The sequence below is a fragment of the Haemaphysalis longicornis genome, unplaced genomic scaffold, assembly GCF_048455015.1.
Source record: "Haemaphysalis longicornis isolate Haplotype H1 unplaced genomic scaffold, Haemaphysalis longicornis Haplotype H1 scaffold_6, whole genome shotgun sequence".
Classification (NCBI taxonomy): domain Eukaryota; kingdom Metazoa; phylum Arthropoda; class Arachnida; order Ixodida; family Ixodidae; genus Haemaphysalis; species Haemaphysalis longicornis.
Window position 1 is genome coordinate 45419626 of NW_027526407.1, and position 66113 is coordinate 45485738.

A 66113-nucleotide genomic window follows, 5' to 3' on the forward strand; every position below is an offset into this window, starting at 1 on the left:
GGACGACAGAAAGATGACCAACACAATTGCTTACTCGCAACTAGTTTTATTGGAGGAATCGTCTCGTATACATACACAAATTGTCCCTGAGCATGCGCACAGGGACACAATAGAAACACTGGTTAGGTTGCAGCTATCTGATTGCAGCTATTTAACCAGTGGTTTTGTGGTCTTCTTGTGCGCATGATCCGGGACATTTTGTGTGTATATATAGGAGACGATGCCTCCAAAAAACTAGTTGCGAGTGAGCGCTTGCGTTGGTCATCTTTCTGTCGTCCCTGTTCAAATGCGCTCTAACTTTTACCAACAACCCGAAGTATAACGTACTCTTCAGTTCTAAAGGTTGCTTCCCCGCAAGAATACAGTGTGTGCAGGGGTGCACCCTTTACATGCCGCTTGCTTCGTTGTACTGGCTTCACCTCTGTGACGGATATTACGTAAATGAAATCTTCGTGAATCCCGTAATTAAACTTATCTGTGTAAAAAAAAAAATCCTGAATCGAGGTCCCCCATGATCGGCCAGGCGAGCGCGGGAAGCCGGGGAAACCGGTTGGCGGCCATCTTGCTCCAGGAAAGATAAAGCGCAGCTGGAGCGCTGGCAAGTTGCAACACAACAAGTGAGCTTTCGAGGGGGCATTTCAGCAAGAAAGAGGACAGTTCGTGCCGTTGATTTTGCCCAGATTTTTTTGGCATGTTATTCATCGAGATACAGTACATGGAGCAGTAGGTTTCTTAGTACTATATCAGCAAAAGCTGCTCGCGTATGTCCGTGTTCGCTTGCAAGATTCCTGACACAAGGCATACTGTTGAACAAATGGAGTGATAAATAAATTTTTATTTTATCCCAGATTTTAAGGGCGTATCCACGGGGAGGTCGGCGTCAGCACACCCCTTGAAATTTTCTAAGCTGCGTATACCCCATCGGTACCCTCTGCATTTCAACCTTTTTATTTATCCACGCTCTTCGCACTCCTTATCAGTATATTTCTAGAAGGAGGAAGACGTGGATCCTAACCACGTAACCATGTAATTAAGCAAACAAAAAATAAAATGAATAAATTATGTTTACCCGCAGGCTATCTTTCCTTTGTTTTTTTTTTGTTTTTGTATAGTGGGCGTGGTTCCTGCGGCATATAACACCCCCTAAACATATTTCTGGCTACATCACTGCTAGGCTTAATACGATATCACAAAAAGCATTTGTCGTATGGTCTGTACTTGAATAAGAAGCAACAAATACTACGATAGCTACGTACGGTCACTAATACAGCACATCAGGAAACTAAGTAAGTAAAACGAGCGCCATTAAAAACTAAACACAGCAAAAAATATAAAGAATTCAAAGCCATAGCAGTTGGCAAGATTTGATGCTACCAAGGTTCGTGTCGGTAATTTACAGATTTATAAAAATTAGTCCTTGCAATCGGCGTTCGTACCACGCTATGCGACTTTTCCAGGCTGATTTCTTTGAAAAATGTATGAAGCTCGGTCTTTATATACAGATACGAAGTCTTCTTTGAGAAAACGTAAATTTTATTGTTGTGTAGATTGCAGTCGAGCGATGAGGCTTCAACTGTGCAAATAATGCTTGTTCAAAGGCCACTGTCAACATGTTTATAGTAAGGCGCGCTCACAATTCGCATGTAATTATTTTAATAAAAGACCTTGTGTTGAACCTATAGCACACGAAGCACTTTTTCCATATTGCGGCCGATCTTCAGGACATTTTTTATGCCGGCACTATTAGTTTTTACAGCTCCCGGCAGCTCACTGGACCGCCGTTCAGTGTAGCAATCATCGCGGAGTGTGCAATCATGCACTTTTAGTGCTACAATCATCGCGGAGTGTGCAATCATGCACTTTTAGTGCTACAAATTAGGATATATATGGCGCTACTGCACGGACAACTTGCGAAAATCTTTTCCTCAACTCCACCAGATGGGTGTAGTCATCCAGTGGACGCAGGAGTGTAGATTTCTGCGTAGATGTGAGCGGGAAAACTGAAAAAAAAAACGGTATGAATGCGTTCCCTTATCGCAGCGTCATTCCTGTGGTGGCAAAGCAGACATCTTCAAACTTGGGCCTCCCGCTATATATCAGAACATCACGCAGTGCCTTACCTTTCGGGAAACTGTGACGCACGCGCAAAAACCTAGTTCCCGCTGTATTCGCCAGATGCAGTTCGTAGAGAAAGTATTCAGTTGCAACTGCGCCTGCGCTGCTCGAGCAAGACAGTGCGCTGAATGGTACCCGCGATTGAAGGCTGTTTCGCACATACTTACTCATCAAAACTGATTCTACGCTTCTGGTTCGCACAATTCGTGCAGCCGAAGGTGACGCATGGGATCACAACAGCGCTCAGAAGTGTTTCAACACAAGCGGAGTAGGGAGCCACCGGAACCTCCGCAACTGCTACGTGGCTCCAACTGGCAACGTTTATCTTTTCTGCCTGAAGCAATATGGCGGTAGCCTGCTTGAATATCGGGGCACGCTTCTGCTTTGGAAGTTTTTTTTTTCTCCTTTGTTCAACCCATAAACAGCTGCGACGGTAGATATTTGCCATAGCCGCACCTGCGGCTTAAAGTTTTGTATCGCTGTGCTTTAATTTTCTATGGCTGATGCCAATACATGTGGGAAAATGTCGAGGTAGCTTCCTGTGACCCTTAAAATCCATAGGTATATTCAGCTTTCTGAGGTGCCGAAGGACAGCCACACTGGAAGCCGATCTAAGTTCACGGGGTTAGTCGTTGCACCGTCTCACAAGGTGGCTAATCCAACATAATCGTGTAGATCACTGGACATCATTGGATTGCAGCGCGCAGTGTTCGCGTGCATCCATCTGTAATGTGCAAAGGTCAAAAGTGTTACCAACAACGCGCGAACGCGTGGCCTTCGATACGTGCAGCGCACCCTGCTGATAGCCACCGTTTTGACCAGTGAGATTAGGTGACGGCGCTGCGGTGGATTGGCATGTGAAAGCTATTGTCGATGCTTCCGTGTATCGTGGGACAATGTTTGACGCTGAAATCCCCTCACCACGACCGCCACTAAAGCGTGTATTAAACGTTATCTTACTCTGATAACCAGTGAAGTCTTCTTTTCGCCTTTGGAATGTTTCTGATATAAAACAGTACAATGTCGGCCGGGCACAGCCATTCTTACGTGGGTGTGCAGGAAAAGGGATACATGAGCATTGACTCAGAAATTGCCTGAATACGTCTATAATTGGCGCGAAATAATATTTTAATAAAAGCAGTCCCCGGCGGCATCAACTTATACTTCCTCCTTTCCTGCGCATCCTACGTTAGAATTGCCATAAGCGGCCCACGTTCAACTTTCTTTTTATATCGAAACCATACCAAAGGTCAAAACGAGAATGCGCTGGTTATAAGTGTGAGACAATGTTTAATATAGGCGTTGGCGGCGGTCGTGGTGTGAGATTTTCGGCATCGAACCTTTCCCCCAAATCAAGGAAGCATCGGCAATAGTTTTCGCATGCCTAACTGCCGCAGCGCCGTCCCCTAATCTCGCTGGTCACGCCGGTGGCTATCAGCAGGCTGCGCCGCACGTAACGAAAGCCAGGCGTTCGCGTGTTGTTGTTAACAGTTTTGACCTCTGTACATTTTCCCTCCTAACGCTCAGCGTACATTCTAAATTTAGGCCACAAATGAAGACCGGTATAGACGCCACAAAAACAACCCAGACGACCAATGAAAGCAGCTGTTTCACTCTACGAACCTCACGTTTCATGCCAAGCATGCGCAAGGTTTGATGTCGGGAAACAAGAGCGTATATATTTCAGTCATGCAGTCAGAACGTACGTCACGCCGTTGTTATTTTTATGTACTACATGTGTCATCCTGCGCCTGACCGTTGGCTTTTAGATAGCAGATTCACGTTGCCCATTGCTTGAAATAGTTGAAGCCTGAAACCCCATATGTCCCTCCTGGCGTGGGCGTGTTACTGGGGTTGGCAACCAGCAGCTTATTCGCATGTTTTGACAGCAGTTAATAAACTACAGCTCAAATTGGATGTCCTATTTGATGGGAGCCAGGCAGGGGCTGCAGGTAAGTTTTTCATTATCAATCTATTGCTGTGAAGGTACACCGGCCATAAGTGGTCCCCTCTATAGGGGTGAAGAAGTGAGCGGTAATCGAAATCTCTCCTTCTCAGATGCAGATCTTTTGGTAATGTAAGCCTCTTTTCTTCACCCAACCAAACAGGGGAAAAATTTACTGAACTAAACACAATGGTAAACTACCCAATCTTGTAAATAGAGCTTCAAGGCATTCTATCCCCACGGCCCCTTAAACAACGTGCTTGCTGAGTACCTATAGAAGGAATACTTTTCTAACAAGACCTACTTCATGAACCATAAAAACGGCAGCTGTCATATATTGCATAATGTGAGTCTTTACAGTTATGTGCGACATTTCAGGACGTCGTAAACAACGTCTACGTGTGCAAATGAGTACGTAGCCTTCAATGTGGCATGCCTCATTCTTCGTTTAGCCTTGGTGCGAAAAATTTAACTGTGGGTTGTGAACACGGCATTTACCGTATTTTTTATTTGTTGCGTATGCTGAATTCCAAGAGAACAGTGCAGTGCTGGGTACAGTGGGGAACTGTTGTGCTAGCTTTCATGCCCCGAGTATAGGGGTACCCCACTTAACGATGATGATTACTATTAGTTTCCCCTTTGTAGCGGGGTGATGATGTGTCATCTCGCCAAAAAGGACTAATATAACCATGTTTTATACTGTTAGTGCTGCTTAGGACAGGGGAAAAAAACTTATTCGGGACAAAATAATTTTTTAGCCCGTTACATGTGGTTGCTGTCCTAGGCAATATTCCCCTCGCTGCTTTTCGTCTACCAGCATTCTAATCTTCTTTTCGGTGCCTCGACAGCCTTGAAGTTAACTTCCTCTGTGCTACCCTTAAATCCTAGGGCTTCTGGAAGCCGAATATTTCCCTTATGTACATTTGGATGGATACACTCGCATTCTAACACTATGTACCACATAGTTTCTGTTTGTTTTCCGGAGACCACGCATCCCCCATGATTTTGTGAATAGTTCCTTACAAACCCTTAGTTTGTAGCAAGTTGCTCTATCATAGAAAAGCAAAGCATGTCGTAAGAATTATCGGAGAAATTTTTCTTTCTGATGTCCACTTTCTCAGCTCTGTACACCTCTAACGACGTTTTATCTTCCATTTTTTCTTTCCATTTATCCCTTTCTATCTGCATGCCTCTTTATTGGTTACCTTGCCTGTTTTGGATTCTCCACAGTTCTTTCCTCTATTAATCCTTAGCCTTTCAAGCAAATTTCCCCTGCAAGCAGATACTTCATAATACGTCATGGTCCTCAGGCGACATCTCAGCAATCGCCCGCAATTTGCACATCTGGCACGACTTGCCTGCGAAATGGCAACACGTATTTACAACAACACAATTGGCTTCGTATCCGCTCACTTTTCTGAATGTGGTCGAAAAACGAAATTTTTCTGCCGCTCGTGCCACGTAAATACCTTTTGCTTTTATATCTGCCCCGCCTTCGTTTCACGCTCTTCCCTTCTCTTGTCTTTCTTCCCGCGAATCAAGTAACTTGAATTTTCCAATGTTCCACCCCTCGCACGCCATCTATTTGAACATGTGGTTCTTTGGCTATTGGCTGTTTTTTTTTTTGCGGCCTCTCTCATAAGAGGTCCCTCCCAAAGGCCTTTAACTGTGGGACCTCTTTCTGTATTATTATTTGTACGCACTTTTTAAACATGGCAAATAAACTTGCACTTCCAATTTTGTTACTGTTGCACGTAGAAATCCGCCTCGAGGTCTAGACTCGGACGCGATCTCTGTTTTTATTCATGGGTCAAAATGTTGTTTTCATTGCGTATTTTTTTATTTGCGGTAGCACATATCAACCGTACATTTATTTCCCAATGAAAGAACACTTTCTAGTACCAGTCACGTATTAATAGCGACAATTATGTCTAATGCGTTCTTTCTGCTCAACAATGTTTACGAGACCACTGGTTTGGGCATGTTTGTATGAACATGACAATGAATTGAAGCGCTTTATTTTCAAATGAAAGAACACTTTCTAGTACCAGTCACGTATTAATTGCGTCAAATATGTCTAATGATTTCACTGTGCTCAAGCTGGTTTGGGCATGTTGGCATGAGCATGGCAATGAATTGAAGCGCTAAGACAACGGGAGAAGCGAGTCAACACACACAAGGTGCTACATCCAACAGTTTTATTAGCAGACAAATCCCTATATATATACATGAACACTGGCCCACGTCATAGCACAATTTCGTCACATGACACTCGAAAAAAAAAATCACTCTTTTTCTTTGATAAGGCGACAGACGCAGTACTAACACCCTCTCGGTCCGCTTTTGCAATCATATGAGCTTGGAATATCTCCCGCGTTAGCTGATTCTTGCGCTTGGCAACAACTGCGCCCTTATCGAACAGGGGCTTGCAACCATGATTCTTGCAGTGCGGCGCAAGCCATCCCCCGGTGTTATTCTTTACATTATTGCTGTGATCACGGAGACAATAATTGAAGCACCGCCCTGTTTGGCCTATGTACTTACCTTTTCCCACATTCCGATGGAAGGCTGTAAACAACGCCTTCTGCGCAAGCTACGAAGCGGGTTTTCGGCTTTTTGTTGCACATCGGTTTAGTACGAAGGCTAAGACGGGTCAATCTGCATAGCTTGCCCAATTCGTTTGGAGTCGAAAAAACAACCCTTACCTTCGACCGCTCGGCTATCGTTTTCAAATTGTGGAAATTTTGTGTACATAGGGTATAACCGCTGTTTTTTTTGCTTTTCTATGGGCGTTGCCTCGATCTTTCCACTGCCACATTTTTTTTTTCTGTTCCTTGAGCAATGTTTCAGCTACCGATACTAACAAATGTCTGGGGTACCCGGCCTGAGATAAAACTGATGGAAGTAGTGCTTTGTGTGTGCTGACTCGCCGTTGTGCTAGCGCTTCAATTCATTGTAATGTTGACGAGTCTGAAGTTGGCACCCGATTTATCAGTTTAGCTCATAGAGAGGTTTCGTCTGATAAACTTCGTGTTTCAGAATTTTTTCTATTGTGAAAAAAGCATCGGTGGCGGCGAGGAGGAAAATTGTTCTTCTACGTCCGCAAAGAGGATCTATTGGATCCTACTCGCCCACATCGTCACTGTAAAAAGTTGCGCGCGTATCGGCTCACTTCTCTGCAAATGAAGTCGAATGACGATACTTTTCTGCCTTTTTCTTTCCTTATTGCGTGGCGTTTACAATGTCCAAGACATTGGAATTCAGCAGCGTAAAATTAAACACATACTAAGGGTGAGGCAGCCAGCCCACAAAGAACGTGACCTAATAAATTAAAATGCTCTCAAATAGTCAGCAGCTCCATTTGTGGCAGCCAATCTGGAAATACCTGCGGCGATTTACTAGCTGAGAAATCGCCGAATACTCTCTTTAAAGTACTGCCTTTCCCAATGCACATGAACATCACTGTGCAGATTTGCGGTGTGCGAGCACCATACACCGTGGAGGCCCAGTCCCATGGCCGAGTCCAAATGGCACTCCATCGTCATTTTCTACTGCGAGGATGCCTGTACCAAAATGGTCTGCCTTCCCCGTCACTCAAGTCCCTCTCTTCTCTTTCCCGTCCACCTCTCACGCTCTTCCACTTCCGTCTCGCTCTTACCAAAATAAACACGGTGGAGGTTTCCTCCATTCCATCCTATCTTGCAACTGCTCGTTACAGAGGGACCTCTTGTAATGCTGCCTCGAGGAATACGCGCGGGTGCGCGATGACTATGTATTTACGAGTCAGAACATGTTCCCGAACGTGGTTTTTAAATTTTATATACAAACTCAAGCAACCATGTATTTCAAATAAAGAAACACTGCAAATACCCCTTATGTATTGATGTTTTCTTTCAAATATGCCCCATATTTTCTTTTCGGTTAACAATGTTAAGAGTTAAGAAGTCTGTTTCGAGATTCACTTGCCTGGAAACGTTTTGTTTATATAAACCTCCCCTTGACTATTCTTCTGACTTTCGCCCAGAAGTATGAACCGGGGGGCAGACAGACAGACCAAAATGTTAGGGTTTAAGCAGCCCGAGAAAGAGTATCGTCTTTAAAACGATAACCGCAGCAAAAAGGTGCCCACCAAAACCTAAATGATTGTGGCAATGATGAACAATTAACAGTAATGGTTCCTTTCACTCACCCCTAAAATAGTTGCTTAAGTAATGGCATTTCATACGCACACTTGTGTACATATCAGCCCGATTGACATGTTACTGGGACTGATTTCCGGCTCCAAATTTGAAACTCCCACTTCAACTCCAAAACTGCGTACCTACGTTTGGTAACCTCAAGGTATGAAACTTTGAAAACAAAGGACAAGCACAATGTGCAATATTACAAAAGTTATGCGAATGTTGATTTTAAAGCTCGGTTACGCTACAGCGCACGGCATGTTCACAGCGAACAAGTGTTGTGGAAACTTCGTAGCTACGAGCAAGCGCTGCGCCTGCTGGCCCTCTTAGCTGGAACGATCGGATCAAAGGCAAGGAGAATCCATCATGTGAAAGAACAGCTGGCATTTGGAGCACCTAACTTGGGTCGTCACAGTGATCCCTCCAAACTATATCCACACAGTTTGTTTTGTGCTAAGGACGTAGTATCTGCCAAAAAAAGTTCGGTTTACTCCGTCATAGCCAGAACATGGAAGTTAAACATTGTAAAATAAATGGTCAATGAAAGCGTCCTCATTTGCACCGCAGGCCCCGCACTGAAGACATGATGTGAAATAACTGTCACGGCAAAGGTAAACACTTTTTTATTTACAGTTCGCCCTACTCGGCTGATAAAATAGGAGCAAAAGAAGCACGTCAGTTGTACAATCTGCAATATCTCCACACACACACACATGGGCACCAGTATGCAACAAGATAACGCTTACCCGCCGCGGTGGCTCAGTGGCTAAGGCGTTACGCTTCTGTGCACGAAGTCGCGGGTTCGATTCCCGACAGCGGCGGCCGCTTTTCTGATGGCAGCGAAAAGCAAAACGCCCGTAATTATGAGGTTTTGGTGCACGTAAAGATCCCCAGGTGGTCAAAATTAATCCGGAGCCCTCCACTACGGCACGCCGCATCGCCTGCATTGTGTCGGCGCGTTAAAACCTGCAATCAATCAAGATAACACGTGCAGGTCCAGTCGATTTGCCTGCAGGAGTGTACGTTGTTGTGCCAGTATGAATATAAATATTCCTTGTGAAAACTAGGAGGATATCAAACCAAAATAAATCGGCTCACCTCCCCGTAGTTCGGTAAATGTATACACGCCGACATCGACCTTAGACGCCCGTAAAGCTCACAACACTGTACTGTAAATAAAATTAAGACGCCGAACTTAACCCTGTGACGTCACATGAGCGGCGTCATGGATAGGTCCGTTTCATTTCTAATTGATGGAACTAAAAGCTGGTCGCCTAACCTCTTGTAGATACCACGCAGACAAGAGGACCGAGCTTGCGAGGTGCTGCCTTGGAGAGCGAGTTGAAAATTCCCGCCAAATTTTGTCATGTGGGGATAAGTGGAGCTCAAGGCGACAACGACCTCAAGCCGATTGCGGTATATTCCCAATACGTTTATAGCTTTTTTGTATATTGTGTAATCCGTTGTCAGTAAGAAGAGAGTATAAGGAGATCTTACGTTCAACATCACCTAATATTTCATTATGCTTTCACGACAAAGCAAAACCTTCGTCCCAAATTACAACTGAAAGAAAGCTTACAGCCTGTGCTTGGGAGGCATGTGTTCCATGTTTAAACAGCGGATGCTGTGTGTGTATTGAAAACGTACTGCTGAGCCCTAGTTTGTGCATATATATGCCATAAATTTGCATTTACACGTCCCGAGGGAACTAGTTTCCTGTTTTGATTTAGGGGCAAAACTCCGTCCCATTCGTGACAGCAATGTGCCAAAGGTGGGGTTTCTTTAGCAGCCAGATGTCTCTAAGGGGTCTCTGCATTTTGTTGTCCCCCTCTGCAAACTAATTATCAACGTATCTTTGCGTACGACCGCTTAATTCCGTCGCGTCCGGGTTACCCAGGAGGTGCTGTCGAACAAGTTAATTAAGACGTGCGAAGTAAGCGCGCAATGGACGCGAAGCTGCGCCAAAACGGGCCCAACAACGTCTCTAAAGCAGACGACAAAGCCGAGGAAGGGTACCACCGAACCGCCTACCGCAGTGAGCACGGCCAACGCTGGGTGATAACGCCCTATCAGCGCGCCACCTACACTGTGCTCCGTGAGTGAAAAGCGGCCTGCGCTGTGTAGCCGCATTCGCAATTACTTGTCCCGCACGCCACGAAAGATCCGCTCGCTGGTAGAGGTAGGAAGCTTCGCTTTAAACAGAACAGAGCTCCCACTGGCGCAGTTTCAGGCAGGGGGCGCGCGAGCACTGCGATTGAACAGCGTTGGGTGCCGTGTGTACGAGATTTCGGCGCACGATAAAGATCCCCAGGTGGTCAAAATTAATCCGGAGCCCTCCACTACGGCGCGCCTCATCGCCCGCGTTGCGTCGGCGCGTTGAACCCTACAATCAATCAATCAACAGCGTTGGGTGGTAGCAGTGAGCGGATAACGACGCTACAGACCATTAAGGCGAATCACTGCTCTGCGCTTCCGACAGCTTTACATTGAATGGAACGGCTGCAATTTTTCGCGTGTGCTTCATCGCCGTGGTGAAGTACAATCTTTCAGGGTATCTTATCGTGGGAACCCGAAACTGTGCGCCAAGATGCACCGGCTCGCTTGCCTCTTTAGTTTGGTCAGAGGCCGGCGGTCTAACAAAATAAATGTTATGAGCACTATTGTGCGTTTGCAAGTAAACCCGTATATGTCGAAACTTGAAGAAATGCTAACAACAAGGTATTTCGGGTAGAAATTTTATAACGTTTTAGTTGGCCGCTTGTTGGATCTCTGAACTGCGGCACTGCTGCGGAATAGGTAGCATCCGCGAGGTACAATGGTATAAACTCATCCGCTGAACTAGCAGTAAAGAGGATTTACGCACCAGCCACCACCAGCTGCCATAAGCATACGGAGAGCATTATCTTGCACCGGATATTTATCGTCTCGAGGCAGTGGCGGTAGTCCAACCCACGTTTTTTGTCACTCGTGTTAAGATTTTGGACGGCTCTACATGTCTGCATAGTCGCTGCGCAACAACATCATTAGTTGATAACCGGTATTTCCCGGCGTATTTTTTTTTGCGGTAAAATGCATTTTGTCTAGAAAGGTAACGTTTCTCAGATCCGTCTAATATCTATACTAGATATCTTGGTTGCTCAGAGCCCTGTCAAGGGCACACAGATGGATATTCTACAAAGGCTGCCTTATTACTAGCTTCGATGCGAACAGTATATTTGCAAAAAATTTAAATATCTCTTGCTCCAGCGCCATAAATAGAACATTGGACGTACCTGCCGAGATAACGACGTTAACGAATTCGATCCAGTTAGGCAAAACCCAAACTGAAGGTTTCTTTGCCCAACACGTACGCCGCGGCGGTGGTAGCAGCCACCACCGGGGCGCTGTACATGGCCGGCAGCGTCAGGGCCAAGAGCACGGACCAGGCCGAAGAGATGGCGATCGCATTAGCCCTTCCGAACCGAGAGTGCACCACAGTGATCAGTGACGTGAGACAGGCGACCTCGGACTAAGCTACGAATAGTGTCTCCCTCAGCGTTGAGGGTGTGCGGGGCCCTACTCCCCAGACGATAAGCGGTGACTATTAAGTGGTTCCCGGCGCACGCCGGCCCGTTGCGCACGGGCGAGAACCGCAACGAGGAGGCGGACCGGGCGGCGCGCGCGTTCACCAGCCGCGGCGCGAGCCCGAGCCCCCAACTTCATTGATTGATTGCAGGGTTTAACGCGCCGACGCAACCCGGGCGATGAGGCGCGCCGTAGTGGAGGGCTCCGGATTAATTTTGACCACCTGGGGATCTTTATCGTCCGCCGAAATCTCGTACACACGGGCGTTTTTGCTTTTCGCCTCCATCAGAAAAGCGGCCGCCGCGGCCGGGAATCGAATCCGCGACCTTGTGCTCAGCAGCGCAACGCCTTAGCCACTGAGCCACCGCTGCGGGTGAGCCCCCAACTTGCGGCGGAGGAAGACGACGAGGTGGTGCCACTCACCCCCTACAAGGACACCCTGGAGTGGTACCGGACTAACCGCCGGACGCTACGTCCCCCCCCCACCCTAAGCTAACGCGACGCGAAGCAGTGGTGTTTAGGCAGTTGCGAACATGTGCGCTGATGACTCCAGTGATAGCTAAACACATATGCCCGGAGGTGTACCCCAGGGATGTGTGTGTGATGTGCAAGAAAGACACGGCCACGGCGGCCCACATCCTGTGGGACTGCAGAAGACACCCGAGCGAGGCCACTGCAGCAGAGACGTTCCCGCCGTACCTTCTCAGTGCGACGGCGTGCAAAGACTACGTGATACAACACATGGCCGTCCAGCAAGTGTCGGACGCCCTCGAGCTTCAACGCCCGAAAGTGTCACCCCCACCCGGGGGTAAGGCATAAGTAGGTGACGGAAGCCGAGTGGCCGGCTGGCACGACGTGACGCCGCGTCGCGTTTGCAGGACAAATAAAGATGTTTTCTCTCTCTCTGTTTGCCACAATCAGACTGACTGTATGGATAGCCTTTAAACTGCATAAGTGCTGAACAATGCACGTTTATTTTTGGGGGTGATTCAATGCACCTTAGGTACTTAATAAAGCTTTGTAGGTGTGGAATGTTCTTATTTATTGTCCGCCTTAGCCGCACTGACAGCCCGAAACTCCAGATATCAGAGCGGGGCAAGAAAAGTTCTGTTTAAATGAAAGGACACATTTATTGCCTAAAGACGTAGCCTTCTATACATACACAGTTATATTCACTAACTTCATCTTCATTAGGCGAAACAAGACATGAAGGAAGGACTTATTTAAACACACAACTTAAATTTATTTAAAAAAAAAGAATATATATTTACACTACCGGCGCATGTTACACACTGATACTATGAATTGCATCACATGTTCTTTTCTAGATATGCTACTTCTTGCAGCGAGAATCCTAGGGATGGCTGGCTGAGATATTTGTCACTTCGTGTTTTGATTATGTAGGCTTCGAGTATCTCCCTGGTTTCTTGACAAGTATGTTTGGACAAGCGCGTGGTAGCGCCAAACCTTGCCGTGTATCCACACTCGTCACAATAGGTCGCCAAGTGTGAGAGTTCGTCTTTGTTGTTTATGGCCCGTTCATGTTCCTTAAGTTTTATATTGGCGCATCTTCCCGTTTGTCTGACATAGCTAGCTCAACATGATAATCCGATATCGTAAACCACCTCTGTGATACTTCTTGCATGCTGGGACCAATTTTTTGTAGCACAGCATTCACTAACTTGCATACCGAACTTCCTAGGTCGCTTCTGTCGCAGCTCAAAATTTTAAAGGGACATTTTGCATGGTGCCAGTTTACTCGGGGCCATATCGTTTCCCGCTTGCTGATGATGTGCCGTTGTCTCAAAATGCAGGTCAATGTGAATTTCCCGCAATAATCAGACACCACCCTATTACAGTCTTAACGATTTCCCTTTACAGACCGCTCTCTCTTACAAGTATCTTAGCATTCTTATTACTAACAATCTTTCATGCAACCTACATATAGAAAGCATAACCTCCGAGGCTAACCTAACTCTAGGCTACCTCCGTAGAAATTTTTCTCTCGCACCTTTCTCCGTAAAATTACTTTTATACTCTAGCTTCGTCCGCTCTAAATTATAGTATGCTTCTTCTATTTGGAATCCGGTTCAAATGACAATAATACATTCAGTCGATATTGTACAAAATCGCGCCGCCTGTTTTATCCTATCTAATTATCACAGAACTGCAAGCGTCACCTAAAGGAAAAACAACTTTAGGCGTTCGAAGCTCTTGACTCGCCGAAAACACTCACGAATTTGCGTCTCATAAAATTTATCACCATAACTTCACGTTTCCCAATTCATGGATTCGTCCACCGCCTTACGTGTCACCTCGCCGAGATCACTCACATAAAGTCTATGTACCTCATTCGAATACGGTCACACATTCCACATCATTCTTTCCGAAAACGTGCAAGGATTGGAACAATCTACCGAGCTTATTAACAAGTATTAAAAACCCTGATCTATTTAAGAATGCTTTAAATAACTCGGAATAAATTCCCACTGTGTACCCGAATTGTATACCTTGGAGTGCTTTGTATGATGGTCATGTTATTGATTAAGACCATATATATTTTATATACGCTTGAAATGCTGCCGAATGAATTCACCACTGTGCACCTGAATTGTACTTCCTTTATTCCTTTATGAAATTGTTCTATTGTTGCTGTTTAATTACGAGCAGTGCATCTGTAGTCAATTGGTTATGGTTGTAACCCCCCCTCTCTATAATGTATCCATACCCTGAGGGGAAAATAAATGAAACGAAAATGATGATGATGGTTGGATTTTTATGGCGCAAGGTCGACTAAGGGCAAAGAGCGCCAGAAAAGATGTTATTTAATGGTTGATGAGACTGTAAATAGTAAAACTGAAATGAAAATGAAATGAAACAGAATATTTGTTTTTGCTTATTTTCAAGTGGTCAATCATCGTAGCTGCCCTTGACACGCCGCTGACGTAGGGTGGAAAAGAAGAGCTTATGTACAGGACAGTTGATATATATATAAATTGTTCCTGTTCAACTCTAAAACAACAAAGGTTGTAGTATGCAGAATTAAATGGAACCTGCAACGGGTTTTTCAACTTTTTTTTCGAAATCTTAAATGCTGTGAGAACGTAGTCAACCAACACATCCAGCACTTAGATTACGGGGTCGCAAAGTACCTCAGCACCGAAATTACTCCTCTATGCCCTCCAGGTAACTTAAATACTAGTTGAATTGTAAGGTTTAACACACCGACGCAACGCACGCGATGAGGCGCACCGTTGTGGAGGGCTCCGGATTAATTTTGACCACCTGGGGATCTATAACGTGCACAGAAATCTTGTACACACGGGCGTTTTTGCTTTTCGCCTCCATCAGAAAAGCAGCCGCTGCGGCCTCTCGATAGCCTCTTTAAAAAGAAATCCATCAAATCAAAGCAGAAATGGAAGGTGCATCTGCTACTTGGAGAAAATCACGCAGTGCCGCTCCGTGCTAGCGACGACTATGGCTTCTCCACTGCTACCACGCGCGAAGAAAAGCGTGAAAGCGTTGGTTGATCAGATGGGCTGCAGAGTCCCTTTAAACAATGAAATATCGAAAACGCAGCATACGAAGGAATGCTCATGCAAGCTCGACGCACAAGAATTGACATATGTAACAGAAATGTAGAAAGACAGCAATAGATTTAGCGGCCAAGATACGGATGCACGAAGTACACCGAAACAAACAATAGTAAATGCACACTGCACCTCTAAACTGTTGTAATAGAAATATGATGGGATGTAATAATGCGTACGCGGAATAATAATAAAAGACACCTAAAACTATATTGCCATTGTCTAGGTTAACAATTTGTCCTTGAGCAAAAGTGCTGATACAAAAAATGCAGACTTTTCTAAGTTGAAATTATTAAACAAAAGCGTACGACTATCTCAAGTCGGCTTCTCAACTATATACAAAAATGGAGTTTCGCACCGTAAATACAAGCAGCCTGGCACTGAAATGTCAAATATTCAGAACCTTTTCATTAACACCCTCATGAAATTTTGCGGTACCCTAGAAACGCTCCACAGTGTGTTCTTTAAACTAAGTTTCACAACTTCGCTCAACTGCATGGCTGAAAAGACATTTTCAGGGGCCTCTAAATTCAGGTGTTGAAAGCCCTGGAGTCTTGTATTTATTAGTTTCTTATACATCAATGGTGTGACAGATTGCATTGCAGACGAAATGGCTGTAATTCTCGTTGAGCCCTCATAAAAATACTTAAGCAATAAAAATATGCCAACCAACGTTGATAACACCACGTTGCTACAGTAGGCACTTAATAGCTGCCTGCCAAGGTTTGGGTGGCCTCTTCGTAAGCAGAAAGATTATTAGAAAGCGGTGTGCTGGGTGCAAGTAAATGTTTCAGTTATCTGGGTTAGGCCAAAAAAGGGGAAATCAGGTCACGCATTGTGCGCATGCTAGGCAGATCATCCCAATGCACAAAGTTGAAATCTCGAGTGTGAATGGAAACAAGACTATGGGCCGTATTCTGAGTCCCTCCTTCACTCCATTTGTTCCCTCCACTCGGCTGAGGGGAGGATTCCGCAATGCTTATGCATGGGGAAATCGCTTTCAAGGATCTCCTCCACTGGAGGCTTGAGTGGAGGAAGGACTCAGAATACCGGCTTATGTGTAGCAGGGAAATACAATGCGTGTCAATAGTCCTTCAATATTCTCTAAACGGAGACACGTTGTTGGGCGCCAAAATTTTGAAACAGCAGTTATTATAAAGAGGTTTGGTAGCATTAAAGACTGACAGTGAGTGCCGAAATGAGTTCGTTCTGTAGAAAGGCTGAGATCGATACAAATTACCCTAAGGCCTTGGAAGCAGTCATCGGTGATTTATTTCACACGTAAGAGGAAAAAACCTATTCTCTGCTGTTTTAAGAACGCAGCCATGAATAAAACTTCACTTTAAGAGCCAACTGCACACAGATTTCACCTCTGCCGAATTCACTTTGAACGTACATTACGTACCCTAACACGAACCGGGACATGACTGGTAGCCCCGTGAAATGCGGGTTTAATTAATTAGAAGCGTTTAAATCGCAGGCGACGCTGCACCGGCCACGGTCGCGCAAACAGCCATGAAGCAGAAGGGACATTGCGGCCGGCCCCACGCTTTTTCCTACGGCCAGTCAGGAGAACCGGTCGAGCTCTGCAGGGCTCGCTTCTCCTATGACTGCGGCGAGAGCGAAGCGTTACGCGCAGGTTTTCACCGGCCGCCTGGCCAGACACGTGCGGCCGCTCGCTCACCGGCTGGGCCGGCTGGAACGTCAGTTCAACCTGGCCGTAATGGTCCCGCTCTCTATAATTTCTGTTTCAAAATCACTGATTTTTTATGGTCGTCGGCGTCACGGATTTCAGCTCTCCTGTATTGATTTTGCAGTATTTGTATAGACAGACTAAGAAAATTGCGTTTTCAAGAGGTTCAAATTTAGAGTGGAGTTGGCTTTTAAATATTGTGGAATTTAAAAGGCATGGCTTCATTGCTTTTTGCAATGGTGCCTCACGAATTAGTCGGGGAACAACTTTACCAAAAAATATTATATACAGAGATGCCACTTCTCAGTTGATTATGTACAGGTGCAATCATAACATTGGGCAATTACAGGGACACTGCTATTTAGAAAACTACACGTTGTTAAGCTCGGGCTGGTGATTTCCTCGGCCACGGCGCAATTTACAGATTTTTTTATGGCAAGCGACTCGCGCCAACGGCACTGGTTTTCCTCGGTTAAAATATCTTCGTTTCTCGAAATTATGTTAACGAGCATGGTAATTTGTCCAATCATATTTAACTGCAATTTCGTTTTCATTTTGATAAAATTCACCGCATTCAATATTTTATTCAGTATCACCCTGAAATTGCAGATAATGTCGTTTACTAATGTTTTTCGTCGCCTAAAACTGTATCTCACCATGTCTGCCGCTCCATTGATTGAAAACGATGACCATTAGCAGGACGTTTTTTCAGTAGAAATGTAGCTTTTATACCCACCGAATGCTATGTTTGCGCCCAGTTTTTGTGTCTACAACGATTGTACGTGTAGAAGTTTTACAAACAAAAAATACAAACACCCACCACAGTTTAGTCAACCCTAGCGTAAATTCGCTTGTGTATATCTAGGCCAGCAACCAGGCATTTTGTTATGCTATAATTTTTTGTTCATCATTTTTCAACCGTGTGTGATAAAGGTTGTCCAGATACCAGGACACTCAAAGGCATTCATGAGAGATACGGAAGGTATTTGGGTCTGACATCCTGTACCCTGCGTCTCATTGCATTGCAATTATGCACACCAACTGTACTCGGCATCTAAAAAACGAGTGCCGTGCTTCTAAGCATCCAGTTTTATGCACGGCTGGCACAAACACAATTTTTGCACAAACAACGACACACTTCGAGATCCAGGCAAGGCACACTTGAAAACGTGAAATACAAAATACACTATCACACCACTCACAAGCACGCCTCCCACAACAACAATGATGATGTAATCTGTGCTTTGCATGAATCCTAGCACAACGGCGCCCAAGTTCACCAAGAATGTTAGCGCGACGAAGATGTAGGGGACTTTTATTGTCCTTGGTGCGTGCTTCATGGTGAATCGAAGCCTCACGAGAGCGAGCATGGTCAACATGTTAAAGATGGCTGTGAACAACATGTAGATATTGACTGCAGCCCGAAGAGATCCAATGAGGTTGAGGGCGGATGCAATGGCACCACGGAGAAAGAGGGAAGCGGTGGGGACGGACGTCTTGACGGACACCAAAGACAGGAAGAACGGAAGGTGACCCTTCCTGGCGGCAGCAAAAGCGAGTCTGCTATTACTGAAGAAACCGGCAGATAGGGTTCCGAACGCGCTCACCGACACCACGATTGGCATAATTACGGCGCCGGCGGTGCCCCAGCTTTCCACACCGAACGTTAGCGCGACTGCTTCACTGGCGAGAATCTCGTTTGTTCCCAGAACGATGAAGTAGGCGATGTTGGTTAAAATGTAGAGAGAGGCGACTGTCAGCATTCCAAGGAAGAGGGCCCACGGAAGTATCCGTGCCGGATTCTTGACTTCTTCACCAATGTAGCACACACTCGCCCTATGAATAAAAGAAAAAGAAATCAAAGCGCCGTTCTTAAGAAATGATGGTTATGTCGCGCAGCTTTCGCCCATTCAGTTTGAGTCAAAGTCTGCGCCCGAAACCCAACCTGCTTTGGCCGTGTGGGAATGTCGCAATAGTATGGACATCAGCTCCAGATTTGATCCCGGCCACGGCAAGCGTTTTTTTTTTTCTTTGGACGCTTGGCGTGCCTTCACTTATCATCATTTTGTGAAACACATTACTTCGCTTTCTTTCAGTGCGTTTTGGCACGACATCGGAAGCCATCAGTCAGGCATAGAAAGCTTCGCTTTAAAGGGACCATGCAGCAGATTTTCAAAGTTTTTTGAAATCCTAAATGTTTGCAGAATGTAGTCACCAAAGACACCCAGTACTTAAATTAGGGAGCCGCAATGGACCTCAGCGAAAAATTACTGTTCTATGCCCATCAGACAACTTGGAAACTCGCAAAAAAGATTTTTCTCTCTTTCTCGGTCTTGACGGTCTTCGAGCGCCCGAATTCTGTCACTGAGGCCATGTAGCGGCTGTTGGCCGGTTTTTCTTCAGTTGCAGCGATGAACGCTTTTCGATAGAACCTTAAAAAATAAAGCCACAAAAACAAAGCATAAACGGATGGCGTATCTGGTGCGACGAACAAATCACGCAGTGCCGCTCCGCGCTGGCGATAAATGTAGCTTTCGCAGTGCTTCCAGACGCAAAGGAAAGAGTGAAAGCGCTTATCGAAAATGTTGCAGGGTCCCTTTAAAACAGGTAGATCCCGAAGAAAGTCGCTGTGCGCCCAGTAGAACAAATCAATCTCGGGAGCTTTCAGTTATACTTTAGTTTATTTACAGTTTTAATATGTTCCATAAATTTTTAAGGATATGGGCGTTGTACTAAATAGAACCTGACGTTGAAAAACCACCACTCGGGCAAAAGACGCCCCCTTTTTTTAGTACTCATTTTGTCCCGTACAGACATGCGCAGAACCTAATTTGTAATGTTGCTTTTTCAGCAGAAACAACAGACCCTTCCACTGACTTCTTCACCATTCAACTTTTTGGAATGGTGAAGACCATTCAGACCATTCCACTTTTTCTTCTTACAAGATTTTGTGACAACATGGTATTTTTCCTTGCCTCGCGAAGCAGTATTAAATCATTTCTTTGCGGTTATTTTTGTTCATCTCAATCACCTATATTACGCAGTATTTGAGCAGAAAAAAAAACAGCCACTCGGTCGCCGCTAACAAGAAAGTTTACTCCGCAAATGACTATGAACGCTTTCGACCAGACAATCAATACTAGCGGCAAAAAAGTACCTTCTTGTTTACACTGGTTTTGACCATACACCGCGTTTTGTGGACTACAAAATTGGCTCTGGGCGGAACATTGGAGTGATGTTTTCTCCTTTGACCGGCTGTAATATCTTCAACATGGCCGCTTTTTGAGTCATGTCTTTTAAGTGCTAATTTGAAGGAGGTGGGTAGGGTTATGAAAACAGCCGCTCGGTGGCTTTAGTTCTTGCAAAACCAAAGCGGTGTTCTGGCTCTGCTCTACTCATATTACTGCTATGAGGAGGACGTCTGTGGAGTAGTTCAAGTTCCGTATATTTCCACTGATATATCAATTTTTAAGAAAAATGCATGATTTTTGTGTTTTTGTTAATTCCGTTAGTTATTAGCGTGCAATTAGAAGCTCCCACTCACCCTCCTTCTGTAGTCACGTATGCCGCAAAATAGGCATTGGCCAGCCCACCAACCGTTGTATCGCTCGAGAAGTAGGGGCTGCGGAAATAATTCGTGCCTGAAAGCAACATTTATGTTCGTTTTTAGCATCAGGTAAGAAGCCCAAAATTGTATACTCTGCCTTCACATTTCTTTTATTTGGCAATGGGTGTTTTGTCACATAAAGTATGCAGAGAAAACTGGTGAGAAAAAAATTAACGCCGTTCCTCTCAACGTGAAAGCTGTCGGAAGTGCAGAGTAGTGATTCGTCATAACGGGCTGTAGCTCCATTATCCGCTCACTACTACCATAGAATGCCATTTAGATTTCCCGCCTCCGCAGTGCCCGCGCGCACCCCATGCGTGAAACAGCGACACCGGGAGTTCTGTTATTTTTGTGCGTGTTTTTTCTCCCGCACGTGCCGGCGTTACACTGCCACTTTTTTTCACTTACTATCGCAAAAACCAACCCAACGAGCATTCCTAAGGGACTGCGGTCACTGCGTGTTAATTAAGTATATTTTGCCTGAAATTTATCTCCAGTTTTCTTTGCGCTAAACAACGGGGAGATGTATGACAAGCGCCAGCGGTTCACGAGTTTCGAACGCTTATGCTATTTAAACCGCTTGCCTTTCGAACCCTCTGCGGGACGCCCTACGACGGCTACGCCGGGATCTACTTGGGTCCGTTATCTCGTTGCGCTGCCTGATTTCGGCAGCCGCTTGACATCGAGCGTTACAGCGAACTACGACACCAAGGCGAGCCCCTAAAGGGCTATACACTTAGAATGCAAGGAAGTGAAGAATGGACTTGGAGAGCAAAGGACAAGGGACGTCGGGGGTCAATGGGAAGGGCCTTCGTCCTGAAGTGGACGTAGATAGACTGATGATGATGACCTTGATGCAAGTGGAAGTATAAGTCTTCGAGCTGTTCATTGTCTTTTCCCAGAATTTGACGTTTTCCTTGTCTAACCAAACGCCAATAATTGGGTTGAACCAACTGTTCCTAAGCCTCTTCAGTATTGCATATTCACTGAACTTCGCAGAAGGTCTTTCAAAATGATCGGTATATCCTCACCTGTGAAAGCGACTATTACAGCTGTTCCAACGATGGAAAGGAGCAGCAAGATTTTTGATACAACAAGGGCGTTTTGTAGCTTTGATGACATACCAAGAGATACTCCATTCAAAGCAGTCGCTACAGCTGTAACAAAGCAAGGAAAAATATTTTTTTTTTACAATTATTTATCTCATCTAAACGCAGCAAAGCTGAGATTTGACCTCGTAACTCCCACAGGAATCCCTTCGGAAAGAGGTGCTAACGCCACTGGTAATACTGTCGGTTACGCTTATCAGCATCATCTAAATGCTTTACAGTCGATCGGAAGCGCTCCACGCAGGCACATTTTAATTACATTTTCATTATTTTACGTTCAAGTGCCTAAATAAGAACGCAATGCACGGTCAGATAATCGACTTCATTCTTCCAAATTTGTTTTAAGTCAGGCCTATATAGCTAGGATTGGGAGTGCTTTCATGCCCGGAAGCACAAAAACCTCGAGGATATACATGTATTTGAAGTGTGACGGTTCTTTATCAAGAAGCGTTCGAACACGAACGTCCATGTGTGTGCGCTACTGCTACGCGGCCACCACCAAAGTCGCACACTGTTCAGCATGATTGTGGACGTCAAACTCATGTCTCATCATTTAAATATGCATTTGAGGTAGATTAGTGAATAACAGCACCATGCGCAAGGTTACAAAATGACCCAGACCTTTAGCTTTCACGTTTTACCAAGTGAATATGCATTTGTGCGGATTAGTTATCCTTAGTCACCAATTTCAAGAGCAGTAGTGTTCAAATAAAGGTCTGTCCACGTTCGTATCTGTCTGTCGTAAGAATGACCGCTATGAACGCTCAAGAGCAACAAATTCCTCATTCCTTTCATTTAACTTCTGACACCTCTGTGCCGTGTCCTAAAAAGCTTCACTGGTCCCCCGGGCTCACATAGGGGAAAAGCTCATTTTAATTTTTCAGGGTATTTAATGTACAGAAGCATTTACCCGAGTTTTCTTTTCATTTTAGAAAATTTATGTTCGCAGCTTTGCCTCACCGTGGCTTGGCCAAACGAGTGGCGAAAACTAATTGTTATGGTTATCATCTAGAAGTGCACCACGCTTCCACAAAAAGATGTCAAGGACCATTAGTTGAATAACAGTGTTAGCGAAATGCGCAGGCTTGGGTCTGTCCTATTTATCCGCTCTGGTATGCCACCTAGGGCTGCTCATACTTCGAAAGGAGGGACGTCATGTTGTTTTTATTGAAATTGCGAATGCTATATTATGCACATTACTTGCAGAAAGAAAAACAAAACTGACGTTGTAGGACAAACTAAGCACATATCTTAATATTTTAGGGGGAAATTTTAGATTTTGAGCTACGTGCACTTCCTGCGCCATCCTCATCCTGCACAAGTACAGGTATGGACGCGCAAGGTAATTATGAAGCGTTTAGCGCTAAACCGTTAACTAACTCATCGCTGAAGCAGTTACCAGTCAGCAGTCAGCCTCGGTATAAACATTAAGTGTAATGGGTTTCGAAAAATATGCATCACCAATTTCAAACCCGCTCCGAGCGGAAAATGCCACGACTGCCCTCGTCATAATAAGAAACACAAAGTAAAGCTGTTCTCAGCAGAATCGCGAGTTTCTTCAGCAGTCTACCACGAAAGAGTGCGTGAGATTGTTCTCTTCTCGGCCGTGCCCTCGAACACACGCAAAAAAAAAAAAAACGCGGAAAGCAACACGACGTTTCCATGCCGTGTTTTAAAATCCTTCGCGTTCCACTTTGCGATGAAGGCTACACAAATGATAACCCGTAAGTCCGGAAACAGCGTGGCAGCCTAAAAAGCGGAACGAATGCAACACGTTGATTTCAGCAATTACGAGGAGCCAATCAGCGATTAATTCACTAGGGGGTGTCACAGCCCGCGAACTTGAATAGCTGTATATTCGATCGCAAGCAATCACTACGTTTATCCGCAGAATACTGTAGGCAATACAACACGATTTTATTAGAACAAAATACAAATTTAATTCATTACAAAGTCTGATGTGCCCCGATAACAATACCAACATTCTTATCAAGATATACAAAGAAAGAATGGCGGTAACATTAAAACACGTAAAGTAGTGGCGACTCCCCGCCACTTTCCGGTGGTTTTTCTATTACGACATTTGATTGGCGGCCGCCATCATAAGCCATCACCACGAAACACGACTGGGCTACTGTTGGGTGGCCTCTAGGTCCATTTCATCGCATTACTTGAATGATAACGTGCAGTTAATACAATCACTACTATGTGTTTTTATGAACATTTTACGTCGCTTGTGCTCATATTAAGCCACTGAAACGTAAAAATGAAAACGTTTTATATGTCTCGCATTTTTGAAATTAAAAAGACGTCCACCGGAGCTGTAATGGAGATGCATCAGCTACCAGAGACTAGTGTATTTTTTTTTCAAATTGAGTATAATTGTGTTTTGCTTTAACGGCCCCTAGCGTTCGGGCACATTTTTGAAGACGGAAACCTGGTGATTGTCAGACTTCTTTAATCGTACATTGTGTTTGCGTCTTTTTCTTTGTTTCCGTTCCTACATATTTTGAAACAACTAAACTCCGACAGGCAGACAGGCCACAATCCGCACCAAATATTCCCCACAGTCGAAGCACTCCTCCGAGGGCGCAAGTTCTACTGCTGCCATGTCACCTTGACTTTTCAAGTGGCGCTCACTAGGATAATTCATGTTCTATCACGGCAGAGTGCTGTGTTGGTGCACTGCAAAGCACTGAGCTTTTGCCCTGGCGACTCGTGCTCAAATCCCACCCGCACCCAAACGTGTTTTTATACGTTTATTTTTTATTTATCACCGAGGCAATTTTGACCATTTTGGTGCTCACAGATGACAACGGCGTCACTTGTCGCATTGGATGCGGTATGTGATGCTTTCACCCTAACTCTTTCCGGCACAGTGGTCACCCCAGGTAACCACCTCTTCTTTATTTTTTTGCGGGATAAATCTCCTTGCTGAGTTGATAGCATGCGATAACATGCTGCATAAGTAGCTAATACTAAACAAGCTAGAAAATAAGCGCGGCAATCAAATAGTACAGAGCGCCGTGTCACTGAATTTGGTGGTCACCCGAGTAACCACCGTGCAGTGCGGATGGCCAGTGTGTGCAGGTGCGGTATGTGCACTACAAAATCCCAGCATTCCAGACGAGCATGGATGCGTGAAGCGTGCACTGTCCCATTGTGCCTGCGGGGAAACAAGGGCTATTCTGCGGCCTCCCTCCGAAAGTTACTAGTAGACTTTTTCTGCATAGGGGTCACCCCAGTAAGCACCTCATGTTTTTTCAACCATAGTGGCATTTTTGTGTGTTATAAAGAAAATATTTTTTGGCGAAAAGTTCTCTACCTTTTGTATAAAAACTGGTTCCCTCCCAAAATTAGGCTCTCTGCATGAAAGAATTAACGAGGAGGTTAACCGAAATCCCCAAATAACGACCTGACTGGTACAGCGCCCAGCGATGTATGATTTTTTTTTCAAGGGGATAATCGGTGGTCGTTAACAGCACGCTTCGTCACAAGATGCAAGGTGAAACGTGCGCACGTTTTCAAAAATGTTACTTATTATTGGCCTGTTACATTTTTCTACAGGCGCAGTCTCTTCGAAATGCGCAGTATTATTTATTATTGATTATATATTCGTATTTGTGAGCCCAATCTTTCTTTTTATTTAGCAAAAACAACACAACAACCACAATCTCAAATTTATCTGGCAAGATTTGTGAGTGGAATGATGTCGTCGCGGGTATCATATTCCGCAGTTGCTTTACCGGTATTTCAAAAAATGCACATGAGCGGGCTGTTATTACTTCGGTTTAATATCGATGCGTCAAAATATCAGTGGTATTTTCCGTTAACACGCAAGTGTTGACGTGCTTCGAAAAACTTTTTCGTAGCAGCAGCGCTAAAACATTTTTCCATGGTACTCTGGTTAATATTAACTGGTAAATATAAATTATGCGCAAGGTATTTTGCAGAGAGCATTTTAGTTGCCACAATTATAATTATTAAGGTTGGCAAAATGTTTTATGTCAAGCAACAAAATAGAGTGCAGCTCGTACACACTAAGGGCCAAGTTTGGTGTATTGTAGCTGACTGCTTACACTTTCTTCTTGCTCGCTCTCGTGCAGTTAGCAACTTTTGTCTAGAGCATAGAGCTATGTAAAGTTATAGCAAAGGTCACTGCTTGCCTAATAACTTCCTTTTCAAGCTTTCACCAATAAGTTATTATTGGTTATCAGCAGTGCCTTGTAAACAATTCAAGGGACAAGCTGAGTGTACCGACTGCAAATCACTTTGTCCCTTTTCCTTTCCTTTTCGCATGAGAGGGCGGCCGTCAAAGCTACTACTCACCACAAAAAGCAAACGCGACAAGTGCTGTCACTGAGTACGGTGGTTCGCAGGATGGATAGACCAATCGCAGAGCGTATGTCGCAAACGCCAGGCCTTGCAAAGTCCCGCCCAACGGGTCAGCCACCAGGATTCGACACCAGGCGTACAGAAAGGACACAAAGTCCCCTGGCCGGCCTAGGGTGTCTCCCGCCGCGCACAGGAATGCGTAGTCACCACCAGAGGCCGGGATCAATGCGCCCAGTTCCGCCATGCACATTGCCTCTGAAAGAATGCTCAAAGCGATCGCACGACGCAATACCATGCAACGGCTTGCATAGCTATTCCTATACAGATAGAACAAAATATTGCCAGATTTCCAGCTGTTTGTCACTATTCTAGATGTGAAATGAATACTCCCATATACCTGAAGAAAGACATATTGTATGAAATTATTTGCTGCGCTTAAAACCCTGATCAAAACCGTTTGAAAACGGCATATTTCTTGCAAAAAAACACGAAGTTAGCAAGAACAATATGAAGAAATGATTATGATGCTGTGATAATGCTGTGATAATTAGGTACACGCTTAAGTCGGTCGAGTTAGGAATCATTCCTTAATCTGCCACGATCCGATCTCGAAATAACGAGCTCTGGCTGCTTTGTATCGAGCACGAACTGAGGCACGTAGTAACAGTTAAAGATAAGTTCTGTGTGGCGTTAGGATGACAACTTTTGAAATAATGTGGTGAGGTGCAGGTGCAATTGCTCCATGAGACGAAAAAAACAAAGGAATAGTAGAGCACTCATGGCAAAGCACACAACAGTCGCAAAAATATTACTGCCAGGTTTGGCTCATCGTTTAAAAATGGACGAGATTTATTGGATGTACTCACACTCTTGCAATTGTGCTACGTTGAATATTTGTGCTTGTACAGTGTTTCCCGTTTTAGGTATTTGAACTTTCCGGTGAGAATACCGTTTTGGTAGGGTTGTGGGAAATGATACTCTAGTTCCTAATACTCTTTGCATTGGCTTGCATGATAAAATCATCAAGACCAGCCTAAAGCAGGCCGGACAGCACGCATAAACGAGAGGAATACAAAGCAAGCCTGTGCACAAATCCTGCTGTTTTCCGCCGCCATAATTTCATGTAAAAAACAGTTATTATTAATGAACCATAACGTTCAGGTTTTTTTTGTTGTGTGCAGCGTGGTGACGATTGCAAGTAAGCTATACCGAGCGTCTTATGTCTTTTGGAGCACCTCGTCGTCAAAGAAAAACACATGCACCCCACAGTTACTATACTCCCCGCCGTAAGGGTTGTCAGCCTTACGACGGGGAGTATTTCGCGACATTTCACGGCACTACGAAGCATTTCACGCCAACAAACTGTTGACTACGATGAAGACACGTCAGGGTAACACAGAAATTCAGAGAGAAAGCGACTTTATTAGGAGTAGCGATCAGAAGATCATTTTGAACTGAATCCATAGGCCGCCTTCATCGCGGGTGGCCTCTAGGTGATACTGGGGTGGACCTAATCAAGTTACAATGTCTCCATACGGTGACACTTTTCCCGTGAGGAAAAAAGTGTTGTATTGTTGCTTTTAATTTACACCCCCCTTACTTGCCTTCCTCAAGCACATGTAGAGACCTCCCCAATGTATTATTTCCTGCGTTGCAGGATTCGACAAGGTTGCCGGATGGAGTATGGGCAGAGGCCAGTTTTCACATTAAAACGACTACAAACTAAACACCTGTGGGTGAATATTCGCTCACAAATCCGAGATTTTCAGGTGACCTAAATAAAACCATCAGAAACCACCGAGACGCGTTCCATGGCCTAGATATTGATTTCGCGCACAATATCCAAATTTAAGATTTCTGGGGTCGACCTAACAGTAAGATATCTTCAACAGGCTTATACTTTACACATATCCCCTTTCCTTTAAGAGGACGCACTGCGCCATTAAGTTTTCTTATTAGTAAAAATAAAAAGCAACCAAACACTGTAGTGTATGTTCTTCCCTTTTTGTACCTGAGCATCCTTCACGCAATACACGTCTCATGTGCGGATACATCGGTGTCACAAATAACAGCGTCGCCAGAGAGTGTTGCTGGAGCGTTTCATCAATGGTACCAGTGGCTGCGACGGTCTAAAACATACCGAACCAGGGGATATCGCCAGTAGCGCTGACAATAGCAATCATAACTCAGTGCCGATTTAACAACGCTAGCCCAAACGTGAAGGTTTAAAAAACTCATGAACCCGAATCTGTAGGATGACGTAAATGACTTTGACCTGGCCTCGCGAGTGGTTGGGCTCAACGTTATGCTCAACAAAAGTTGAGGCTGAATTTTTTTCTTAACTAGGTGGATTGGCCAGTCCCAATTTCAGCAGCCGTGAGAACTTCAGTTTCTGATTCCGGATATCGCTCGCCCGGCCATCCCTTCAATTCCAAAACTAAAGAAGCTTTCCTGCTTCACGGCTCAATAAAGTTTCCTACTGCTACATCTACTCAATGATTTCAATTTGGCTGCACCGTCACCATACCCACCCACAATACACATATTACGCCCTAAAAGGCGTTGCTTAGGGATAATGACTGAGGACGTGTGTAGTTTATAAGCATTTGAAATTCTGTTCTTTGGTCCAGACGAAAAGATAGCAGCATGCAGCTTGCACATGCGCACTATGGGGGATCGTCAAACGGCAGCAGTATTCAAAGCATTATGGCCAAGTCACGTGTTCCCATCGGCAGTGGCGTCAAGATACCCACCCACAAATATTAGATGCGAAGCATATCATGCTCGGGGCCATGTCCCTCCCATCCTCGTTGTCCTTGTCGTTGTCCGCCGTCCGCAATTTACTGCGCTTGCGCGCCTCTTCAGCCCCGTCAGCGTTTGGGCTGACGTCAGCGCAGTCCACTATAAAAAGGAATTGTTGGGCGGCGCCCGGTTTCGATCCCATGACTCTCTGGATGCAACAGGAGGTACGTGGCGCTCTTCTCACTGCGCTACAAACCGCGACAGGAGCACGTGCTACGAACGCGCCTTATGTACTTCCCTCATTCAAACTACGTCAAGAAGCTACTGATACAACGAAGGCACGCGAAGCTGAACGTCAACGGAAATGACGAACTGAAAACTAATGGGAACTTCAGTCCACCCCATGGCTGCTTCGCATATTACTCAGGGTTCCCCACGGAAAGATGGTGTAATTTTCTTTTATACAACTCTCCAAGATGTGCTGCTCGCGCATACCGATGTCTGAAGATGAAGCCCAGATGCTTTCGCACCTTTTTAAACTAGTATTCGTTGTCAACGTTTGGAATTACTTGTGTGGACTTAAACGTCACACGTGTTTTTGCAGTGAACAGTAAAAAAAAAGAGGTATACAAGTAACAAATTAATAAAGAGTGTATGTGTACTGACGAATGATGGCCATGGCTCCTGCGCCAACCCAGATGAGAAGATCAGCTCCAATAGACCCAGAATATGCCAGCACCAGATTTGGGGACACAAATATTCCAGTACCTACAAAACACAACAAATCGCAAAGTAATAAATATTTTGTGCAGTTATCGTTAAAATCTTTTCTCGTGTATTTACCGCCCGCAGTGCCAACACTCCCCGGCAACATTTGACAGAATCGAAGCCAAACTAACCCATAAACCGCTCATCTTATGAGGGTTAATTTGTTTCAATAAGGCGACAACAGCAATGTGACCCGCCGAGGTGGCTCAGTGATTAAGGTGTTGCGCTGCTGAGCAGGAGGTCGCAAGTGCGATTCCCGGCCGCGGCGGCCGCTTTTCTGATGGAGGGGAAAAGCAAAAACTCCCGTGTGTACGAGATTTTGGCGCATGTTAGAGACCCCCAGGTGGTCAAAATTAATCCGGAGCCCTCCACTACTGCACGCCTCATCGCCTGCGTTGCATCGGCGCGCTAAACCCAATAATCAAACAGTCAATTGACAACAGCAATGTGCCTATCGGGAAAGCATTTAAAACACAGCAAACCGCACTGTAATAGTTTATATCCTTCTCTTTAAAAGCGGGACAGTGTTCAAAATCCTGAGCAGCAATACGTTCTCCCTGGTGCTAAAACAGACCATGCAACTTTTCGCTACATTTCTTGGGAACAGTAAAATAATACAGTTCCCACCAATCCAACCACTAATAACATAGATTAGTACAAATGTCTGAAAGGCATATTATGATATTGGTAAGTAGGTTGACCTTGAAGTCACAAGAAAATTGACATTGTTAAGAGAATATGGTTCTTCGGCTGGCGTGCGATACATTTTTGTTTGTGTTGATTGTGCTGGGAATGCATGTTTAACTGAAAAATCCCCCCAGCAGAATGAAATATAAAATAAGTACACTTATGACCATCCCATCTCAATAACGAGTATGGTGACCGAACAGCACAATGATTTCAGCGGGATTACATCATCGTTGTACTGAGTAGTAGTAGCATGCCTACATGGCCGAATATTACAATTCCAAACCAACTGCTGTATCTTCATCTTATTTTCCCATCCCGAACTGATGCCGATATGTTACATTGCCTGTTAATGTTTTAACGGCGGAGATGTTGTACAAGCCGTAAGTTCGCCGTTGCAGAACAAAATACAACGAACATGTCGAACAATCTTGAGCGCTTCCCTCGAAGCGACCGCCAAGAGTCCTCGGAACGCGCTGTCATTTTAGAAAAAAAACTGTGAGCGCGTGCCTCGCGGTAACCCCCATGTGCGTGGCAACCACCGACCGCCAGCGGCTCTAGCAAAAAAAAAATTCCAGCGCTGTCGTCAACCGCTACGGCGCACGTAAAAAAAAATCTCCGGCGCTAATGATGAAGATGAAACGACACCCCTGATTGGGAGAGGTCATTGCGGCCGCCGCATTCTATAGATCCAACTAATTGTGGACATGGCTACCAGTGTGTCACTCCTTCCCGCGACGACTTGCAGACCCGGCCCCCGCTCTCTCGAGTCCATGACGAAGAGCTGGTGGAAGTCCACAATGCTTAAAATGACTTTGCGTCCACCAATCGCGGCGAAGAAGACGACGACCTCTTCAATGCATATGGCGAAGATTACTAGAACACCAGATGTTCAAATAAACAATGATACTGAAACTTAACTATGTGTCCCGAAATGCTCACCTACAATGGCTTTCCCACTCAAGTGTTGCGCGTGAGTGCAAGCATGCCTGATTTTTTTTCTCCTGTGCAGTATTTTTTTGGAACATTGAGTTTACATTATCTCATATTTCACTGATACGACCTGTTATTGCAGCGTGCATGGGCCCGGCTTTACAGCAGCCATGTTTTTGTTCACTGTAACTTGTTTGCTGTTTCTGTTAAGGGCACTTTTTGTTTGCCCTGCTCCAGAGGATCTGGCTTGTTGTGTCATGTATTGATTATTTTTTTCTGTGGCCTGAAATCTGGGCTACGTCATTGCACCTCTGCTGAACACAACTGTGTGGGTTGTCTCGGGCGTTGTCTGCAGGTTCGCAGCTTAATACCGCAATCCACCCTTTTTATTTGCCTAAAAATAAAAAAAAACATTTGATTGCAAAAAGGTAGGTTTGTCTTGGGGGAAGAAAGTTGAGACCAAGAATATTATTTATGCGCGGGAATCCTCTGACTGTTTCGACTGACGTTCACCGTTTTTGTACCAAGTTGCATCAGTCTCGTGCTCTCATAACACATTTTAGTGCATGATGGCTACTATAACCGTGTGTCATATATTTATATATATATATAGGGAGTAGTAGAACTTTGAAGATGGTAGAGAACACAAGAGAAGAAAAACTTCGAACAAGGTAAAAGCACGATTGTGGCCTACGTTTCAGCAAAGAGAACTTGCCCTGAGGAAAGCAAGTTCTGTTTGCTGAAACGTAGGCCACAATCGTGCTTTTACCTAGTTCGAAGTTTTTCTTCTCTTGTATATATATATATATATATATATAGATAGATAGATAGATATATATATATATATATATATATATATATATATATATATATATATATATATATATATATATATATATATATATATATAGAATCAGAATAGGAAATGAGGGGCTCGTTGAAAATAACACACGAATAAGGGTTGGCAGTCAAGAAATTCTCGGAAAGCAAAGGGGAAGATGTGGTAGGTCATTGAAACAGATAAAGAATTGGGAAAGAACGAAAGTGGAGAAAAAATGCCCGCCAGGTGGGATTTTTTCTCCACTTTCTTTCTTTCTTTCCGAATTTTTTTTCTGTTTCAATGACCTACCACATCTTCCCCTTTGCTTTCCGAGGTTTTCATTAACTGCCAACCCTTATTTGTGTGTATATATATATATATATATATATATATATATATATATATATATATATATATATATATATATATATATATATATATATATATATGTATATATATATATATATATATATATATATATATATATATATATATATATATATATATATATATATATATATATATATATATATATATATATATATATATATATATATATATATATATATATATATATATGTATACATATATATATAAATAATATCTGGCAACAATTTGAAGGAGTTGGTGTAACTCGTCACCTACAACACCAAATTAACAGTTTTTGTACGGAAGGGAAAGAGTATTAAAGTCACCAATTACGCTGCCGATGACCACAGCTGTGGCGCTGAACAATCCAAGTTCTCGCTTCAGCGCGGCGCTGGGGGCATCTGAGGATTCGCTGGAGGTTCTTGGGAGCTTTCCTTTCGCTGATGTCTCTTCCGAGGCGTTTTTATTCTTTTCCGACTTCGTGGGTGTTCTCGTCTGTAAATGAGAACCTTTGGAAGCGGAGAAAAGCAGTCAATAAGTTTGCAGCGAAGCCATTAGCCTCTAGTTGGTCGAAAAATTTCGCGTAGTAAACAAAGCACCAAGGCAGGACCCAGCAGTTCTCGTAAGACGCTGAGCGCATGCGTCAGGCTAATGAGGCATACAGCATAGAGCTCAGTGTTCGTTTAAAAAACTTGCAAAACAGCAAAGAAACCGCACGACGATAGATGGCAAGCCTCCTACCCCCGATAAACACACACGCACACACCCCCCCCCCACACACACACACGCACATGCGCACGCGCACGCACACACTAACACAACCACACACACACACACCCCAACACACACGCCCCCACACGCGCGCGCACACACACACGCACACACACACACACACGCGCACACGCAGACGCACATGCACTTACACACACGCATGCACAGACTAACACAACCACACCCCCCCACACACACACCCACACGTGCGCGCGCACACACACGCACGCACGCCCGCACGCGCACGTCACTGGCCCGCACGCACGCACGCACCATCTCACACACACACACACTCACACTGCTCACCTCTTGAACATAACCCATTCGAAACAAGACTGCCGACCATTCCAAGGAAAGTACCCAATGTCCGTCTAGACCTTTAAGCCATTTCCGGACCGCCCATAAGTACTATCACCTGGGCCTCCCCCAGACAGTCTCACACTTTGAGAACAAAGCAGCTGATGCTACGCGGGCTTTCTCTACAGGGCCGAGCAACTCAGCCATTACGATGGCCACTCTCCATGGTCTGCCCTGTACTTCACAGACATCCAATCCCACCACAGTCACACTTGTCAAACGTAGTTCTAGCCCCAGCCCAACCCGTTCGCTGTATAAAAATCCCGAATTTTGCTCCGACTAAAACAATCTCATACTATAACTTCGCAACACTCTCCAGCACCTCCTACTCAAGCTTCACATGTCACTTCTCTCACTGTCATGCCCTTGCCACCTCCCCGCTCCACGTGTTTATATGACGTCAACACCCTATTCCTATCCCTTCCTCCACTCCTAAGCAGTGGGAAGGAATGTTGACTAACTAAAACATGCAGCAGCCACGCACTCTGATCCTGCGAGCCAGTCGAACAGGGGCGGCGCTGGGCCTTCTGGACTGAGGAGGCTACCTGCATTTTTAGCGGACCGTTAGATGTTGTGCCAGTATAGCTACCTAACCCTCATTTCAACCAAACGCTATCAGTTTTATGACGAATATATGAATATTTCAATAGTTTTATATATCTTACGTAGCTTGATTTGTAAAAACGACTTGTTAAAGAAGACAGCTGCAGCTTTTGAGAAATGTGATTTACCTTTTATAGTGATTTTTGAAATGCTTGACCCGAAGTTCTGCTTGAAACTGTTTTTAAGCAAGTTACTGCTTTCCTCTGCTTATTGCACATTCATATTTTAGTTACAAAGATTTTAACGAATCTCCTAAGACATTCTTCACTGCCATTGCTAGCCTGGTCCCACAACAAACATGTGTTGTATTTTACGTAAGAAACAGGTGGCCTTTAGCTGCACCAACCGAAACTAAAATGTGTGTCCTTACCATTTTTTTGAAGAGCCATCGACCCTGTCTGGACTTGTGGGAGGCAATTCAAACTTCACACCTTCCGTATGCACCGCAGTTATTGCAGGAAATGTACCGTCAGAAAGGCCGCGTTAACTTCCTGGACTCCGTCTTTCCTGCTGTTAACGCATCCTGAATAGGCGAATCCCTTTGTTATAGCAATGCCAGCGTGCGGAACAAATTACACAGGCTTTCAGGGCACGAAACTTTGCTTCTTATCGTCCAAGTTCGCTCTATAAAGAGTAACACAGCGCGTTCGAGGAAAAAATTTACTGTTCAAAACGAAAGCTTATTCCATGACGCACAATGCTCGCCGCATTCCTCCCGTCTCCTTCCGCACATCGCCGCTCCGATGACACTGCACCTACAGATTTCGTACAGGTGCGTACGACTGCAAGCATTCATAACGGGGCAGCTTGTTATCTCCCCTGTTTACATGGCCGGTCATAGCCTCGCGTCAAGAGAAGTCAGCACTGCGCCCACCATCCCTGCGCCAGTTTTTAAAACGAAATTTTGTATGCCGCACTTGCATTGTAGATAGTAACAAATAAACTCATTGCAGGAAAGTAGAGTTTACACAGTGCGTGTCTACGAAGGGCGCATGATGACGGTGATGACGAAACTAGCAGAAAAAAATTCATGTATCTTCACGTAGTGAATCATGACGAGTGGGCAAAGGACTGGGGATCGCTCTTACTGGAAATCACCCGTGAGTATGCTTACTGTTGCTAAAACGATTTCCAACCCAATATATTACAATTTAATTTAATCCAATTCAATCAAATCCAAATCCAATTCAATGCTCCTCGCGCATGCGCAGCACTGCTCTCCAGGAGCATTCTCTCTCTCTCTTTCTAACCTTTTGTGAACCTTTTATTTTGTTCCTGTCAACCTTCTGTGAACCTTTTGTTCACAGATGTTTCGATTTACACGGTGCTGTGCCGTGAGCTCGGACGCCGGATGCCGGGCGGACAAGGCTCGGCATTAAGGCGCTTCGCCCCTAAAAAGCTTCCCGCGTTTGGAATCGAACCTGGGTCCATCGCGTTATGACGCCGACGTGTATCCGATTGCGCCATTCACACACACTCGAAGCAGCTGACGTGTAAAGTGTAAGCATCTGCTCATACCCAAATCCACTCCAACTTCCAATTAAATCGAATTCAAACAAATCAATGGCAAACGCCCGCATACCTAATTTCTCCCAGAGAGAGCTTCGCGTTTCAACCACCTTTCTTGTTAGAAAAAATGGGCTTTTATTTGGGTATCAAAGACGTTTTATGTGTCTAAAGAAACACCATCATAACTTGTTTGCCTTGCCTGCTTGTTTCAAACCAAGACAAACAGTTCTGTTTTAACTTCGTTCTGATTTATTATATTTTCTCGGTATTCCTTCTCCCTGTAATGCCTCACGGGCCTGAGAGTAAATAAATGTAATGAAATAAAAAATGAACTGAAAAAAGTAGGTTCTCAGCATACAACATTTGTCTCGCATAGACTCGGAACATCTTCCATGCTACAGCATCTACTGAGATTATTTTCTTCTGTACTTTCTTTCCTATCCTTCTATGAACTTGCCTATTTTTCCGATTTGTATCTCCTCCTCTTAACACCATTTCTGTTGGTAGAAAGGTCTGACTGTTTCTCAGTACCCTGCACAGGGCCAACCTGACAACGCCATTTTTTTCTTAGTATGAATTAGGACGTCGCTCACAGGAGTTCACCGCCTAATTAGCGATATATATTTCCTATCTGTAGCGAGTACTATGCATGCGTTGTTACATCAACCATATCTGTTTTTTTCTGAAAGTGTGCGGTACGTCCCAATACCTCCCTTATTTCGTTATTGTTGTGTCCATTGATAGTTAGCCGTTCTTTTCAGTGACGTAGGCGAACTTGTGCTTACGGAGAGCTCCTACGCTCACATCTCAAAACTTTTACGATCGTTTCTTTCTCGTGGTTCCAATCAGAATATACAACCGGTCGAAATTAGTTATGTTCATCCGCGCCTTTAAGATTTGAACAATCAGACAAAACGATTATATCTGCGTGTCGTTTCAACAGCATTTTCAATGTTTTTAATTTTTCTTTAACCCGAACAGTGAGCTTGCGGAGTAGAGTAACTAAGCCTCGGGCAAGGCGTGCGGCCAGCTCTAAGTACAAGGCGCTTCCATCAGCAAATTTTAAATGCCTAGAACATCCTCGAATGTATACAATACTACTTGAAGAAAAGCCACCGCCCAGTGTTCGTTTACATCACGGTAAACAAAAATTGGATCTTGTCTGAAACGAAGCCAAATTTATCTTCACGAATTTACAATGCGTGCTACAGATCTGATTACTTGAACCTCCTTCACGTTCCTCTGTAACCCATCGAGCGGAAACAGTACCTGTCTGCAAAAACCTTAACCTCGAACCTACTCTGGGTATGGCGTTGATGACGATCTCTGCTGGTATCGCGTCACGCTTTGCTTCAAGCGGTTTCCCCGGCGCACGAAAACCTCTTCCCAGTATAGCGAAATTTATAAATAAAAAAATAAAGGCGCTTGTACTTGCCTATTTTTATATAAGGTGGCTTATACTGCACCTAAACAGGTATTCCTAGTAATGCGTTTGTGTTTCGGAATGTAGCCGAATTTAAGATCGGTGTAAGCTTAGTCTTCGTAAGCTGGCTATTTCCCATTGCGTGTTGGGTGAAGCATGGTCCTCTACGGAGGAATAATGATTACAGGAAACGGCTCTAACGCCTCTGTCTTCATCATCATCATCATCATCATCATCGCTGCCCCAAACTATCATCCTCATCATCATCATATCTACGCCTTCTGCAGGGCAAAGGCCTCCCCCATTAATTTCCAATTATCTCGGTCCTGTGCAAACAGCGACCAGTTTATGTCCTCGAACGTCTTGATCTCATCAGCCCATCTTACATTCTGCCGCCCCCTGACACGCTTGCCTTCTCTAGGGACCCACTCTGTTACCCTAAATGACCAACGGTTATCTTGCCTTTGCATTACGTGCCCTGCCCACGTCCATTTCTTCTTCTTAGTTAATTTCTGCTAATATGTCCTTAGCACGCGTTTGTTCTCTGACCCACTCCGCTCTCTTTTTGTTATCAATAGTATCTCAAAACGAATTATTTGAAATTTGAAAGGTAGCCCGTAAGACAACTCTTCCATTACGTAGAGTTTCATTTACTTGAGCTAATTCGTTATTTCACACAAAGTTTAAACGTTACTGCCTTTCTATTTAAAACCCTTGTAGCCTTATTTTTCTTAAATCAAGCTAAATAATCTTTTATGTGTGTTTTTTACATGTATGGGACAACAATCCCACAAACAAAAAATACAGCCGGAAGTGCACGTAATAATATATTTATTATCGAGACCACTATTAGGACATCTGGCAATACAAAATTTTATATTGAGCAGGGACATCACTTTTGCAAATTTTCCTAGACGTTATGATTCGATGAACCTACAACCGAAAATCACCGGAGTGCACATATTGATAGATTTACATGCTTGGAAATAAAACTAGGACCACCTTTTTTTTAGCCTCAATGTCATATTATGGTCTCCACTGGAGCTTCTTCTTTGTAGCGTGCAACTCCTCTAAAATAAAAGAACAGTGAAGTCTATCGCAATAGGTATCACTGAAGAACAATTCCTCCCAAAAAACTAGCAGTTTTCGTTTCGTTCGCTGTACGCGCTAGACTAACCTTTATGAGATGGCGCTAATTGACACCACCAGGGCCGAACGAGGTCATCTACCAGCTTTAGCGGAACAACTCAAAGTGTAGTAAGTTTATGGGATGGAAAATTTGACATCCACCTGAAATTCAGCCTTGCGGCTGGAAAAAAAAAAGCTGTGAAAGTTTATCAGAAACTCCGTAGTTGAAGAAAAATTCGTCCTCGTCCAAGAAGACTGCTTCTTCGACTGCGAAGATTTCTAGTAAGCTGTATATCGTTCCTTTGTAGCTGTGCCGGTGCATTTCAGGTAGATGTCAAATTTTCCTACGCAGAAGTACTGTCTGCTGCCGATGCATGGCCATCTACGGAGGCAGCATAATTACAAAAAATTAATCAACTGTTGTTTAACCGGGAATATCCGGAAGGCAATTATATGACAATTCGTCGCTAAGACGACGCTTACATTACACTGAAGAAACAAGCTGAAGATAAAAGAATCTTCGGAAAGACAATTCGCAGCTCCGCTGTTTCGACAGATTTTTTTATTTATTTCAGGAACTTCATCAGTGCTGTTTCTCGCACACACTCTGCTCGCAACCACTCTGCGGAGTTGAAGTTTTTCAAGATACATGCATATATTTTTTCGGCATGACCCCTTTGAAAACTGATTAGCAAAACTACGCCATACGCCTAATGGGCTCTTTCAAAATGAGCTGGGAAATCGACGCCGCCATTTTTCCCTATGTTGTTTTGTTTTGCACGCCCATGAAACAGGCTACATTGTCAATGCCCACAAAGCTTTTGAATCACAGGTGCACTGCTGCACGAAGTGGTAAACAGTACGAAGCCTATCCCGGGAGTCCGCACACTTCCCGCAAACAATTCCAGCTGCGTTCATTTATTCCGAATTCCTAAGCGTAAAATACAGCTCAACCGCCTGGAAAAACAACCGGTGAGCGCGTACACGTCTCTCCATGGTTGCTTTTTCTGCCCTTAAACACGGTACTACGCACAAGTTTTCACAAATGTGATGTTCTAGCTTTTTTCGTTAACAAAAACGTTACAGCTTCAAAATTTTGCTTCTTACCGCAGCTTCTTGCTTCAACAAACTTACATTTAGAACGAAACTCGTTTGGAGCGGGAAATCGGTTGGTTTTTATGCAGTTACTTGTGTGGCTACTGTTGGCCAGGGGCGTATTTGTGCGTGATCGCGACGATGGGGGACGCGGTGGGAAGTTTTTAGTGATGATAATAACAAAACGGATTTTAAAGCAGATAACATGATTGATTGATTGATTGATTGATTGATTGATTGATTGATTGATTGATTGATTGATTGATTGATTGATTGATTGATTGATTGATTGATTGATTGATTGATTGATTGATTGATTGATTGATTGACTGTGAGCTTTAACGCGCCGACGCTACACAGGCGATGAGGCGCGCGTGGTATTGATTTTGACCAACTGAGGATTTTTAACCTCAACGAAAACTCGGAGACACAGGGAAAAGGCTGAAACAGCTGCCGGAAATCGAACCTGCGTCGTTGGGCTGAGCCTCACAACGCCTTAGCCACTGAGTCACCGCGGCGGCTATTGTGATGTTAATGACATTATTATGTCGCGGTTTTTTGGGCGCCAAGGTACAGTTGACGGACCTAATGGGTACACAAAAAATAACATCCCCCTCGCGAGGGGCACGATCAAATGCAGAGCATTTCTGCGGGGGGCGCGCCTGCAAGTCGTATGGATTACGTATTGGTTGTTGTTGTTGTAATTGTTGTCTTCCAGCGTAGACATTGTCGATGAAGTCGATGGTGAAACGTGCCGTGAACCCCCTGCCGCGGCTATGACGCAGCGTGGAGCGGCTATGACGCAACGTGGCGCGGCTATGACGCAACACAATCCAACACAATCCACTTTAATCCAATCCAATCCAAATCCAAGCCAATCCAAGCCAATCCAATCGAATCCAATCCAATGCCCCTCGCGAGAGAGTGTTATAGCGCCGAAATCGCCACCACGCGAACGCGTGATGCTGACGTCACGATCACGCCACAGATGTTAGCGACCGCAGCGCGCGCGAACGACATATTTGGTTTAAGCGCGAACCGACCGCGGCGAGAGAGCGCGATGCGAGCGCCCCACCTGTTCTTGCGCGCGAACCTAACGCGGCGAGAGAGGGTGTTGCGCACGTCCCCACCTGTTGTGCGCCCGAACCGAACGCGGCGAGAGAGGGCGTTGCGAGCGGAGAGAAGGCGAGGAGGACGCGGGGGAGAGGGCGCACCTCTGGCCGACGGTTGAATGAGTCAAGGATATAAGGCACGTTCGTAACCTACCGTTCTGTGTCGGCTTTGTGGCTCAGTTGGTAGAGTACCGTGCACCTTGCGTTCCGCCCGCGGAGTCGTAGGATCGAAACCTGGCGCCGGCAAGTATTATTTTTTTTATATAGTGTAGGGAGAGCGATGCGGACGCGGACTACGGACGCCAACGCAGGTGACATCGTGAGTTACTGAAATGCTCTGCATTTAAAATAACAATAACGTATTAATATTTTAAAGCAAATCTTTACTAATTTCGTCCATCGAATTCATGGAGGATGATCAAGGTGACCTTTTGACCGGAGACGCACCCCCGGCGACACACCCGTCGAAGCGCATCGCGTGACTAGCCGGACCCGCTGTCGGCGCTGCGCACAAGGCCATGTTTTCTGTCTTTCTCCGCAGAAAGAGCAGCGGTCGCCGCCGCCGCTGCGGCCGAGGCAGCCGACCACCCCTGCAGACTCCCATGCATGCGCCGCTGGGTCATCTCGCGCAACGTGACTCGTCTCGTTCCCGGCGAAGAGTAATGAACGCCGTGTTCGTCCGGCCTCCTTCCGTGACCGTTGCACGGGACCGAACGGATTTGAGACTTGGCCGGCCATACATCTAAATCTAAGGTTAACCAAGCGAAACCGAGACTCAAACAGACTAAGCCAAGCTTTTGCTTTGCATATCCAAAATTAGCTGAGCTAAGTAGCAGCCACTTTTGGTCAGTATTTTTGCGGACGGTAGTACGAAACCGACAATATTCACGGATATGCCAACTATAACCAAGTGCAGTCGCGTTTAGCCGTTGCTTCTGGCTAGTCAAACTGGGAGAAGCAGGGCAGTAATTATTAAAACTACGTGTCAATTCACGTTTGGGGGCGCGCAAAGCAGGTAGGCGCACTTAAAATAGAAGGCTGCTATCCAAAATGCTCATAGGTGAGGCTCCACTTGCCAAATAAACTAATTTTCGTATTCTGCTTCTCATCGCTGGACCGGATGTGATGGTTAGAATCAACCAACATGACCGAGCTGTTAATTCAATCAGTGGTTCGCCCACGCCAAATAATAGTAGCACAGCTGTAACTGACTCTAATACATGTACGAAAATATAAGTGCAAACGGGGCTAAATGTAAGCTGCCACTCCCAGGGGAGCCAAGGGACACCGCGCCTTATGGACTCAAGGAAGAAGAATGAATCGCCTATAGCACATACTGCGGAAATATTTTTTGGAAAGATATCAGACACGTGAAAAGCTAGACTCCGCTTGCTTCACCTGATCTCGCATTGCAAAATGCAATTTATTGTTTCCACGACGATTAAGTCCGTTCATCTATATTTAGGGGAGAGCGGCTGCACATCAATTCAGCCTTATTCGCTTACAGGCAGGCATCGATTAAGAATAACGTTTTTCACTCGTTAGTACTATCTCCTAGTAAATGTCGGACATCTCATGATAATGTAAGCTTGGAGGCATCAGCGCGCTCATAACCGATGTGTTACAAACCATTTCATGAATTGGAACAGCGCAAGGCATTACGCGGAATGTTATGCTGAAGAACTTGGCTTACCAAATACAAGAAGCAGGCGCACAGGTGCAGGAAACGCTTGCAACTGCGAAGGCGAGATATACTAGCGAATATGGCAAGGTGCAATAAGCTCGTGATATATTAAACGACTGCTTGTCAGGAGGGATGCGTAAATTCGGTACGCGTGGTGCCGGCGGGCTGAAAATGATTGATTTGTGGGGCTTACCGCGCCAAAACTGTTCTTTGACAATGAAGCACGCCGTAGCGGAGGGCTCGGGATTAATTTTGACCACCTGGGAATCTTTACTGTGGGCCGAAAGCTAGACACGCGGGCGTTTTTGCTTTATGCCAAAAACATAAATTTTAGCGTCGTTTTTTAATGCGACAATATGACCTTTGGCATAGGCTTCCGTAGTTTACAAATACAAGTTGCGTTCCTCTTTGCGGAGGAAATCCCGAAGGAAATGGGGGAGGGGAGAGAAGTGGGGGGCCGGAGTCACCGCTGGAGGTTGGAGCCCTTCCAGGACGGAGGCCCGTGCCTCCGGGGAGTTGGGCTCTCGCTGTTTGAAGTGAAAGATAGCGTCCTTTTTATTTTCATTTCAATAAATCTCTTGATACCTAAGCTGTTTCGAACCAAGTTCAACAATTGCTAGACCCATGCGTGCAGCCTGCAGGAAGAAAAACTATTCACAGAGCACGTTTTATTAGAATATAATGTTGTCCATAAACATTGTCTTTTGAAGCCTCAGAAAACGCCGGGCGTTTCGCGTTTATTTGCTCTGGCTTCCATTACCGCGATCGCACCCCGGACAATCCCGTGTACTGGCCCCGAATGGATTGGCGCCCTCTTCGATACGCGGCACTTATTTTCGGCAGTAGCGTGAAGCATATGGTACCCCGCAATTTGAGAAAGGCAGCCACTTAGCAACGATCACGGTAGAGACCCTAAATGCCCAGATGACGGTGCGCGTCACAGGCCCCTCCGTGCGTCTGTGCAATCTCGAAAGAGTTATTTAAACCTACCCTTTTTAAATAGTTTTTACCGTAGAAAACTCGTGAGTTTCTGCCTTTTGTAAGTCATTCTGAAAACGCAGTGGCATTTTCTTGCTTCAGTGAGCAAGGTTCGATGCACACAGAGGACATAATTAAGGCGTTCTAGGTCATCGCGGGGGAGGATCAAATGCGCCACTGTTGTCGCCATGCTTACATTGGGGGTGAAAATCTACTGACATCCTTTGTACCCTCACACGCGCATGATATCTTGCGAGCCCAGGCGAATTTTCCGGCGTAAATCTTTACCGTCGCTTTACTGGGATGACTTTGAGGAAGGTTCTGTTCCAGAAAACACACAAGCCTAAGTGACTAATGACTCAGTGGAACGGACCCGTATTTATTCGCTTATTCTGAAGTTCCCAACAACCCAACAGGAACCTACCAGGGGATGCCCTAAGTAAATATAAAATGTAGACCACTCCAAAGAATAGGGCAGGTAGACAATTGTAAAAGTAAATTTCGGGGCATAAACAAAAGAGCAATAACAAAGGTAGTTACGTAAACAAATGTGAGAGTTCTGTGCACATAACGCGCTCTTCGTTCAAGTGGGGAGTCTGCATACGTTCAAGGAGACAAAGTATATGCTCACGGTTTCGTTGCTTCACGTCAAGTCCTCCTCTGTGGCGATGCCACGTACGGCATATGAGTCTATTTCACTATATGAAGCTTACCCGTGTTTCGGAGGGCAATACAGCGGATATTTTTGAAATGAACACCCCATAAAAACATCGGCAGCGTATCCGCTTACTTCGCCGCAAGTGCCGTCGAAAGGCAACTCTTCTGCCTACACCCCCTGCACTTAAATGCCTCTCTTCTCTCCCGCTTTCCTCTCACGTTCCTAACCCCCCGCCTCACCCCACCCTTAATAAAGACGGTGGAGGTTTGCTCATGTTAATTCAATTTTCCCGCGTAGTACGGCTCGCACACCATCTCTTAGAACTTGTAGTTACTCTTGGATTTGAAATTTCGCCACAAGGTGTAGGCTCGGGCGCGAGTCTTTTTTCTGTTTTTCGGTCAAGACATTTTTTTCCACCCTCATTTTTACTTGCTATCGCAAATATGGCGCTCCAATAAATTTGCAATTGCCCCAACATTGCCTATTAGCAGTTATGCATGGATGGTTTGCCTGGAGTATGACTAATAATTTATTTCTTTTCAGCATTGTTAACAGGTAAGAAGTATCGTACCCCGTTCAGGGTTTTGTGAGGTTTAGCCTAAATAAACTTAGTTTGAGAATTTCTTTAAATTTTGGCCGAATGGCTGATTCTAGAGAGAGAGACAAATCTATTGGCAGGCATGCCAATATTTTCTGGTTTAGGTAGTTCAAGAAAGAAACTTGTCTATAAAATGTCCAGAATTTCTTACGTACGCGTGGTCGATGTTCCCGCGTGGTTCTTCATAAGCAACCGCACGAAACCGTTCTTTTTTAAATGCATGTCTCAGTCAGCAGAGCGTGTTTCAGCCTGCGCGTGAGTGTATGTGACATATGTAAATCATAGAGGGAGTTTCACCCCGTGCTGCCAAGTCACAGCGTCCGCTGTCATCACAGAACGGCATTCGCGCAGATAGCATGAGCAGACGGCAAGAGTTGGATGCACTGTCTCTGCGTGATTCATCGAGCACGGCCCGCCGGCGGAGATGGGAAAAACCTACGTGACGAGCACGTCGAGGACTGAAACTGGAGGGCTTTTTCTGTCAAATTTGAGTCAGGTGCGCTAACCATAGTGGATATCAGTGCCCTGGGTCAACTTACTGTATCAATTTCCTCAATAACATTCGACTGTTATGGTCACAAGAAGAGCTGATTATTTATTGTTCATATTGGAAACTTTAGGGTTCCGCGTAGTGTGATCTGTTTCTTTTTACGGTTGAAGAACAAGCATTCGTTTTTCAGTGAACGAGCCTTACTCCTATATATGTAAACTACCCTATCAGATAAGAGTCGGAGTGAATAAACCCTAATGAAATAGATCATCCAAGGAGGAAGTTCCGCTTACTGCTCGATATTGCTATATTTAAATATTTCAGCACGCGTAATCACTCCTGCCAAGTTCCCTATGCAAAAAAATTAAAGAAACACGGAATGGCATCGTGTGCACCTTGAGGTTTTCTGTTACAAATATTGTTCCCTTCTTTTACTGCGTTTTCTTCTCGTCTATTCCGTGCGCCCTTACGTCTGCGCACTTTGTATGCGGCTTACTGGAGAGGACGGCCAAGGAAACAAGCTTCCGCCTGTCGCGCCCACCGGACTTTGAACCCTGGCCACCACCGTAGCCTCTGTGTTCATGCCCGGGCGTGGCTAAACAATGATAAGTTGCCTTTGTTTCTGCTTCAATATAGTGTGGTTGTGGTTACATGGTCCTTCCAGCCAACCGTGGCTACCAGGTTGGAGCCCCAGCGCCTCAGGAATGAAATTTAAAAAAATTACGCCCACTTCCCCACGCGGGAACCCTGGTGTGATTCGACGCTGAGGGGTGTTCAAGCGCAAGCGGAGAGCAACTGTCGACCGAAAGGCCGCCGGAGAGCGGCACACCGCTTATATGCGCAGCGCACCCGAAGGAGAGGAGACCGCGAAGACAGAGAGTACTGCACATGCGCAGCACCGCACGCAGCGCCACCCACCGGCGGAGTGAGAGCGCGCTGGGCCGCACACCCGCAGATGTTGAGAGTGTTCGATCTCACCTGAGCACGCGCCGGCGCCAGTGCGTCTGCCACGGCTATGACGCAACACAATCTAACACAATCCACTTTAATCCAATCCAATCCAAATCCAAATCCAATCCAAATCCAAATTCAAGCCAAGCCAAGCCAAGCCAATCCAAATTCAAGCCAAGCCAAGCCAATACAATCCAATCCAATCCAATCTAATCCAATCCAATGCCCCTCGCGAGAGAGTGTTCGCTATCGGAGAGGAGAGGGGTTGAGCGGAGGAGAGTGCGGACGCTGACGACGACGACGGACGCACGCAGGAAGGACAGGGCCGCCGACAAGAGATGCTCTCAGCGTCGCATCTAATAATGTCCGTGCACTACAGTCCCAGCTTGCAGACTGACTGTCCCGTGCTGCTGTTCAAGTCACCGTCACGTTCGGCTTGTGTCGCCCGCATCATGTCCGCTTCATCATTTTCATTGTTCGCTGACCGGTGGCATTTCACACGATTTTCCAAGAGGTCTGCGATCGGGCTCAAGTAGCGACGACCCCGAAGCATCCGATCGGGTGGCGCAATTGTGAGGACCGGCCGAGAGGCTCCGTCTGGCATGATACACGGCTGCACCGCGGCGAGGCCTGAGCTCTAACGGGGTCCCGCGTGCGACAAAGCGGGGGAAAACCGATGCAGTGATTACCAAAGCTGCGTTATCACAGTCAAGGAAAATCCCACTGTCCACAGGAAATGCGACAGGAAAATTTCCAAAAAATTGCCTCGAATCACCCATGATTTCAGCGAAGCGAAACAGCGTCCACTCTGGAGCAGAAAGAGGAAGAAGGCCACGATGTGTATCCAAGCAACCGATGGTCGGCCCCATGTTGGGCCCCAAATGTGGTTACGCGGTTCATACAGCGGACCAAGGCTACCAGGTCGGAGCCCTAGCTGCCTGAGGAAGTGGGTTTCTTAGCGTCCGTGCAACAGAGTCACAGCTAGAAGACTATTCCGCGCCACAGTCCCAATCGACATGTCGTTCCACCAGTGTCTCCCGCATGATGTCCTCTTGATTATGCGCGTTCGGTGCCCGAGGGGTAGTTGGCCACCTCGTACGTCGTCGTTGTTGCACAGAGCAACCGCGCCCATTGGCTGCCACAATCACAAATCACTTGCTATTGAACACCTCGCAGCCAATGGTGGCTTAGAAAACGATTCCTAGTCCGGACATCGCCGCCGGTGAAGGTGACGACGCCTTTTTTTCGCTCAACGACCAGTTCAAAGCTTTCGGTTTTAAACAATCAGAATTAAAACTGCTCAGGCAAGGATTAGCACATGAAGGATGGTAGACATGCACATGTGTGGGAGTGCTAGTACGCCGAATGTTTACAGTGTCCGGATGAAACACTCACCGGCAGACGCTACATCAACACATCTGTAGCATCTGCCAAAGCGACCTCTGAAGGCCGTTGCGCAATGGCATCACTGAGTTTGATAAAGCAGTCAGCATGCATACGGACTATTGCTGTCATGACAGTGGTTGCCTACCTAGCTTGAACCACCGCGAATGCACGGCCCAGCAGACAAACAGTGAGTGCGACGGAGGCTGGTTTTCAGCAGATTGTACGTTCGTGCCGCAGCCTACGCATCTAGAACACTCATTTTGCCCAATCACCGTTCGCTTGTCACATCCCTCAAAGCCGTCGTGTGTGCATAATTGGGTTTTTACAAGGAGGTAAAGCAGCACCGCTATGAGTGGCTACATGCAGTGGCTGATTTCACGAGAGATCGAACACGCATACGCATGCGCATTTGTCCCCTGTTTTGAGGAGCTCTGCTCAAGCCAGGTAATAGCTCAAAGGGGAACTTCCCTTTCCTCTATCATGCGTACTTTGCAAAAAAACTAACATTTAGGGTTGCGCAAGTGACGCGCAGTTTAGGCAGCTGCCGCTTTTAATTCCAAATTTTGGGTTTCGCACAAGGCACAAGGCATTTTTGCTTAGACATTATCTGAAATCATAAACAACAATGCGTGATGCGACAAACCATAGCTCACAAAAATAGACGATGCTCAGCACCTCATTGCCATTAACTCTACAGAAGAATTATGCCATGAACCATTCGGTGACGGATGACTATGCACCTCACTTAGTTGACTTCCTCTTTGATTTTTGCGTTGTTTTATAGTTGACTGCGGGTCACCAGTTTGATGCAAAAAATTTCAGTAACCAAAAAATCTCTGCGTCATCTTTGGGTACTTCACAGAACTTCTTTAACTTTTCGGCTTTTTATATCACGTGAGGTGACAAAACCTAGTTTACAAATTTATGTTCACGTCTGGTTCCATCTTTCTATACCTTACCTTCTTTTTATTTACTCTATCTTTTTCTCCAGGTTGAAGCTTTAGCATAAGGTTTCTGATAGTTCGGCAATGCTTTCTTTCACAACATCCACACTGGCTTTCTGTCTCCATTTTGTCAGACAAAATGAACCTAAAATAAACGCTGTCTTTAAACTCGTAATATCGAGCACGCCGTGCTGTTCATACATGTAAAGCGCGTACAAGACTCCAGAAGGGGCTTTTCGAAATCACAAAAGGTTGGCGGCATACCTTTCCGCGCTGAAACGACAGCGGCTCTGGAGGCTCAACTGCTCTGCTTTTCTGAATAACGGAGCCGTTGATTGTGAAGGACTATGCGGCCTTCAAAGCGAAAACCCAGTACCTGTGCGGTCGGATCCCGGTGGAACGCTCGCGCAAATGGAATCTGCATCTGGTCGCCACGTGCTTTCATTTTTTGCCGTACGACTGAACGATGTTCAGTGCGACGCAAGTGCGTCACATTTGCGGCGCACAAGTGACGCAAGTATGTTTAGGGGGGGGGGGGGATAAATAAACTTGTTTATCTACATATTCCATCCAGGCTGTACTGCTGCTCCCACCACACGGATGCTCATGGTGTTTAGAGACACGGTCTTGCAGCTTCACAATTAACTTCTTTTTTTAAATCTTACAGAACCCCATAAGAACAGGCCAAATGGTGTATATTCTTTCGCAGCGGATTTGCTCACTAACAAAAAATTACAATAATATACCGCAAAGGCATTATTAAGACCCCTTAATTCTAGTGCAAAAATTTGTATAACTTCAATCAGTGCGAACAGTACCTCCCACGACGCATCCACTGCCTTTATTTCCAGCCGACGAAATTTAAAAGTTTGTCCCCGACAAAAAATACCTTCGGCGCTCTACACGCGCACTTATTCCACCGCGTGGATCATACCTCCCGGGTGGGCTCACCCGCTGTAAGGAGGTGGCGCTACGGAGGATTCGCGTCGGGGCTGTTCTTACACCAGCTGTCACCCACACCTGGCCCTCCGATCGACGGACTCTGTTTGGCCGGACATGTTTATTTTGCTCCACGTCGGCATCGACCTCAGACATTCCCCATCTTCTGTGGACTTGCCGTGGTCTCCAACGTCCCCAACAGGAAGTACTAAATAGTGTGGTACTCAACCCACGCCGGCCACACGACTACAGACGCTGGCTCTTTGGGCCGTATCACCGGACCCTTTGAAACGTTCGGAGTGAAAAATTCGTGTTTGCGTACATTTAGACTCACTCGCCCCCATTGATTTATGCTGCAGAGCAAACTTTCGCAATTAAAAAAATCTTTTCACCCCTAAGTAAAACTATTTGCATACAACGTTTGCATTGAGTCGGCTTCAGCAGTCTGTCCCCGCACTACGACAAGTAGGTCTTCCAAAGTGCACGCATCTAGCTACCTGCGAGTTCATTTCCTTCCTTTTTTTCTGCTTATCCACTTTCTTGCACTGAAGCTTTTGTTTTCCCTACCTCATTTCCTTCTCTCCTTGTTCGCCTTTTTCTTGATTTCTCTTCTTCTCCCTTTCCTTATTTTTCTTGTTAATTTGCTAGTTTGCTTCGATTGATTATTTCTATTTGCTGAACAATAAGGGAGACCTAGGAAACAAAGCATCAGTGCTGGGACTTTGAGTTGTGGTACTGCCGTATAATGCGTAGCATTCATAGTTGGCTCGTCGTCAATTGTTAAAAGTGTTGTTTTAGCGTTTCGGCGCATCGTGAGACAAGGAAATACACAGTGAATATTTTCTATTTCGCACAGCGTGAAGACACTTGTAGCAGGGGCGGGGTCACATAGTCTGAGTTACTGCAGCAGCGCCACTTATAAGAGAATCCGTCACCGTAGCAATAGCAAGTTTCCCCTTTGGTTCTTTCAGTCAAATAAAGGTCCACCGGGCGCAGTCCATCAAACCTGGGCTATTTCAGCCTACCGAGACCCGTTTTGGTGCCACTCGCGGCAACAGAGGCAGACGACGACTTTTTATAGCGAAAGCATTGCATCTCTATGTTCTATCAAACGCATTGTGAGGTAGGCATAGTGTTTCATACAACAACAACTTGAGAGGAATCTGGCGCTACGATCGTCCACCGCAATGGGCATGATGGGTAGTTCTGAATTCGGATTGGCGCTCGATAGCTTGTGAGAGTTACTATAGATTCAATTGCACAGGCAGTTTCGTTTTCGTTTTGGATTTGCATGAACTCATTTGCCTGTGTTGGAAGAAGCGGTCAAAAATACGTTTCTCCTTGAACTGAATGCCGAACATGCACTGACGCCACCCTGAGTGGACTGTTTTATAACCAGAGTGGCGAATTTGGTGGGTCATCAATTCATTTGCGGCACAGCGAGCACGCAAAAACACAAATGATGTCGCTGTGTGCGGTGAAGTTGTCTGCGAATTAGGAGTGGCGGCGCTACTCATTCGGCAGACCAATGTATTTTCGAAGCTGAAGACGGTTGTGAATTGCTTGGAACAGTCACACCTTTCGTGCTAACGCCGGTTCCTACGGTGTAGACCAGCAGTATCGGCGGCTGATAGGAACGCTACATGATGAATCTCACTAATTCAGGCTGAATAACTTCTCCAAAAAATAATCAGTTTCATTTTTTAGGAGCAGAAAACTTTTCTTAATATTAAAAACTACAAGCGTCGCAACTTTTACTGACTGTTTTGGAGAAATCCGCTTCCCGCTGTAGTTCACGGCAAATGGCAAACGTACTCTGCAAACCTCACTGACTCCGCGTTTGCTTTCTATTGAAACGCGCCCATTTTGCACAAAACGTGTTTTCGGCCAGAACCTTTGTTGTTTGCCACGTAATTTAAAAGCAGCGAGCGACGAAATAGGAGTTTTTTTTTTCACAAAAAACACAATTTGAGCAGCCATGGGCCCGTTTCGACCCTACGCAATCCGGTTCCAGAACTACCCATCATTCCCATCGAAGCGTAAGCGCCGCCTCGGTGTTCGTGTTGACACTAGCACCAGTTTCCCCTCTAGTTATCATTGTATGAAATTCTATGGAGGTAGGTACACCAAAAATCGTCAGCTACCAAAAACAGAAGTGCAAGTGCAAGACGGGGAGCGTGCGCCGGGAAAGGGAAATAGCGGTGCCAAAGAATGAAAGGATACTGCCGCTTGTGCAATAGGAGTTGCTCTAATATTTGAAGGTACCGACGGGGAGAAGAGAAGTGTCCTGACGATAGGGTTCGGAGAGTACTGTACCAGGGATGGTCAAGTGGTGACATGCACGGCCACCCAGTTTAACAGAAAGTTTAACAGGGGATCGACAGGAGGAAGGCGAACCAGTCTTTCGCCTTCACATTCTTCGAAAGCTCTGAGCCTCCCACGCTGCTTCCCTTTTTGTTGCCTTAAACGCGGCTCAGAACTGCGAGACGTACACGTTTTCATCTTTCCTTTCTTCCTGCTTTCGTAAAGCATTGTGCCGATAGCGTTTACGTATTACGTATTTTTTAAATTTTTCCCGGAAAATACCAATCCTACGCAAAATTTTTCTGAGAAGTGCATTGTAAGTTTCTAATTGCTGTTTCTGTTCTGCCATTATCGTTTCAAGGCTACCGCTGCACTCGTTAATCGATAGTGATAGCAGAGCGGAGAAACCGTCCCGGTACGGTACCCGGTTCGCCTGCGCATGCGCAAAACTAGTTTTTTCGCCTCTGCGCCTGCAGTGGCGCCGGTCGTCTATCGGGAGTTTTACCGGCACCAGTTCTCCGCATGCGCCAACCGTACCGCGAGTGGTAGCACCATACAAACGTCTTGCCTGTTAATACTTTGTTGTGAGGCTCGCAATGTGTAAGGCCCTAAATGGTCCTACTTGGCTTTAAACAACAAATAATCACTGGAACACAAGAAGTCACAAATAAATTTTCCTCCCAACCTTCCAAAACCCAATTTATGGCCGACGAATGTTACCTGCCAAAATGCGCCACAGGCAACTCGGAAGACCATTGACCGTTTTTATAAACTAGTAAAGCAAATGGAAATGGAATCGTTTTTCTTTCCGTTCCTCGGCCGCGTGAGGAGTAGGAGTGTACGCGACTCTATTTTATCAGGAAGATCCCCCTGATTCCACTCGCCATTGTGATCGCCAAGTGGATTGGGAACATGGCACTAGCAAAAGATGTTCATTAGGCCGTGTTTTTGGACCTTGTGTTGATCAGCTGTTAAATTTTCTGTTACATTTTGCAACACCGCTCATAACCACTTGACCAGATCTCTAGACCGCACCCTTCAAAGCTTCCGTCAACTGATTACGACAAATAAATGAAACGGCGTATTGATGGGGTCGTCGTAGCGGCAAATATTAGTATACTTTTTTCAAGGTACCTACTTTTGGTTCAGAGCTACAGAGATGATGATGATGATGATTCCTATTGGTTTCCCCTTTGAAGCGGGGTGATGACACGTCATCTTGCCAAAAAGGACCAATATAACCATGTTTTACACTCTTGGTTTGGTACTAGCCTAATACTAGCGCGCAGCATTCGTTAGAAAGCTGGCTTTACCGCAAGACCCAAATTTTTTCTCTGCGCGACTTTGTACACAGAAGCTACATGGCGAAACCGAGACATCTACAGCTTTGCTGTAAAAAATAAGAAATCAGGTCTGAGCACATTCGCCGCCATGGAGGTGCCCGGGACTTTGGAACTGTTTTAAACCGAAGCTTTCGTTTTCTCACTTATTGCTACTGTAACTCGGAAACGCCCTACAGAAAAGCCAACTTTTTCTGACGATGATACCCGTGGTCATTGTCACGGTCCCGGTCATTGTCTCTACAGGAAAGCCAACTTTCTCTGACGATGACACCCGTTGTCATTGTCACGGTCACGGTCATTGTCTCTGATACATATATGTGACTATGTATTAGGCAAAGCAGCCTATTGACCTATGCTCATAGTCGTAGAGAAAAATACCGAATAGAATAAATATTGCTGACAACGAGGGAATACGTTCTCTAGTTGGACACTGGGGTTTTCGTATATACTACGTCATATAAAGTTCTTAGGTATGCCCCCTATTATTAGCTTCCGTTAAAGTCGGGAGACGATGCACCATCTAGGGCCTTTGAAGATAAAATATTGGATATCGTTGTAAGGGATAAACCAAAGCCTTAGGTGCATTCTTCCCCGTGTTATACTCAAAATCCTGATAGCCTTTCTCACCGCTGTGAAGCACTGCTCTCCAAAGTTATCTCTCGTTGGCTGGCACTCATTTATTCTGCTTGGCCATTATTCCTAGCACCACTTGCCTAGACGAAAAATTCATTGATTAATGGATTGATAAACACTCTGTTGCTCTGTACATTCAGTCGTCTGGAACCCCCTACTTTTAATAGGTTCTGTTCTCGTTCGGGCGTGACTGGGGTTTTCGTTATTTCCCCTGTTATTGACAACGCTTTCGGCATCTCAATACACCCCTACAAAAACACGGAAATTATGCACAGAAATTATTCGCTTGAGCTTCACCAAAAAACCGCGACAAACGTGTATGAACCGCTGATCTCGAAAATTATGGTTCTGCAAGCTGACAGGAATGAAGAAACCGCCTCGTTTCCTTTAGCACACTACGTTTTCTGCCAGGAGAAAACCTCAACCACAATTTTTATGCTAAGAAAAGTGTGTTGACATCTTTTTTATATTACGCAAGTAGCCTTCAGCATTCCCTAAAGAGTAAGCACAGTGTTCTCACTTTTCGCCCAAAAAGCGAAAGCACACACCAAATTTCAGATAAAAAACGTGAATATTCACGTTTTATATATGAAATTTGGTGGTTTAAAATAATAGCTCTTTGAAATCACAGCCTTTTTCTAACCAAGGAGGTCTGGTGTAATCTATGACTGCGAACACACCAAAAACAAAGCACCATACATGCGCTTACACCTACCTTCAAGGCTTCGAAGTTGGCACTTCCTTGCACTGGCCGAAAGTTGCCACAAAACTACTTCTGATGGTTCAACACATATTCCCTCCCTTTTGACTTGAGCAAAGACTCGACAAAGCAGTGTCCATCGTCGAGTTGTTGAGTCTCTTCCGATGAAGTTTTGCTGACTCCAAGACGCCAGTCGGACTGTTTGGAGCGTACGTATCAGGTAGCTGTATCTTCGCAATGTTTAGCTTAGGCCACAGGTTTCCGATAAAAGTGGTTACGGCCACTAAACACTCTGTGAATTGATAAGATAACAGAACCCCACAGAATGTGCCCTGCTTTCTTTATTGTGTCCCGCCGTACAAGCCGCACGTTATCGTATTGTCGCTGGCGCCCACTAACCTCTACAGCCAGAGTTAGCTTCTTGACCTAAAGGTCGCTCTCCTTAGGGAGAAGTTTGAGGGGCCATATTCACTGCTTGAAAAGGTACTTTTAACAATTGTAAACTTCTCCAAGTGGGGTGGCATTGATCTTGACGAGTCGGAACAAAAATCGACTGTTGGTCCATCCTTCGTATGCATAATTGTTCTGGCTGAGCCACGGTGCGTTTTATGACGTCACTTTTAAGTCTAGAACCATCTAGTGACACCATGAGTGACTTCATTAGGCAACGCAGCCGACATGTGATGTTCCAAACAAAAACAGATTCTTAGCAAAGGTTTTATAGGACCAGGCGTGGCATAGCAATGCCTTCGACCTCGCGGCAGCAAGAGATTGCTCCTTGGGAAGCTACTAAAGGCATTTAAGAGTTCCACACCGACATCTTTCTTAAACACATCAGTAGCGAAAAGAGTTTGTAAGCGCCGGTATACCACAGACGCAGGGAGAGGAAAAACGGAGCTGAACAAGCGAATAGACAAGCAACTTCAGCATTGTCATCCACTCTCCCATTAATTGAATTAGCAGAGCGCAATGAAAATTACGCGGGCCGAAGCCTTTTAAAGTCTCAAGGCGGGTCCCAAAGCACTGCCGAGAAGGCCTACATTACTCACCCCACCAAGAAGGTGAGGCGGAAGCAAGGCGGCTCAGGCGTCTAAGCGGGAATTTAGGTTTTCGCCTTCACGCCCACAAGAACGGCTTAGGTATCCCTTTTGGAGTCACCTATCCCGTTTTCCCACCCCCCTAACGAATAGCGTAAACAGAAAGTGTACTCAGGCAAGACCTCTCAAAACTACTAAAACTAGTGGGCTCATTTATTTCAATATTTATAAAGCGAACGAATAATCGTGCCTATTGCGAGAAGCCCGCAATAACATAACCAACAGTAGCATGCTTCTTTTAAAAAATACATCGAGGAGTGCTTTTAACGAAAGCGAATCAAAAAGGTGGTTAGAAATAGCGACGACCTGAGGCGAGGCTGGTTTAAGCTGTGGGTTAGTTTAATGTTGGTTTGGTTCGGTTTGGTTTATATGAGCGGCGCATATCCCAGAAAAAGTGGATGCAGAAAAACTAAACCAAGTCCACCAGTGTTAAATGTGGTGTAACCATGGAGGTCTGGTTCTCTTGTCTGGGCTGGAAAGTAAACGGCTGTTCGCCCGATAACGGCACCGCCGTCGCCGCCAAAATTGTACCGTTTCCCCAAAGAAATCGGCCGCTAAATTCCAACGGCGGGAGGCTCTCTCTCTACTCGGTCACCTAGAGGAAGGGAGAGGAATGGGCACCTGTGAGACCACAGCGCTGTCTACCTGTGGCTACTGGAACCACCGGTTCGCAGACTCGCCGATAGGGGACACCGGCGTGCCTGGGAACCTGCTACACCCCTGCATGACGCATGATCCCTACAGCAGCCGGACGAAATAACTCGACCTACAAGAATCCTCCTCCTCCTCCTAATCATCATCATCAGACTGCCTACGCCCACTGCAGGCAAAGGCCTCTCCCATCGATCTCCAGTTACCCGCCCTGTGCTAGCTGTGACCAATTTTTTCCTGCAAACGCCTTGACCTCGTCTGCCCATCTAACCTTCTTCCGCCCCTGCCACGCTTGCCTTCTTAGGGATCCCCTCTGTTACCCTTAATGACCAACGGTTATCTTCCGTTTGCATTAAATGCCCTGCCCACACCCACTATTACTTAATTTCTATTAAGATGTCCTGAACACGTGTTTGTTCCGTGACCCACTCCGCTCTCTTCTTGTCCCTTAATAATGTCTTGATGACATTGCCTTGCTAACTATCTTTGGGGGCGGGTTGCAAAGCATGATTACAGCCCTGGACAAGCAGAGTAGAATCGTGGGCTTGAAAATTAATAAGCAGAAAACTAAAGTAACGCTCCATAGTCTCGGGAGATAGGTGGGGAGGCATTGGAAGTGGTAAGCGAATATATCTACTTAGGCAAAGTAGTGACCTAGTGACCCCGGATCCCAACCATGAGGCAGAGGTAATCATAAGGATAAGAATGGGGTGGACTGCATTCGGCAGGCATTCTCAGATAATGAATGGCAGCTTGCCATTGTCCCTGAAGAGGAATGTGTATGGCAGCTGCATCCTACCGGTACTCGACCAACGGGGCAGAAACGGGGCTCGGTGCAACCGTCGGTCCAAGCACTAACGCGCTGTGATTGTGTATGCAGTCAGCGTCTCCTGGTGTCATTTTTTGGTGGCATGCGCCCTTACTCACGGCCTCCGAGATCACCCCGCGCGCGTTCTGCTCCTGACGTCCCAGTCGCCCGGAGAGCGCGTAAGTTGAAAAGGGGGCGTAACCACGTCTTTCGCCGAACTGCGGCGCTCGCCTCCAACGCATCAAGTATTCCGCTGCAGCTTGGCAAACGCTTTGAAATACGCGTTTTCGCAGCTTGCACACAAATTGATTAGAGAAGCTAGCTTTAAAACGGCACGTACAAGACAATAACTATACTCGGATACAAGTCAAGAAAAAAGGGGCGTAGCCCAATCCCCCACTTCCAGTACCCCCCTTCCGGCCAATGGTGTCGCTCTATCAACGTGACGTCGCGGCCGATCGCCTTGCACCTGGAGGCAGCGCTCGGAGCGCTCGGAGCCAAGCTTTTGTGGGTGAGTCCGCGCCTAAAGGTAGTTTTTCAGGACGCCTTCATTTTGAGTCGAGATAAAACCTTAGCTAAATAATTATCGAACTTGTGAAGTACTGGTCTAATCATTTTTGTGTCAATGAGTCGCTTGCAGGTACCCACGAGCGGAATATAACTACGGTATTTTCAGGGACGAACAAATTGTGTACTCCTTTATTTTGACTAATAAAGAAACCCCTCATAATATGAAAACAATACCACGTGACGCCGCTTCCGCGCGCATCATAAAGCGGTGCTCACGAACAGGCTGCATTTGAGTCAGCCAGAAGGAAATAAAGAAAAGAAAGAAAGAAGAAATCGTGACCGAGTGGTACCTTATCTCCCACATGCCACAGAGTTTCTTAGTAAATGTACTAGAGAGGAAACTGTACCTGCGAATCCGTTTCGTCGTCGGAGGTTATGGGAAGACCCTGCTTCTGGATTGGGCGTGGCATGAAAATTATATTCTTAAGCGGTGTTGGGGGTTTGCTTTCTTCACCATGCATTAACATGTCTAGGCGCTACCGTTGTAGTGGTTGTAGCTCAGAGCTGTGGCAACTGCATGTTCGGTGAAAGAGCAGGCAGTGAGTGATCGTATCTGACGTTGGTCATGCCTGAGTCGAAGGGACGTATGAGTGAGCGGGTAATATGCCACCGCGAAAGTTCTAGCCGACGAAAACGGTTAGCTAAAACTCTCTATTGTCTCCCCCGCTTGCTATTGGAACGGAGCGGACTGTCAGAAACGGTCAGCTAAAAAACATCCCCCTCGCGAGGGGCACGGTCAAATGCAGAGCATTTTCGGGGGGCGCACGACGTTAAGTAGGTTGGGTTACGTTAACGTTGTTGCAGTTGTTGCTGTTGGTTGTTATTGTTTTGAAGGTCTTGATTCCATCCCGTGCAACGCTGACTCCGACGACAGCATCTAAAGAGAGCGCAGGCGATGACTGGATTGGAGCCCCGCACATACCCGATTTTATCTGGTTCGAAAGAAATTGACAGCGAGAGCGAACGCCAAGAACCGCCCCATCACGGCACGACCGCGCCACGACCACGTCACGACTACGTCACGATCACGCCACAACTGTTGTTGCTCCCACGCCAAACTACGACGCATGCGCGCCCCACCTGTTGCTGAACGTGATCCGAGCACGCAGAGAACACGCGAGGAGCAGCGGAGAGCAGGCGAGGAGGAGTGGGGGAGAGGGCGCACCTGGAACGGCTGTTGCGGACGCCGAGGCACGCCAACGCCGACAACGCCGGGTGACATCGTGAGTTAAAGAAATGCTCTGCATTTAAAATTCTTTATTTGCCAATATAATGCAACACGTGAAAGAACTTTCTCGTCATCCGGAGTAGTGAGTTTCAATTTTATTGCTGATGGTAAATTTCTGCTCTTCCGGGTTTTCCCTCAACCGCTTGCTTCTGGTTTTATGCATTGCCTGTTCCCTTTTCCGGTTTGGAGACCGAAGAAGCCGCGTGCCAGTCTGCGTTATCGTTCTCGACTGAGGATTCGGAGCGGCATGACGATGGTTGGTTGGGTTTTGTTGCTCTGGGGTGCGGCACTTTGGTGCCAATTCCTCCACCATCTGACAACGGTAGGATTTTGGTGCGTTCCCATCCACGCCATGTCGATGATACAAGAAAAACAAAAGCTCCGTGTCATCTGCAGCTGCGGGCGGGAGATGATCCGGAACGCGTACGTTCACTTGCGGCATCTACACCCGGAGCGCAGCGTTGAAGAAACGGTCGCGACAATGAGCGACCTTCTTGGAATCAGCGTGAGTTTCATGATGATCGTGAAGAAGGAGATGAAAAATAACAATGGCAATCTTGCGACGCCCTCCCGAAAGTGCCCGAGAAGCGGTGGAAAGAGACGATGCACAGAAGTGTACGACGACTTCACGAAGTGCGCATTGCGGTCGTCCGTGCATCGCTTTTTTCGCCGCAATGGGATCCCGACAGTGAAGGCAATTGCTGCGGATGTCAACGCTAGCGGCGACGTCACTCCTCTCAAGCCATGGACTGTGCGCCGGCTGCTGAATGACATCGGGTTCAGGTATGAGAAGAGGGGCCGGAACTCGCTGCTGATCGAGCGGCACAACACTGTCGCGTGGCAGCAGAAGTACCTCTACGACATCGCCAGGCACAGGATTCAAGATAAAAAAATATTCTACTTTGATGAAACCTGAGTGAATGCTAGACACACGATATCGACTGTTTAACGGACACGATGGTTGCTTCCAACCACGACGCCTTCATTCGTGGTCTGACGACAGGTTTGAAGCAGCCGTCAGGGAAAGGATAGCGCCTGATTGTAACGCACAGCGAGGGCGACTTCGTCGGTGGGTGCCTGGACAGCTTTCGGGGTACGAAGTCAGGCGACTACCACGAGGAGACGGACGACACCCGCTTTGAAAGGTGGTTTGGGGCCGTTTTGCCACAACTGCCAATCGGTAGTGTAATTGTCAAGGTCAATGCCTCGTACCACTCGTGGCTGGAAGAAGCAGTGCCTACGACGACTTCGCGCAAAAATGTTGTTCAGGACTGGGTGACGTCCGAAGTACTTGCTTGAGATGAAAAAACGCTTAAAAAGGAGCTCCTCAGCCTTGTGGCCTCTGTTAAGACACGGTAAATTAGGTAACGTATTGACGGTGCAGCTGCAAGGACAGGATGTATTCGGGAGCCCTGCCATTGTGAGCTCAGTCCTACTGAGCGCATATCGGCAAAGATTAAGCGAGGTGTCGCAGCAAGAAATGCCACATTTAAGCTACCAGATGTAGAGGTGCTCCTGAGGGAACAAGTTGCCAAGGTAAGAGCTCAGCACTGGGCGAACACTGTTCAGCATGTGATCAGCATTGAAACAAAGTTCAGAGGAGACGGTGGAGCGAGTGCGCATGTTCAACCTATTATAATACATCTGGATGTAGACAAGGACTCCGACAGTGACCTATCTGCTATCGAGCCCTGTCAAGATGTGTAAGGCTGCAACCTATTCGCCAGTGCCGCCTTTGCCTCGTTCAGTTAGTGTGGAGTGCGGCGTTTAGCTTAAATACTTGTGTTTCCGTAGCTGGAGAAGCAAGAAACTCCTTCAGACAGCAGAGAAGACCAGATATGCTGGTTGTGTGATTTATTTATTTCTGGAGTTAACTGAGCAGCCTGTGTGTGGTGCGTAACTTCCTCAGGGTTGATTGCTTTGACATGTAGCTATGTGAATCAGAAGAGACCATTGCAATGTTTGGTTTGTAATCTCATTTGCCATTACTCAGTGTTGTCTGCTGTGTCGTAGACTCTAACAGTGATCTTGCAGTGTAACAGTGAGGGCGGCAGAAGCTATTTCAACAATCGGGTTATGATCTCATTTGCTGTAGTGAACGGAGCGGTGTGTTGTGTGGTGCTGGCTGATGGTTGATTGCCTTGATATGTATCTATGAGAATAAGAAAAGGCTGTTGCAGTGCTTGGTTTCTGATCTCATTTGTTATAAGTGTGGGGCAGGAATTAAGCCGAATAAGTTCAGTCGTGCCAGGATACTGCGTGGCAGATGTATTCATACAAGGAAATCGTACATCTCGAGCTAGAGAAAACCCGCACTGTTCCAAACTACTTTCTGAAAGTAAAGCCACGCTTACACTGTGCGATAGTTTTCGCTGCACGAGGAGGGTGACTATTCGCATGTATAGCGGCGTGAGGCGTGTGCAAGCCGAGACCAGTGAGTTCACAAATTCGCTTCAAGCAGAATCACTTCTGCTGTGTGTGGCGTTGGGGCTCCTTGTGCGACACTGTAAATGGTGATAAAGGCAAGTTTCACCTACAGGGAAAGACACTGGTTTGAGTTTTCACTGCACGTTTTTTACAATGTTTGGACACTTACGCACGTATGCGATGCAGAAACAGTTGCAAATAAAATGCCTACATGAAAGCATGTAACTGGACATAGCCTGCTTGTGTGGCTGGCTGAGCCAAGTTGTCTTCTGATAGAGCGTTAAGAACTAATAAATCTGCTTCAGTCTCTTATTGCTCATTTCATTTGCTCTGCATAATTCACGAGTGTGTTTGTTAAGCTGTCTGAGCCAAATCTGACATGATAACAGCAGTGAGGACCAGAAAAGTTGCTTCGGTGTTTTATTTCTACTTTGATTCAGTTTAGCTGCTATCTGCTGTATTACGCAGGAATTAGGATAAATAGGGTTTATCTGTTGTCTAAGCCACTGGATAAAATGCAGAAGCACAACGTTAATAAAGACAATTCCCAAAGCTTTGGGAAGAGGAAACAATGTTGGCTTCAACTGATCCTCCCATGTATGGGAATAATTTCATGTAGTGCATTTTTGGCAAGATAATAAATTCCTTCCTGAGCATATGATCCGATTCCGGCTCTTGCGTAACAAGAAAAGTATGATATCCATTGACCAGTTTCAGCGGAGCGATATGTACCATATGTGTGTTTCCATGCGTCCACTCAAACGACATGTCATACATCAACCAGTGCAGATAGCTTTTTATGGTACAGATCACTAAGTAACCCTTCAAACATACTTCACTGCGCGTGTTATGAATTTGGCATCAATTGATGCGCTCTCATTGTGATTTACACTCCTAATAAATGCGTAGACATTGCACGTGTTGCGTTGTGAACAGCGCTCCAGCAAGCAGAAGCTTGCTGTTCGACTTGGCATCCACGATGTTGAGCACTGCTGGAGCAGCGAGCTTCTCGCTCCAGCAGCCACTTGTGATGCAACAGGGAAAATGGGTGAAATGCTCACGTTTACCCTGAATGCTCTATCTCGAATTTACAGCACATGCATGCAGATGACCATTACAGCAGCAACTTCTTACTTAAGTGACAGAAACACAAGGCGACCAGCGCCTATATAGCTTCAATAATGCACATCTCTGCTGCAAGAATTTGATTTGGTAAAGAATATGCATGCGCTTGTGTAGGAAAAGCTGAAAGGTGGGTTATTTCATTTCAGTGCTGTGTTTCATGTCTTCACATGCATTGTTGCAGCTAATCATACCGGTGAAATCTAGCTCATGATATCTCACTATCGCGAAGCACAGCTCATTTGCGAAGCCTAAGCAAGACAATGAAATCTAACTTACAGTGGTAATACTCATGTATAATCTTTATTATCATAGACAATGCAAACTCAACGCAGATCTCTATTCGTATTTAATTCACAAAGGTTTTTGTCCAAAACTACAACTTATAGCATTCCAGCATAATACAGGCAAAGAAAACATACCAGCTGCAAATAGCACATTTAACAATGGAATCTCAGCGTAACCGAGAATCAGAATAGAAAAGGTGGCATATTAAATCACATCACGCAGCTAAGCTGCAGCTCGTACGCATTCACGTTCAAAAAACGCAATAATTCAGCTTATTGTATTTGGCGACTTGATCACATTTTGGGCGAATACGCTTGCGCCCGGCATGGACTTGGGACACACGGCTCGACATATGCTCTAACGAAATGCAGCGCGCAACGTCGCACTGTTTGCGTTTCGCCCCGTGCATAACTCTCCACGGCGTTAACGTCGTGCGCTATGCACAACCGTAATATTTACGACTGGCGTAATCTGCGAGAAATAAACAGAGTTATCGCCCCCTGTCGCAGTCACTGGTGTGATAACGTGGGTAGCACAGACACAGGAGGGACTAAACGGTAGAACAAGAAGCACTTCACGCTCAAGACGAAACGCCCGCACAGGATGACGACGACCGCTTTGTATCACACAGCGTACACAGAATCCAGTAACTGCAGCGGTGGCTATTTCCCGGCAACGCCGCTCGCTCAAAAAGCAGAAGATAAAACACCATAGCGATTGTCGTTACCGAGCATGTTAGGAACACTGCACACAACACGCAAACAAGGAATACGACTGAACGGCACTAAAAATCATTCTCAGAGCCGGACGACGCCGATAGATTTACGCGAACAGCGGAGGTGGCCATTTAGGTAGAATTCCGTAAGCGCGGAAGAACATGCTCTGTGATTTCTTCCGTGAATGCAGCGTAGAGGCGGTCTACCATGCCGTCACGTTGATACGGTGACACCATTGGCTGGAGGGGGGCTCTTTGATGAGGAAAAGCCGCATTTTTCTTGAGTTGTATCCGAGTATAGTAACGTTATTATGGTTAGCTTAATAATATGAGGGGCGCGATACAAATATTAAGCAATCACACGAACGAAATTCAGTTCGTTCTGGCGCTCCCTGCAGCGGTCTCGCGTTGCTCTTTTATTAATTTTTAACTTGTCGATGTGTATTTACACACAGTGCCCCTGGAAACTTGCGTCCTCACCCAAAACATTATTTAGAAGGGTGGCGACTTGCATAAGCGTCTGTCGCATTAGTACAATTGTATAAGTGGTCCAGCCACAAGATTCTTTCTGGTTGGAATGCATGTGAAGATGGATTTTTTCCCGCGGTATTATAACCTGAGCTTGCAAAATAATAAGCATGCAAGTCCGACTGAAACCAACCGTGTACATTCAGGCCCCAGCTATAATTTCAGTGTCATTGAGTATTTTCGAGGTTTCCATAAGTGCTTTGGAAATAATTATATGTCGCATATGCTCGGGGGACCAAAATCTAATCATAGTTTGTAATAACTGCACGAAACATCATAGCCTCAAACTGCATAATTATGACTTGAGGTACGACTTAATTCTTGTATTTTTGCATTTTACATTGCGTTTTCTTTATAAACATATATGATCAGATTTCTCCGCTAAATAAGTGGTTTCTTACGAATTGCTATTCGAAGTGAATAAATGTGCTAACAACACTTTTTTTTTAATTTGCAAGATAATTTTTAACATTTGTCCTGTTTTATTTTTCATTCTTTTTACCTTATCAAGTGCCGTTCAAACAAATCTCTCCATTGGGCTATTTTACAAATAATCAACATCCTGCCGTGATAATTACGCGCTTCCATCCAAAGACAGGGGAATATTCCACGTTTGGTCGTTTTCACGATATTTTTGTACGTATTTCTGCTGTGCTTTCCACCGTTTTCTTAATTTAGTCTTTCTTGTTGGATGTGGTGTAATAATTGGCATTTTGCATTGTGTAAGTTAATTTTGTAAGTTATTCGCCATTTCTGTTTCTTTAAAGATTTCTGGCGGCCAATTATCTCCTTTCACGCTGTGATAGCGATTTATTAAACGTGATAACTCTGCCTATTATTCTTTTTTTCCAAGTTTATGGCGTTACACGTTGGTCCGTTTTCCCGGTTTTTTATTCACGGTTTTTATTTTTTTTTATTATAGGTGCTTCCGTGATTAAACTTCTTCAGTGTTTTTTGTTCTTGTCTTCGCTCTGTACGAGACAAGTCTAGGACGCATATTTTTTATTTCGTAGGTTCACTTATTTTTCTTTCTAGGTTCGTCATTTTATTTAGGATTTCGTTCTATCAATCGTGTGTTTTTGCACTATTGTAGCAAGTAAACCTGTTAACTCCAACAATTACGCTTTTCTGTGAAAATTCAGGGCGTTACAAGGTTAGTACTTACGCCTCTTTTAATTCTTTTTGCCGTTCCTTTATTTTTGTCTTTGTTTTGTGAAGGAGCTGTATAAGATATATACTTTTGATTTTGTTGATATCACATATGTTTCTTATTGTTCTACTTTCTGTATTTTTGTTTTTCTTCGAAATTACGTTCGACCAATTATCTTTCTCTACGCTATCGTAGCGCTCAATTACGTTAACCCCGCCATTTCGCATCTCTGGAAATACAGGGCTGCACATTTGGTGCCGCACGTGGGGCACTTGGCAGTTGCGTACGTTCGTTCTATAATCGGCCAAGAACGATAGGCTTAGTTTTTGCAATTGGAATTGTATGCCTGATGGCATAAAACGTATATTGCAGTTATATGTTGGATCCGGTTGCGCGGAAGAACGCAAGCTGGCGGTTGCGGAGTCCCCTTATGCACAGTTGAAGATCGGGGGTCGACCTTCAAGGGCGGAGACTTGTGCCTCGAAGGTGTCGAGTTCTCGCCTGTTCTAATGAAGGACACATCCATAGCAAGTGTTCTGTGTCAGCATCTTCATCAGTAGCTGTACAGAAATGCAGCAAATAAACTCGCAAATACATTCGTGCCAAGAAGACAACAGCAGCGTTGATATACCGCAACACGCCGCATACACAGCGGCCCAGCGGACTGAACCAACTGAGCGATGCACGGGGTGTATTAGAGCCACTAGATGAGGTTTCACAGTATCGGCACTCTTTTCTGTCATTGTTCTATACCGCCCACAGCGGCCATTGGTCGAACCGCGTCACGTGGCATTTGTGTACCGCGGGAAGACCCATGGGCGCTGACATTTTGGTGCCTCTATGTTGCCGCGCGCGCGCTCTTTGATAAGTCGGGATTTTAAGGAGCGCAGTGCGGCTGCGTGACACATTGGGAGTGCGTTTTTAGTCCTCTAGACATAGTAGCGATGCCGTGCTGCCCCTTACTGGGCTGTTTCAACCGGCGGAAATGTGGAAAACGCCTGCATCGCTTCCCGCTGCGAAAGAACGACAGTGGCCTAGCGTAACTTATAGCCACTTAAAAAGAGTAGCTTATTTAGTTACTCTAGCGCAACCTAGAGCCACTAAATAAGCTACGCAAGCGCAACCGAGCCCAACCCCATCGCACCAGCGCGCTGTCTCTAAATCTTCGAAAAGTAAACACAGCTGTCATGGTTGCCAAGCGGCGTCCGGACCAATTACGCCCGTCAATGTCAGCCGCAATAGGGCGCATAAAGCTGGCCACACTGGCATCAGGTACCAAAATGGCTGCCGCCGTTAGTCAGTGTCGTTACTCTTGAGCGTAGCTTATTTGTGGCTCTAGGATGATGATGATGATGATGATGATGGTGATAATAATATTTGGGCTGTACCCTTTGAATCGGGTGGGTGCGCCGCGCACACACTAGCCAGGGCAAACAGAAAGATAAAGGCATGAGAAACATAACGA

General features: G+C 45.6%; 1 protein-coding gene across 4 annotated transcripts; it reads right to left on the bottom strand.

Annotated features, from left to right (window-relative positions):
• Positions 1-12177: 12177 nt before the first annotated feature.
• LOC144142556 (b(0,+)-type amino acid transporter 1-like) lies at positions 12178-54267 on the bottom strand. 4 transcript variants are annotated; one of them, XM_077674144.1, is made up of 8 exons: positions 54080-54267; positions 34560-34712; positions 32785-32967; positions 29548-29649; positions 26134-26394; positions 21727-21852; positions 20633-20729; positions 12178-18924 (listed from the first exon to the last, which is right to left on the bottom strand). In XM_077674144.1, exons 2-8 carry the CDS (start codon positions 34576-34578, stop codon positions 18165-18167), a joined length of 1548 nt encoding a protein of 515 aa, XP_077530270.1. In that variant the 5' UTR covers positions 34579-34712; positions 54080-54267; the 3' UTR covers positions 12178-18164. The 4 variants fall into 4 exon arrangements, with proteins under 4 accessions (XP_077530270.1, XP_077530271.1, XP_077530272.1 ...); XM_077674145.1 differs by lacking the exon at positions 54080-54267 and adding an exon at positions 48410-48534; XM_077674146.1 differs by lacking the exon at positions 29548-29649.
• Positions 54268-66113: the final 11846 nt, after the last annotated feature.

What these genes read in the sequence shown, in the direction of transcription:
- LOC144142556 (XM_077674144.1), bottom strand. An exon ending in GGTCATCGGCAGCGTAATTG is followed by an intron (nt 29,650 to 32,784) that starts GTGACTTTAATA and finishes TGTGTTTTGTAG; the next exon opens with GTACTGGAATATTTGTGTCC. An exon ending in TGTAATAGTCGCTTTCACAG is followed by an intron (nt 20,730 to 21,726) that starts GTGAGGATATAC and finishes TGTTGCTTTCAG; the next exon opens with GCACGAATTATTTCCGCAGC.